Here is a 71,556-nt window from a genome sequence, read left to right as displayed (position 1 = left end):
AGGGGGCAGCCACTGCAAGCCACAGTGTTTCTTGGAGCCACAGTAACTCGCTGCCTGAAGGGTTCCGAGAAATTCCATCTTTCCCCCAATCAGCCCTCCGCAGGCAAAATTTTGCCCAAGGGTTCTCAGGAGCTAGGAGCCACGGCGCCTCTGTGACTCGGCGCTGGTGTCATAAAGCCCTGGAGAGGGTCTTTGCATCAATTCAGCAATGGTGAGTTTCTAGAACACTAATTTTGTTTTTGTGCACAACCCCAGCCTTAAGATAGAAAAAAAACCCAAAAAACAAAAAACAAACAAACAAACAAAAAAACCCAAACCTAAACCTTTCCCAAGAAAGTGTTTTCTTTAAAACACTCTAACATACAGTTTAGTATGTCAAGAAGACATTGTACCTTTCTTTTATCATGAATAAATAAATGAACTTGGTTTTAATGAACTGTAAACATGAAGTTTATGTCTTAAAAGGGACTAAAATCACATCCTTTGGGGAACTCCCCCCCAGAGGATCAGGCTATGAGTATCCGTACGGACCCACTGAACAGCTCTAATTATATCACTATGGTAGTACTACATGCCCCCCTGTATGGTTCACAGGATGGATCTGCAAGATTGGTGCTGCATTGTCTAATATAATGGCTACATATAACTAAGTCATCTAAAGCAAGCAAGCAAAGTCTAGCTCCTCACTTGCTCAGGTCACATTCCTGGTGCTCACCAGCCACACATAGCTAGTGTCTGTTACATAGACAGGACAGAGATTGTCCCTATCATGAAAGGGTGCTTTGGTGTGCAATCTTGCTCTAGACTTAACTGCTCTTAAAGGAGATGTGGGGGATCGGCACGTTTTCATTGCGTTTTGTGCTTTGTCTTACAGCCCCAGGGGTAGAGCCTAAGTCTTTGTCCTCTACCACTGAGTGACATGGCCAGTTGAGAAACTAGTAATGGCACCACAGAAGAGGCATCCCATCCGTCACATATATAACGTTGAGCCTGCTATATGACAACCTTAAGTCAGTGGCATTGTTCGGGCAAAGGAAGAGTTGGCAGTAACTGGTATAGATCCTAAAAATACCAACCACTAAATATCACAGGTGAGCCATTTTTACATCTTGATTTTTAACAAGCCAACTCAACCCATGTTTGAGAATTGCAAGACATTTTTTTATTATGCTGGGGATGATATAATAGCCATGGATTAATTTTGGTAGGTATGGAGGCTTTTGTGTCTGGGTGGGGCAAACACTAACTTTGTTTAGAGATGCATATTTAGGTATTGTGTTACCTTTTTGTTACTGTGCAAACACATGCCTGCCAAAAAGCAATCCCGGGAAAGGTGTGTGTGACTCAGAGTGGAAGAGTTGGACCTATCAATGGTGGGCAAGGTGCAGCAGCAGGAAGGTGAAGTTACTGTTCCCTTGCTGTGTCCACAGTCAGGAAGCTAAAAGAGATGGATGTGTGGCTCTACTTACTCCAGAACCTGTCAAGGCTGAAGATACCACTTGGAGATATAACTCCATTGATAGACAGCTTGCCTTACCTGAAAGAAACTGTTGGTTTCTCTTCAGTGGTCCATGGGATGAGACCCCCCCACATCCAGTATGGGTCAATAAAGACTGAGCATCATATGCACATAGTGATAAAATGACATAATGCTTAGATTTTACTTTCAAATATTTCGGAAAGCAAGTGTAGCAAAATCCTCACAGTGACTGAGTTTGGGTGACAGAGATATGAGGTTTCGGTAGCTCTAAACATTTAGTGTTTCAAATATATACCTTCCACTCTGTAGGATGATTAAATAGGAACTACCTCAAGTTTCTCCTGCCCTACAAGAGCCCATTAAAAGGACTCTTGGTAACATCAGTCTGAAATCTTTCATATCAATCTTCCTTTCACATAAAAGGAAAATATGGTTATATATTCAATGCAAATGCAGAGAGGATAATTACCATGGGGTATTGTTATGGTAAATATTAAAAAGAGGCTCCTGAGTAGGGCCATCTGGCACTGTGGGAATCTCTATCTTGGCACTCTAAGCCACCTCTAATAACTCAGGTGCGGTTCACTCTACCACCCCTGCTGCTTCTGTCCCTGGTGGATACGACAGCCCCCGGCGTTCTTTCCTACATCACCCAGTACGAACATGACTCCACAATGATTAACTTATCAAACAGGTTTATATGTTAAATTCTCAACCCACAAACCCTCTACACAATAAGCTTACATCCAATGGACAAGGATATAAACTGCACATCTATATGAGATAAATTAGACCTATAGAAACCCTTAGGACTAATCATAACAACCTCATCAAGCTAGAGATGTGCCAGAGGAACATACACATCTGCCTCCATCGCCTCCTCCATTAATCTCTGCCTCCTGCCTCCCTCTCTTTCGAACCTCCAGCCTCTTTCCCCGCCTACCTCTCTACTGTCCAACCATGTATCACCTTAACATCAACCTACAGGGTATAATTAATATCTTGCAATTATTTCAGAAGGAAACCCATAGAAAGAGAATATAGTTCTGAACTGTAAGAACAGTGGTCTCATAAAAATAGGCAGCACATTATGTTTTATTATTTAGCCTTATGAAATAGTTGGGTATATAAACACCACATGTATCTATCTCTCAATGAAATGTATTTTGAAGGTAGGGAAGGCAGTTCAGTCAGTAAGGTGTTTGCTAAAAAGCATGAGGATCTGAGTTCAATCCCATATAACAAAGCCTGCCATAGTATGTAGTAGCATGTGCTTACAGTCCCAACCACTGGGAGGTAAAGACAGGAGGATCCCCATGGTTCCCTGCCAACTAGGCTTACTGGACTGGCAAGCTCCAGACCTATGAGATCTTGTCTCAGAAAGCAAAGTGAAGACTTTTAAGGTATGATACCTGAAGAGAACCTCACATATACACATGTACATACAAACATACATATATACACATATACACAAGCAAAAGGCAAAATTTAAGCCTCAAATTTTTTGCTATTCTGAAAAATCTGCAATTAACTCTCCTTGCTCATATTTCCTTGTGCCCATAAGAGTGCTCATAAGAAAGCAGAATCATTAAGTTATAAGCTTTCTTTCTTTTTCAGAGAAGTTTCTAACTAAAGGGCAAAAGTTAGAAGTTCATCTTAACCTTCAACAAAATGAAGGATTGCAATCAATTACAATGTCAGAAGATAATAAATTTATAAAAAGCCTAGTGGTCTCAAGCTGGGGATGTAGCACACAGCTTTAATCCCCGCACCTGGGAGGTAGAGGCAGGCAGATTTCTGAGTTCAAAGCCAGCCTGGTCTACAGAGTTCCAGGAAAGCAAAGGTTACACAGAGAAAACCTGTCTTGAAACAAAGAACAGTAATCTCAATGGCCAAGCAGAACCTGGCAATTTGAATATTTCTTAAGAATACATAATTCTCAACCAGAGCTATAAAAGAGACTTTGTTTTAAAACAACAACAACAAAGAATACTCAGTTATCCAGATCTCTCTCCCCTTACTTCCCAATTTTGGGAATGCTTCCGAGGAAAGAGCAAATTAAAAACCAAAAGGCTTTTAACAACCTCGAAGCCATTTGGGATCTGAGCTTCCAGATGGGATCGATTTTGTATAACTGCATTAGCATTTGTGAGGTTGACCAGCACTACATTCTGTCTTGAGCAGGACTCACTGGCATCTGTGAGCTCAGCACTGACAATGAAAACACAGAGCAGCTGAGAATCTGTAGAATGTTCTCTGCCATTGGAAAGTCACTGCTTTCAGAAAAACTAGCTTGCTGATTAGTAGGTAAATCATAGTGAAAGTCAATTTGTAACAAATATAAAGGAATATGATGAAGCTCCAAAACCTGTTTTATAATTTTTTACATATTTATGGCTAGTGAGATGACTCTGTGGGTCAAGGCACTCGCCACGCGTTCCTAGCAACTTGAGTTCAGTCGATGGAACCCATTTCTCTAAAGGTGAAAGGAAGACCTTCACACTTGCTCATCTTGGCGAGCGTGAGCGTGCGCGCGCGCGCGCGCACACACACACACACACACACACACACACACACACACACACAGAGGGGGGGAGGTAGGGGGAAGGAGAGGGGAACATACTAATTTTAAAAATTACTATGCCCAAGCACAGGATTTAAGCTGTGAAGTCAGCAGTGGCTGTCAGTGAGGCTTCTCATCTGTCCTAGTCATGCCTCGTCATTTATAGTTTTAAATGAGAAATGTCCCCTTGACAGGCACATGTGTTTAAACACCTGCGATACCAGTTGATTTCTCTGATTTGGAAGGCTGGGAACATAGAGCCTAGCTATGAGAAGTGGGTCTCCGGGAGAGGGCTCTGGAGGTTATGTGAGTCTCTGGTTCCAGTCTAAGCCATCTGCCTCCTGTTCTGCCAAGATGTGAGGAGTCGCAGCATCATGCACCACTACCACATGATGGTTCAGCATGAATAGTCTGTTGCCTCCAAAACTGAACCAAGTTAAACCCCTTCACCCTTCAGCTGCCTCTGTTGGGTATTTCCTAACAGCAATAAAAATGTAATCTAGTCATCTCTCAACAATAAATGTCTTTATGTCCCTGTCCCTCCCTCTTTCATCTTTACTTAATCCGGTTCCCACCACCACTTTGTCATTCCCATCCACTTATTCACTCTGTATGTGCTCAACGGACACAGATCTGAGCAATACAGGTGTGGTTAAGAAGTGAGCTGTGACCATGAGGAGCTTATATTCTAGTGAAAGAACTAAGAACAGAAAAGGATGGACAGCAAGGAAAAAAATGTGTACATTACAAAAATATACATTACACAAAGTGGTAAAATGGGAGGTCATAGGTTAGAAAGGGACTAAGAACCTAATTTAGACTGGGCTGGGCTGGGCTCTCTAGGTGAATGACCTTTGACCTATGGGAAGCAGAGTTGGGGCAGATGGCTTTCCTTAGTGTTTACTATCTTTGTAAGTTTGAGAATCTGCCCCTGTGAAGCTTGTGACTTTCTGAGTCTTAGAACGCCCCTCCTTTTTTGGAAGAAGGGAATGTTTGAATTCTCAGAGAATATCTCACATTTGTACAGGTCAAATTTTAAATGTGCATGATACATTTAAATGATGATGTCCAAACTGCAGATACATGATATGAGGCTGAACCATGGGGTTTAAGATCAATGATTAGATTCCAACTTGGGAAGCATCAATACCCAGATGTTATTTAAAGCTACAGTAACTGACAAAATCCTCCCCCACACAAAATCTGAGGATTTCTAACATTAGAGTCAACAAGAAGAGAGGGAGGTCAGGGAGAGCATCATAGCAAATGTGATAGTTTGCATATGCTTGGCCCAGGGAGTGGCACTATTAGGTGTGGCCTTGTTGGAGGAAGTATGTCACTCTGGGGATGGGCTTGAGACACTCCTCCTAGCTGCCTGAAGATGCTCAATCTGTTCCTGGTTTCCTTTGGATGAAGGTGTAGAACTCACAGCTCCTCCTGCACCATGCCTGCCTGGATTCTACCATGCTCTCGCCTTGATGGTAATGGACTAAACATCTGAACCTGTAAGCCAGCCTCGATTAAATGTTGTCATTTATAAGACTTGCCTTGGTCATGGTGTCTGTTCATAGCAATAAACCCTAACTAAGACAGCAGTGAACTCTACATTGACAGAGAGCTAGTTTCTTTCCAGGTGAAGTGGAAACTTAAGGGTTCTTTGGAAAGTTTGTTGGATGGTGTTTTGCTGGGGCTACTTGGTAAAGGGCATTATGGTGACTTACAAGGACAAATCCAATACGATGCTGATGATGTAATTGAACAATGATGTGTTGCCACCTTAAGAGAGTGTGATTTGACTGAAGAACCTGGGGTGTGGGATCTATGTCATTTACTAAACTAATACAGGGTTCTGGAGAAGCCTTCACAGAATTCTTACAGCGGTTGTGTTCGGCTGTGAAGAGAGCCAGAACAGACCCTGAAACCAGACAGTCATTGTCATTGATAGAAATACTGGTATTTGAAAATGCAAACACTAAAAGAGAGCAATCAAATCATAAAAAGCCTGTGGAACCCCTAAAGATGAATGGATAAGGCAAACAACCGATGTTGGTTCTCAGGAGTATAATTAGAATATCATAGGGCAAATCATAGCTAGAAATATCAGGAATCAAAATGCTTGATGTTTTAATTGTGATGAATTTGGTCATTTCCAAAGAAATTGTAAGGCTAGAAGATTCAAAGCTCAAAATAACAGGCACATTGACTCTAGATAATATGGTAATAGGAGAGAACAAGCAGGTTCTGGTGGCTGTGGGCCACAAAAGCTTCAGGGTATTATAGCTGGAAAGGGCAAACATTGGTCAATGGACTGCTGGTCTGAGATACATAAGAGGTAACCTCTTGCCATTGGTAACCAAACCAAAGGGCCTGCTTAAGGCTCTTCAACAAACAATACGAGCCATTTTCCTTTGGTCAGTCAGGGGGTACCAAGCAGGCAAGAAAATCGAAATTTGATATTTCTGATCTTATGCATGCAGCTTTGGATCTAACTATAGATTCCTCTCTTACATTATCCCCAGAAGTTGAATGTTACAAATTAACCACTGGTGTATAATGGTCCCTTACCTTCAGGGACAAAAGGGATAATCTTGGGAAGAGGTGGATTAACTTCTCAAGGATTTATTGTACATCCAGATGTAGTAGATAAGAATAGCAAGGAAGAAACAATAAGTTATAGCATATGTGACAAAGGAGAAAATTGTTCAACAGTTGTTTTCTTACATTAAGGGCAAGGCTGCTTCAGTAGAACGGACAGGACACTTTTGGGAGTACTGGAAAATGTGTGTTATGGCAAACAATAGTTGATGATCGGGGATCCAAATTAATGGTACAAATGAAAGGTGTTGACATAGAGGGTTTGGTGAATACAGAAACTGATGTTAGCATACGTTTCCAAAAGTCTAGGGATCCAGATTGGCCACTTCAAAAAGTTAATACACAATCTAGAGGAATTGGTAAATTATCACGAATAAGACAAAGTATCCAATGGATTACCTGTGTGGGACCAGAAGAGCAAACAGGGAAGTTGAGGCCTCATGTGGCTGACATATCCATAAACTTAAGGGAAGGGGATCTTTACAACAATGACATACTCAAATTAGTATTCCTGCAATTCTGCGGAAAGGAAATTAGAGATGATATGGTAGAAACTTCTGGAGATGGTATTGACACAGGTGATGGTCAAAAACCAGGATGACACAGGGATTGAGTTTCCAAATTTGTAAAGGGGGCCACCGATGACAAACCAACATCCTTGCCCCTTAAATGGTTATCAAGCCAGCCTATCTGGCAAGAGCAGTGTCCCACAACAAAAGAAAAATTGCAGGCCCTTGAACAACTGGTACAAGAGCAACTGGAGGCTCAATATATAGAAGACTCTACCAGCCCATGTATTTCTCCTGTGTTTATTGTAAGAAGAAATCAGGTAAATGAAGGATGATAGGGATTATTATTATTATTATTATTATCATTATCATTATCATCATCATCATCGTCATCATCATCATCATCATCATCAAAACAACCCTGAGATTCCACCTCACACCAGTCAGAATGGCTAAGATCCAAAACTCAGATGACAGCAGATGCTGGTGAGGATGTGGAGAAAGAGGAATACTCCTCTACAGTTGGTGGGGTTGTGAACTAGTACAACCACTCTGGAAATTAGTCTGGTGATTCCTCAGATAATTGGACATAGTACTACCTGAATACCCAATTATTCCACTTCTGGGCATATACCCCAGAGACGCTCCAAAATACAATAAAGACACATGCACCACAATGTTCATAGCAGCCCTATTTATAATAGCCAGAAGCTGGAAAGAACTCAGATGTCCTTCAGTAGATGAATGGATACAAAAATTATGGTATATTTACACAGTGGAGTACTACTCAGCCATCAGAAACAATGACTTTATGAAATTCCTAAGAAAATGGATGCATCTAGAGAATATCATCCTGAGTGAGGTAACCCAGTCACAGAAGAACAGATATAATATACAGTCACTGATAATTGGATACTAACCTCAGAAAGCTCTGAATACCCCAGAAACAACTCACAGGCTCTATGAAGCTCAAGAAAAACAAAGGCCAAAAAAAAATGAAAGCCTCAGTCCTTCTTAGGAAAAAAATAAATGTATAGCAGCCTCTCAGAGTGTGGTACACCTGGACCTTAAATCATAAGTAATCCAAGAGCTAAGATAATAAATAGCCTTGTGGCAATTTTTGGTGTTCACAGATCATCATGCTTAATCTATACCCAACAAGAAATCTGTTTCCATGTTATGTTCTGTCCTACATGTACTTCATGCTTATGGTAACTAGTGGGATTTCAATGCATGCTATCAAACCTCTAAAAGAATTAAGTACTGACAAAAATATTCATATAATGTTATGCCAAAATGCCTTTAAAAATCTGTATATGGATCCAAAATAAAGTTGTAAGGGAAAAAAAAGAAATCAGATAAATGAAGGATGATAGGGATTATTATTATTATTATTGTTATTATTATTATTATTATTATTATTATTATTATTATTATTACTGACTTGAAAGATTGCTTTTTCTCAATACCCTTGCATGAGAGAGATAGGGAAAAGTTTGCTTTCTCAGTTTCCATTTGAATAAAAGTCCACTAAAAAGATACTACTAGAAGGTACTTCCCCAGGGAACGTTAAACAGTTCAACTTTATGTCAGTATTTTGTGCAACAACCATATAGAAATACTTTTTAAAGCAATTCCCTTGATCTAACATTTATCATTATATAGATGGCATTCTGCTGGCTGATTCTGATCAAGATATTTTACAGAATATGTTTAAGTTAACACTAAGAATTCTGCCATGCTGGGTTTTACAGATTGCTCCACAGAAAAATACAAAGAGGAGATTCACTTAGTTATTCGAGTTACAGAATCAGTCAACAAAAATTTTGACCACAGAAGGTACAGGTCTATAGTGGAACAACTGCAAATTCTTAATGATTTTCAAAAAAAATTAATGGGAGATAATAACTCAGGCCTACAGTTGGATCAAGTACATAAGAGTTAAGTAATTTGTTTCAAATATTACAAGGAGATTCCAAAACAGTCTAAGATGTCTAGCAGCTGAAGCAGAAAGAGAGTTAACTCTTGTAGAACAAGGACTGCAAGAGGCTTATGTGGGTAGAATTGATCCCAAACTTGATTGTATTCTGATCACTTTACCTTCACCTCATTCTCCTACTGGGCTCATTATGCAAAGAGAAGATAGTATTATTGAATGGATTTTCTTAACTCATAAACAAAGTAAAAAATTGAAGACATTTATAGAAAAGTTTTCTGAATTAATTGTGAAAGGTGAATAAGACAACATCAGCTGTCAGGTTCAGATCCAGCTGAGATTATGTCATTATGGATGGTTAAATGAGGATTGGCAAAAAGCTTGTGGTAACTTCTTAGGAGAAATCAATAATAAATCTCCAAAGAGGAAACATATACAGTTTATAAGAACTAATTGGATTCTTCTATGTATGGTGAAGAGAACACCAATTCTAGAGACACCAACATTTTATAATGATACAAACAAGATGTGGACGGCAGGTTATAAGTCAGATAAAATAAGCAGGTGCTCAAAAGTCCACATGCATCGGTTCAAGAATCAGAATTGTATGTTATCCTTATGGTATTATTAGATTTTCCTGAACCTCTTAACATAATTACTGATTGTTTATATGCAGAAAGACTTGTTTTCCATATAGAGACTGCTGAATTTGTACCAGACAACTCAGAATTAACTTTGCTATTTATACAATTACAACATGTCATCAAAAGCAGAAATTATCCATTATATATTACTCATATTTGATCTCATACAGCTTTGCCTGGTCCACCAGCACAAGGAAATGATGAAATTGACCAACTACTAATAGGAAATGTGTGAGAAGCCTCAAATTTCCATGGGAAACATCATGTTAATGGGAAAGGTTTAAAGAAAAAAATTTCCACCACTTGGCAACAAGCTAAAGAAATAATAAAAAATGTACTACATGTTCTCTATAGTATCAAACTCCATTACCTGCTGGTAGTAACCCTATAGTGTACCAAAGCAAATGACATCTGGCAGATGTATGTTTTCCATTTTGCAGAATTTGGAAAGCAAAAGTATATACACCATACCATTGACACATTGACACATTCTCAGCATTTTAACGGCTTTAACATCTGAAAAGGCTGATTGTATAATTATGCATTTGTTGGGAATAATGGCAATTATGGGGATACTGCATAAATTAAAACTTATAATGGTCCTGCACATCCAATAAGATGAAGCGATTCTTTGCATATTATAATATAAAGCATGTTACTTGTATACTATATCACCCCATGGGAAAAGCAGTTATAGAAAGAGCCAATTGTACCTTAAAAGAGGTTCTCATTAAACAAAAACAGAATGAAACCCCCTGGGGACAGACTAACTAATGCTTTGTTAACTTGACTTTCTTACTGTTGGTGTAAAAGGAACAACAGCACAGAGGCCTAGAGACATTGGATTATCAAAAAACTAGAGGAACTAGACCAACAAAACGTACAAAAATCAGATCTGATCAAGGAAACTCTCTTATCACTTGAGACATGGATGTCTTCACAGGCAAATAGTCCAAATAATTCACAGACTGTCTCAATTGCTGGCATCTCCAAAAAAGAAAAATGCTGCACTTGGGCTAGCCCAAGTGATCAATCACAAAGAGACGGACAATAAATACAAAGACTGGACAGACAATATAGACTGGATAAATACAGAGACTGGGTGATAAATGTTACAGCCAGCTTTTCTCAGACTAACCATTTATACACCTAGGGTCCAAACAACAGACGAACAGAGACTGGATAAACCCAGAGATTGGGCAATAAATGCTACAGCTACCTTTTTTTTTCCCTCCAAGACTAACCATTTGTTTTTCCCTGGGGCCTCAAAACAGGAATTCTTTATCCCAATTCATCAGGAAATGTATATATCATCCCAATCCCTTAAATTGAGGTGATCAGTTTTGGTCACTTGAAGTGTTACGGGTGGTAGGTTGTTTTAATTATTGTATTCCATATTGATAGAAATGTAAGGTTTTTTGTTTAATTATTATTTATTATTAATTAAATAAATTATTTTTATTTAATTAATAGACTTACTGGCTGGTTTTGTGTGTCAACTTGACCCAAGCTGGAGTTAGGAGCCTCCCTTGAGGAAATGCCTCCATGAGATCCAGCTGTAAGGCATTTTCTCAATTAGCGATCAAGGGTGTGAGGGCCCATTGTGGGTGGTGGCATCCCTGGACTGGTAGTCTTAGGTTCTGTAAGAAAGTAAGTCGGTAAGTGACATCCCTCCATGGCCTCTCCATCAGCTCCTGCTTCCTGACCTGCTTGAGTTCCAGTCCTGACTTCCTCTGGTGATGAACAGCAATGTGGAAGTGTAAGCTGAATAAACCCTTTCCTCCCCAACTTGCTTCTTGGTCATGATATTTTGTGCAGGAATAGAAACCCTGACTAAGACAATAGACATTTAAGGTTTTTTTGTTTAACTATTGTATATTAATAGAATTTTACATTTTTCTTTAATTACTGTTTATTGATGGAAATTTAAGTTTTGTTTGTATTATTGTATATTGATAGATATTTAGGGGGTTTGTTCATTGTATATTGATAGGAATTTAAGGTTGTTTTGTTAGACAATATTGTATATAAGCTAGTTATTTAAAATGTGATGGTTCTTATAATTATTTCTATTATGTATAGATTGTTAATGCTAGAGAAAAGGACAATTCTTAAACAGAAAGGGGAAGTAGAAACTTAGGGGTTCTTTGGAAAGTCAGTTGGATGGTGTTTTGCTGAGGCAAACACTTGAAGGAGTGTTTCCTGAAGTGGACACGGGTGCAAAGCTAAGGCAGACTTGTGAGGAATGTTTTACTGAAGCAGACATAAGAGAAGGATGTTCTACTAAAGCAAGCACATGAAAGGACACATGATGAAGGATGCTTTGCTAACTACATGCATCCATTGGTCCACCTTACATTGTGTAGTTGAGCTGCATTTGTCAGGACTTCACTGAGAGAAACACACCAAAAAAAAAAAAACATCTGGAGGTGTGCTGCAGTTCCTTGCTACTTCCGGGGACTTGGGCTGATTGACAGAGTGATATCAGCTGAGACAGATGCCCCATGCTGAGGTAGACCCGTACAGGACATATGATGTTTGGAGGGTATAAATAGGACTCCAGGGACAGTGAGAGGTGCTGAGCTTGGCTTGCTTATAGAGCTAGCTGTGCAATGCTTGTGGGTCTCAAGTCTTTGCTGATCTTCGCTTCTGGGAGAGAGGCACAGCCTGGCTGTCTCTACTAGGTAGCACCACTGCTGCTGACTCATGTTTGCTATCCTGACTCTTCCGAACTGGACTGCTGGTGCATCCGTGAAGTGTCTGCGAGCTGATCGAGCTGCTGATTTCCAGACAGCACAGACTGGTGTTGCTCCAATGGACCTTTCTAAACAGGTCCACTCCTCCCATTGCCTTTCTTTTCCACTACCTCTGGTGGGTGATGGGCTACAAGGGAGGTTAAAGCATTTAAAAACCATCATTAAAAATAGGATTTGAAACAAATTAAACTTACAGCCAGGCACCACTCAAAGCACTTTGTAACTGCAAATAAATAAAGAGGGGAAAATAAATTGTTTTCATTTTCTCTGACCTTTTACACTTTCCCCTTGACATTTTATACCTGACACTAACAAGGGTTGCGTGAAAAGCTTTCAACTTTTATTTATGATTATAAAGTTATACTTGTATAATTTGTGTCAGCATTAATATTCATCCTTTTAAGTTGACTTAATAATTTACATCCACAAAGGCGTAGAAGGTGGGAACTGTGGTTAAAAATCTATCTTAGCAAAGTAACTTTACTTTCTCAACCATATATCTGTTTACAAGCCTACAACTATTTATATCCTACAACTAACCTGCTAGCTCTTTAGAAATCTTTCTATCTGTCATTCTACCAAGCTAATCTGCCTTTCTCTTGAGCTCCTCCAAACCCAAGAGGGCTCCTTAGCTCTTTTTTCTAGAATACTGTTTCACCTGAGTCCTCCAGGTTGTTTCTCTGTGGTCTACAAGTCCAAAGAGAGAATCCCTATCTCTTACCCGGAGCCTCTTTCAGGAAGGCTATTATTGCAAGCCAAAAGAGACTAACCTCAAAGGTCCAATTGCTATAAAAGAAGTTTCTAGCTCCTCCCCTACACCTTGGGAGGCTGAACCATGTCACTGTTATGGTGGGGGAGGGGGCAGGCTCCTAGCCAAGTGGGTAGGGGCTGAACCATTTCACCTTTATGGTGGGGCAGCTCAAGGCCACTCAGCCCACTAAGCCTCAGGTCATAGAGCAAAGATCACTAGACCTCTCCCAAGCAACTTGCCTTAAAGTAGGCAGAAACTTTTTATTCTATAGCATGCTTATCTATTGAGACTTTTAGTGGCATCTCAAACTGTATCTATACAGGACACACATAGCTGCATCTGACGAAGGCAGTATCTATAACAATTGGGTTTTCTATAAATAATAATCAAATATCCTGTAACAATCAGCACAATACAGGAAGGCTAAATAGAAAATTGAGACCTGCAGAAATTTCCATCCCTGGCCTTAGCCACCAATGTAATTATTACATCTCTTCTATCTCTTCCAAGATTTTTGTAAAAGTATTTTTTATTCTCCTGAATAATTGTCATCTCCAAGGCTTGTTGCCATCTGTTAACCTAAACCTAGTCCTGGAAGTTTCTAGCTCCACATAATCTAATCTAGGCTGAGAACATTTTCAGCCTCTGAGACTCGCTGCTGGAAAAGCTCATTCTTTCTAGTTCTTTCTTAGCAGTGGCTGGCTGGTTCAAGTCAGTTGTTCTGGCTCAAATGCTTCTCCAAGCGAACTGATTCAATCTGACTTCTCTCTCAGCTTCTGACTGTTTGCTCCAATTGGCCTCAAACTAACCCTGGCCATATGCTCTACTTTTCTAGCTTGTTCTCTGCCCTGCTCCTTCAAACAAACAAACAAACAAACAGAAAGTTCTCACTTTATATAATCTAATTCTGCAGTTTGGTTTCTTTAACTCAGTGCCCCTTCTGTGTAGCCCAGTGTGCTGGTGAACGTAACACGGATACCTCCTTTTCCAGGATTACAGACTTGCACCACCACACCTAGTTCATTTCAGAGATATTTCCACATCAGTACACTGAGATCTACACTTCCATTGCTTCTACTTACTTATTTTTAGCTTTCTTTTACCACCCCCAAAACATCTTTGTAGATACATCTTTGGATACTGCTGTGAAAACACTGTTAGATATTTCCCTGGTTATGAAAGAGCAGAACCAAAGCACATAGGCTTCTCCTGGCATCCCTCTTCCTTAAATGTCACCCAACATTCTTAACAGCATCATTCTCACGTATTGCTCAACCATTACGATGAACTAACCTTTAGAGTTTGCCAGTCAGGGCTAAGGCATAAGACTTAGTAAGAATGCTAGCCGAGCAAGCCTGAGGGCCTTAGTTCAAATCCCCAACAAGCCTGCACCTCTAACCCTAGCTCTGTAAGTGGACTGAGAACGAAGGCTTGGTGTCAGTTCTCCAAGCTCAGAAACTTTGTCTCGAGGGAATGCTGTGAAAAATGACAGAGCAGGAGAACTGACCGCCTGGGCAGTCTCTGTTTCTCTTTCCCTGGTCCTAGAAACTGAAATCAAGGCCTCGTCTGTGTTGGGTGAGCACTCTATCGCCAGGATACATTCCCAATCTTTGGGTTTTTCCTCTTGAAACACATTTCTGGGACTATAGGGGGAGAGGGATGGGAACTGTCTCAAAAAGAAAAGAGACAGCGAGCACATGGATCTTCTCGATTCTAAAAGATACGAGGGACAGAAAGTCCTCTGATAGGTCTACTACTTGTCTCAATTCTTTACAAACGTGCTTGCCCCGGTATTTTATTTTTAGTGTCTTCCTCCGCTGTACCAGGATTTGGAGAACAGTCTTGTCGCGGGAAATTTGAAGTTAAAGGGAAGTTGGCTCTGCTACCTACTAAAACGGTCCTCCAGGACTCCGACTTAGTCTGCTGTACACGAAGGAGCTGCAGTTTTGAGACAGAAGAGGGACAAGTCAGAACACCCTTTGACCGCCCGGATCCGAACCCGCAGAAACCCTAGTTTGCTTCCCTGGACTTAATAAACTCCAGACTTTCCCTCTTAGTTCAGAAGTGGGCACGCCAGGCCACGCCCACCGGAAATGACGCCCTGGCCGGCTACTTCTTCTTCCGCAGTCCGCCGGCAGCACAGTCCGGGCCTGCTCGGGGGTGCATCGGCTTCGCCAGCGGCAGAGGGATTCTGGGTAACGACCGTGGCCGGCGGAGCGACTGGCTCCGCCCAGCAGGTTCCACTCACGCCAGGGCCGTTGGCGGTGGCGGTTGTCGGGCTCGGACCAGTGGGACATGGAGCAGCCGTGGCCGCCACCGGGCCCCTGGAGCTTCCCGAGGACTGGCGGGGAGGCTGAAGAGGAGAGTGACTTAGACGTGTCCCCCTCTTCTTCCCACTACTCTCCTGTACCGGACGGCGGCGCCCAGGTGAGAGCGGCCTGCGTTCTGCTGGGGGGCGGGGGATGGGAACTGTCTGCGGGCATCGCAGGGGGGCCTGATGCCAAGCCACAGCCCTGGCAGCATCTTCCGCGAGAAAAGAGGCGGCCACGCGCGCACTCCCGACCTCCACGTCCACGCACACTTGTCCCTTTACCTGGGTTGGTTCCCCCTCCTCTCTCGTGTCTGCGTAGAGCTTTGCGGGCAGCTCTAGCTGTGTAACATTGACCCCTTTGTCCTCTTGTGCGTGCTTTCATCCGAGCCTTTATTACCAGCTCCGGCTACTTTGTGCACAGTTGATAGGAACAGGGAGTGATTGTACTTCTATGGTAGTACACCGAGTCCCGACCGAAACATCTCACGTGCTCTTTCCCACGCTGACATCGCAGCAAATTTTGTAAGCCTCGCCTTTGACGCTGGCACACACCTCCGTTTCTATCATTGGTTCCATACTTTATTCATCGTTTCATTCCGAGTGAGTCCCCAGTGAAAACATACAGCCACAGAATTGGTTTTTCTTTCAGACTTGTACCTGAAGTTTCTGATACTACATGTGTTTTTCAACCCAGCTTTCCTGCCTCAGAAACTGTCAAGTGTGATATGGCTTTTATGGGGATGCTGTACTATGTACATAGCCTTCTCCTGACATCCCCTCACCTGAGTGTGTTTTGAACCAGATTTCAAAATTCAAAAGCACATACCAAACACGAATCTTTTCAATGAAATTGATCGAAGATGGCTGATTTCTAGGCGTTTCCTGCAAAACTGTGGCCCAGTTTTCTAACTGCTTTTCTTAAAGGTGACCAGCTTAAATTACCTGCCGGCAAGTGTGGGCTAATTATGCCAGCCAGCTGAGTTGATTGGGCTCACAGTATGCTGTTTCATAACCACAGACTATGGTCATCCAGCTGTCATAGGGAGAACAAGGCAACATGAGAGTTGGTGGGTCAGTAGTCACCTTAATCACACAGCACTGGTGTCATCTGTGTATACATAGTAGAGAGGGAGAAAAGGGAAAATTGCTGCTGTCAGTTTGGACAGACCAGGGAAAACCCGCTCAATTTCAGTTCACTGTGGTTGACTCGAAGAAGTAATCCAAGAAACCCAGTATCTTAAAACGAATGTTTTACCTGTGCATTTGTTTAGGTAATGGGGGTTAAAGAGGTGTTTATTACCTTCATTGTAAATCTCCCAGGTTCATCTAGTTAGATAGTGGCAGAGTCTCCACTAGAACTCATGACTCTCAGTCCAGTGCTCTTTCCAGCCTACCTCTCGATGCCTATCTGGAGAAATACTTATCCAGATAAGAAGGTCTTTAAATAGTGATAGAATTTGCAAAGTCATTACTTCTAAGCACACATAATTATTACAATCTTATTTATATGTCCTGCTAGCTTTAGGACTTAAATTTGAGGGTTAGAATATTTAAAAAGAATAAAATGTTTAATCAATCAACAGACTTTTAAAATCCATCTTAAATTACTGGCTTAATTTTTACGAAATGTGAGAGAGGGAGCTATCTTAATATAACAAATAATGTTATAAAAATGTTTGTATCTTTCTTCAATTTTCATACAATATATTTGCATCTTGTTTTCCACTCTCCCAACTCCTCCCAGATCCTCCCCACTTCTCTACCCACCCCACTTTATGTTCTCTCTCTTTCTTTTAAAACAAACTACCCAAATGAAATCAAAACAAGCAAACGACTAGTAAGACTAAATAAATAAAAATTTTAAATGCTAAAATGGAACAGAAAGTCTCCAAAAACACCCCACAGAGTTCATTCTGTGTTGGCCAACTTCTGCTCAGCACAGAACAGCCCGCTCTGGAGTGTGGGTGATGCGCCTCAGTGACTTGCCCTTTCTAGCAGGTACCGAGTGCAAACTGCTTCTTGGGTAGGAGTAGGGCCTGTGTCTGTTTTGTCCTCTCAGTGCTGGGATCCACTCTGGCTGCTATTTGAGAACTTCTGGTGTAAAGTTGCCCCAGTGTACCTTAACAATAAATTTCCTTGTAGAGTTTTATTCATTAAAATTATGTTCTTTTAAACTTTTATATGATCACAGATTAAGATAAGACTTGATATGGGCTCAGAATGCAATTCAGCAAAGAATGGGTTCACTTCCCTGTGTTGCTTTTTTTTCTTAAAGACCCTGCGTTATACTTAGTCATCTCCCTGCATGTTGTATAGTATGACCAAATGGTCTATGGTAGTCTATGGAGAATAGTTTGAATATAAATAATTCTGGTAGTTGGTTTGATTTGAGAAATTTTTCTTTTGTATAATTAGAAAGGGCTAAATCTTGTACCCCGCTTTTAATAACTGCCTTTATTAGTATTACTTTGTTCTTTTTTTTTTCTTTTTTTACAAATTAAGTTTTACAGCTTTATTTTTCTCCTTTTTCTGGCTTTTCTCCCTCCCTTGAGATAAAAGTTTCTCTATGTAGTCCAACTAGCCTCTAACTCATGGAGATCTGCCTGCCTTTGCATCCCAAGTGCTGAAATTAAAGGTGTGTAACACCATTGATATTTTTTTCTTTAAAAAAAATCATTTTATTTCTGTGTATGAGAGTTTTGCTTTCGAGCATGTATGTGTATCCAATGAATTCTGATGCCTGCCAAAGTCAAAAGAGGGTGTTGGATATCCTGGAGTTACAGACAGTTGTGAGTCACCATATGGGTGCTGGAAATGGAGCCCAGGTCCTCTACAAGAGTAACAAGTGATCTCAACCATTGAGTCAACTCTCTAGCCTCACAATTCTTCTACTGTGTCAAGAAGTAAAAATGAATGTTTTACTTGTTATTTAGAGACATGGCAGTATCTGGACTCGAAACCCAAATAATAGCTAAATAAGGAAACAGGATAGAAAGTGTCCACAAACAGCCAGTAGAAATCTTGAATGTGCCAGAAAACTCAGGTTTACTACCTTTGTCAGAACAGTTTACTCAAAAAGTGAAGATTAGTTTATTCATCTAACAGTTATTAAATTCTAACTCCTTACAAAGCCTGGAATCAGGGAGAAAATAATTATATATTAATGTTAAAAATATACCAACATAGCAATATGTAGTATACTTTGGGTTTGGAGAGAATGAATAAGGAGAGGTTAGGGATTGGGCAGGCATTGGATAGAGGACGGAATATCAATGAAAGAGAGAATAGGAGAAAAGGGTCCTGATGGTAGGAAGAATAAGCCAGTAAGTAAAACTGACTGGAACTAAGGAGTTTATGTTTTATAGTAATAGACTTTAGGGAACAGCATGACCCCCGCCCCCCAAGGATCACTCAAGTAGAGAATGGCTAATGAAGACCAACAAGTAGGATTATGTTTATACAGTTGAGATGTAAATTTATAAAGGCTTGAATACTGATACAGTTCTGGGAACAGATTAAGAACCCTTAGTAAGTAGTATGAAGTTGTACATTTAACCAAGAAATCCTTTTTAAAAAATGCCCTCAACTTTTGTTGTTGAGACAAGGAACATAAAGAATTAAGCACCCATTGCATTTACATGAATAGCTATGAAAATATTAAAAGTAATTTCTCCTGAGTAGAGCAGAGTCACCAGTTGTCACTTATCAATTTAACTGTCACAGTTTTTATTAGGATGGAGGTCAGGTATGCCTGTGTGATAATCATTTAAATAGCACTTTTTACTAAGAACTTTCACATTATCACAAATTGTGATGACACAAACTAGAAGCCAATAAATGGTTGCTTTGAAGTGAAGGATGCTCACTGCAGAAAGATCTTGCAGGTTAAAGCTCCGAAGGTCTGGTTTTCAGGAGGAGGAGCTATGACTGATGCAAGCTTTGCTTTCCTTCTTCTGGTGAAGGATTCTGGAGCCTACATATCTGATGTTTGTTGTGGGCCAGCTCTATGCAAGTCACTGACAGTTGTCAGCCTTTGTGGTGTTAGTTGTCAGGGGAGGAGCATAGATGAACAAAGAAGCTCAGAGTCCACTTGATGGATGTAAACTGCAGTGGTAGACAAAGAATACCGATAGGCTGAGTACCAGAAACGTCCTACAGAGGCCCTTTGAGTTGGAAAACAACAAGCTGTGTCATTGCTGCTGCCTTCAATCCTTACTAATACAGTTGTTGTTGCTTTTTATTTAGATGTATAGCCACGGGATTGAACTGGCTTGCCAAAAGCAGAAAGAATTTGTGAAGAGCTCTGTGGCGTGCAAATGGAATCTCGCTGAAGCCCAGCAGAAACTTGGCAGCTTAGCACTGCATAACTCTGAGTCCTTGGATCAGGAACATGCCAAAGCACAGACTGCAGTGTCAGAACTGAGGCAGCGGGAAGAAGAATGGAGACAGAAAGAGGAGGCTCTGGTCCAAAGAGAGAGGATGTGTCTCTGGAACATGGATGCCATTAGCAAGGATGTTTTTAATAAGGTATGGCACTGCAGATAAAAACGAAGAAGGAAAACCAGAAGCGTCTGTAAGTAACTGTTGCTAAGCACCAGAATCCTGTTAAACAGCCAGTATCTCCAAGCCTTGCTTTCTGCATGTAGGGTAGCTGGGAAGAGGGAGGCAGGTAGGAACCCCAACTCAAAAGATGTGTAGTATGGGCCTGGGTGCTGAACCTGATATGTGAGTACTTCCTGATGTTGCTGAATGTTCCTAATGCTGTCGGCTTCCTGTTGATTTTGTAGTTACTAACTTGTAGTTACTAAATTTGTTTTTTAAAAAAATCCTTTAGTTTATCAGCATGGGATTAGTAAATTCAAGTGATAAATCTTTTTTTTTAATTTAAATTTTATTATACTGGATTACATAAAGCCATTTTCTTTCAGATATACAGTGCACTTTGAGATGTCCGGCCCCATGCCCTTCCACTCCCCCTTTTTCACCCATTCCCTTCCTATTAGTTGCCTTTGTGCCCCTAGTTTTCACTTGTTTCCATATTGTCTGTTCTTCTGTGACTTTGTGCATCTATAGAAATATGATTATATCCAGGTGCAAATCATTTTTTTGCAAATCACATAACATTCTTTTTTGTGGCTACAAAATGTGTGTGTGTGTGTGTGTGTGTGTGTGTGTGTGTGTGTGTGTGGTGTATATTTAATCTGACTTTATTCAGCTGCTGGGCATCCATGTTATTCCCATAGCTAATAAAATAACGATGCAGCCTATTCTGATGTGTAAGTCTGATACATTAACTGGCAGTCTTTCAGGTAAATGCCCAGGAGTAGTATAAATAGCTGGGCCATATGGTGGTTCTAGTTTTAGTTTCTTGAGAAATCTACACACTATCATCCATAGTAGATGGGCTTTCTTACATTTCTGTTTGTGTAAAAGTGTGCCTTTTTGTCTGCAACTTTGAGCATTTGTTACTTGTTTTTGTAGTGACTACTATTCTGATTATGGTAAAATGGAATCACAGTGCAGTTTTGATTTGCATTTCTTGGATGGCTGATATCACATTTTTCTATATATTTATTGGCCATTTATATTTAGTTTTTGAGGTTGTCTGCTCACTCCATTAGCATCCATTACTGAATGGATTGTTTGATTTCTTATTATTTAATATTTGATTCTTTGTGTACTGTAGTCAAAGATATTAGGGTAAGTGAGGTGGTTCAGCAGGTAAATATTCTTGTTTCCACGCCTAATGATCCAAGTTTGATCCTGAGGACCCACATGGTAAAGGGAGAGTCACTTGCAGATTGTCTTCTAACCACCATACATACTCTATGGTATGTTCACACATGCACATTCATGTTGGGGGTCAGAGAGACAGAGGGAGGGAGAGGAGAGAGCTCACTTGCGTGTGCATACACATCTGTACTCATGCAAACTAAACGAGCAAGTAAATAAAACAGTTTAATCTTAAGATAGGCATTAGACCCCTGAGGTACAGCTGACAAACTTTTATCTCATTTTGTAGGCCATCTCTTTGTTTTTGCTGTGTAGAGACTTTCTATAAGATCTCTTTGGTTAATTGCTGGTGTTATTTCTTGAGTGACTGGAATCTTCCTGTTCAGCATCTTTGCCTATGTTGTTATCTTGAAGTGTTTTCTGTACTTTCTTCTTTAGTAGTATCGAAGTTTCAGGTCTCACATTAAGGTCTTTGATGCATTTGGATGCGAGATAAAGATCTAGAGTCTTTTATGTGTTGATATCCAAGTTGGCCACTACCACTTGATGAAACTGCCTTTTCTCTGATAAATAATTGATTTTTGATATCTTTGTCAGCTGTGGCTCTCTTATACACGATTGATTGAAGTCATGTGCAGTGATACCTCTAGTATTTTCTTTTAGCTCAGCTTGTTTAGGCTATCTGTGGTCTTTTGTGCTTCCATTTGAATTTTTTTTTCTTCGTGGTTTCTGTGAAGAACACATTGGGATTTTGGTGGAGATCACATTGAATCTGTAATTGGTTTTGGTATCATAGCCATTTTCACAATATTAAATCCAACAGTGGAGATCTGCTTTTTATTTTTTATTTCTTTCCTCAGTGGTTTAGGGTTTTTACTATAGATGTTTTTTTACTTCCTTGCTAGAATTAGGTTTATTCCAAGGTCTTTTGTTTTTGTCTGTCTTTAAGGCAATCATGAATGTGATTTTATTTGTATTCATTTCTCAGCATATTATTAGTTTATAAACTACTGGTATCTTTATGTTAGTCTTGTATCCTGTCACTTTGCTGAAAGTATGTATCAGATTAAAGATTTTTTGCTGTAGTCATTGAGGTCTGACTTGTAGAATTATATTATATTCAAATAAGAACACATTTATTCCTTCTTTCCTGTTTGTGTCTTCTCTTGTCTTGTTTGTAAGTCATCAAGCACCATACTGAATAAGAGTGAAGGAATCCGGCACCCCTTTCTTGTTTTGGGTGCCAATCTTGACTTTTAAGTAAGTTTTCAAACATTGAATCAGCCCTTTAATAATTGAGAGAGTAGAGTCTTTTAAATAGTGCAGTACTTCTGCCAAATTAATAGGTTTTTTTTTTTTGTTGTTGTTGTTTTAAAGACAATCGGTTTTATTTTGCTTTTTAGACAGGGATCTTATTGAGCAGCCCTGGCCAATCTGGAACTTTCTTACATAGCCCAAACAGGCCTCAAACTCGGAGATCTGTTTCCCCCCAAAAAGACATGTGACACTGTGCCCAGGGGTACATACCCAAATCTTGTAAAAGATACACCAGATTCCATTACTCCATACCAAACACACCAAAGATGAAGTACTTTGTTAATTTGTTTGTATCTGTGTTTCTTCCGTGTTAAATGATACGTTTAATCTATTATGAACTTCATCTGCATCTCTGCTTCTACTGATGCTAGTAGAAAATTTTAAGGTATATTTGTAGCCAGGACAGCATTGATCTAGGTAATAAAGTATAAGGTACCTTTGTTTTGAAATACAAACTGGCAGGGAGCCAGCTCATTCATTTAATTTTGGCAGTGATAATCTCACTGTATGAGTGTATCAGAGAACACTTTGAAAACTGTTGTGTTAGTTTTGCTGGTTAGATGAGAAACTTATTGGTATGTTTTGTGACTTATTTAACACGTGCAAATTCTTCCTTTCTAGAAGTTTGTTCTTAGTTTTAAGGAGAATTAAACTAGCCTCCCAAGAGAACCTTTTTTTTTTTTTTTTTTTAAAGAAATGCAATTAGGTATACCTTTTTGTCTTATCTCTTCTTGAAGAATTTATAGTAAATATCTTTGACTCTCATGTGCTTAGATCACTGAGTTTGCTTCTATCAAGAAACTCAAAGATTAGGCTACAGTTGCAAGTATTTATTGGAAATGAATAATGCAATGTAAATTACACGTGGAATAAATCTTTCTGTTCCTGCCTTTGATAGGGTAATCAGGTTAATATAAAGATTCATTCAGATGGTTTTTTTGTGTGATCTCTAGATCAAATGAGGATGTTTAATTTTTAAGTGATGAGTTTAGCAGACTAGTTTCATGATATAGAATGCTATACTATATTCTTATAGCATCGTGTCTAAGGAAAAATTGCTAAGTATTCAATATTTGAAGAGATTTAGTTAAAATATTGATTTTAGTCACTATTTTCCAGAGTTTTATTAATCAAGATAAAAGAAAAACAGAAGATGAAGATAAATCACAATCATTTATGCAGAAATATGAGCAAAAAATCAGACATTTTGGTAAGTCCCCTTCTTTATTGTGCTAGATGTCATTGGTGTGTGTATAACAATAAACCTATCAATGAGGTCCCAAGACTACACTCGGACAATCCCTTCTGATGTGCTTCTGGTGCTGTCGCCAGGTCTGTTTCTGACCTTTCTTGTGTTGGGTCATGAAAAAAGTAGTTTATTAATGCCCCTCTTTATGACGGTGTCACTTCTTTGTATTTCTTGACTGTTCTGGGATTTTCTTTTTGATTTTTTTTTTTAATATTAAAAGGTTAGCACTCTGTTAAAATGTGTGTGTGTGTGTATATATACATATATATATATATATATATATTTCATGTACAGTGGGGATCAGGTGCACATATATGAATGTCAGTGCAGCTTGCTGGAGCTCTTTTTCACCATGTGGGTTCTGGGGATTGAACATCTGTCATCAGGCTTGGTAGCAGGTGCCTTTGTCTACCAAGTCATTGTTCCAGCTCCAATTCGCTGTTTTTTTTTTCCTCGTGTTTGCTTATGATGCTATGTAATTTGTAGTTCCTTGACATGTTGCTCGGATAATAGAACAGAAATGTATACACAAAGATGTAAAGATACATCTTTATATGTATGTATAAGTATATGCCTCATGTATAGGGGTCCATGGAGGCCACAAGATGGTGTCAGATCCCCTAAGGCTGGAGTTCTGGGTAGTTGTAAGCCACCCAGTGTGGGTGCTGGGATCTGAACTCAGGTTCTAGAAAGGCAGGAAGCACTCCTAATGGCTAAACCATCTCTCCAGTCCCAGAGCTGGCTGTTTCTGTTGAGTGAAGAGGGGTGAACTTGATGTAAGTGAAGGATTCCTAGAGGAGGTAATGTCTGAGTTTGTTTAGGAGGGGGCAAATTTTCAGCATTTTCCATAAAGATTAGGCAACAGCATGAGAAATGCAGAGTCCGAAAGTATATGCACGGTGTATTCTGCGACTGAAGCAATATGATAGTGTGGGGCTGAAAATGCTGCTTGGAAGTGTGAGGAGTTGAGGCTCACACTGCTTCTTATTCAAGTATTGTGTGAATGAATAGATGTGGTTCTTGTTTATGTTTTGTTAACCAGTGGCATGTTGAAACCTTTTTCTGTCTGTGCTCCCTCAAAGTATTTTTGCTTCAGAAGGAGAAATTGTACATTTAACTCAAGAATAGTACCCAAAGAAAGCTGGGCATGTTGAAACATGCTTGTAATCCAGCAATGGAGAGGCTGAAGCTGGGGGCTGCAAGCTCAGCGTTAGCCTGGACTATGAGACTCTGAGACAGATAACGAAACTGAACACACACTCACATTTCTACATATGTCATTGTGTTGTCTCATATATAGAGATGAAAGGAATGAGCAGCCCTCTTTTGGGTAGATATTAAAATCTTTGAACCATGAAGGACAGAAGGGATAGAAACAGTAATTTGCAAATGAGTCCTGTGTTGTCACTTGCCATTCCTACCTAGTCCTTGCTACCAAGGCCCATGTGTTCTGCTGCAGGAGAATGATGTGCTCTCTGCTGTTACTTCTTTCTAGACACAAATAACGTTTGGTAGAGGAGTGGCACTAGTGCTGTTGTGTTTTGCATTTGGTTTGTTAGGTTCTTTTTTGCCCACCTGGTATTCTGTATGCCAGTTGTTTTGGAGCCATGCCACCTAGTAAGTAAGAAGCAGTACCTTCTTTTGTTGTAGAATGAGTGCTTAGGTTAAATGGCAGTTCTATGTGGGAAAATATCCCAATTCACAAGATGTTGCAATCTACCTTGACACCAAGACTGGATCTACAGCAGCAGACCCTTGTCTCACTGTGTAAAACTGAGTTTCTGAGTATTCTATGGTAAGACCAATAAATGTCATGAGTTTGTATTTGTCATATATCTTAATATAAAATAAGTAAAAATAGTGTACACTAACCAATTCATGTAGTAGACCAGAAAATGTATGACTGGTAAGCATGGTAAGGAAAGAGGGCCACTTTCAGCTCTAGAATGGGCTTGTTCATGTGAGGGGTTATTGATCCTTCTAAGAAGAAATTGGACCACTATACCAATATACTCAAGCTGATATTTGGTGGTGGAATAACTAATTTTGTAGAATATGGTGCCATGTTGAAGTTTTAGCTTGCTTTTTTTTTTTTTTTTTTTTTTTTTTTTTTTTTTGTCTCCTGGACTAGGCTACCGAAACATCCATGATGAGAAGAATCCATGCTTTTGAGTCTGTGCATAATCTCAAACCTATTCTCACCATAACCACTTAGTTTATTAAACTGTGTATTTAATAAGATGGCCAGGAGATCCACAGATGATTAATAAGCACTTGTTTTACCATTGCATGTTGTGAGCTTCCAGCATCTCATCTTGTAATACTAACCAGACCCTTGCTGTCTTCAAATCCAACCAGACTTTAGCCACTCCCAGATTCACATTGTGCCTGTTTCTTAGTGGAAATGCACATTGGCTTTTCACTTTGGAGGAGATACCCTACTTGCTGCAACACATTGGATCCACAGAAATGTTTCTAAGGTAGTAGGCTGCCAAACTTTTCATGTATTTTACTTTCCACTCTCTGGCATGTGTGTATCATATAAATAGGCGTCTGGGGCACCTGCTACTTCTGCTCACCAAGTTACAACTACATAAAATGGACTAATTTCCAGTTCCATGGGATGATGAGGTATTAAAGTGAATCTTTACAAAATGATGGTGCAGTTGGTAGAGGTCTAAGGGTTTGATGTTATCTACCTTTGGATAAAGCAAATATTTTTGCTAGTGTGTGAATATTAGTAAAGGAAAAAGTATTTGCCAGACTGATGGGATATATTGATGAACTCATTTAAAAAAACATCTGAAATGGCAGCTATAATTAAAGCTTCCTAATGAAGACTATCCAAACGTGGTTCTATTCTCATCTCTTGGAAACAAGGGCCTGGTAAATGGGAACTGTATGTGTCTGCTGCAGGGACTTCACACCAACGTCTCAATTGTGCCTGTGTTCTTCACAGTTCTTCCCAGCTCTCCATTATGCTACTGATGACTCTTTTCCCCGTTCTTTACCCTATGCATAGATGAAACGGTAAATGACCACTATTGCAGTGTTACGAGTTATTGGAATCTGATTTCCCTTTTCATTTGCATTTATTAGTTGACTCATGCTTTAGAAATACAAAATACTGATTCAGACACAGCTCATTTATTTACTCTTAAACAGTTCCCACAGTTGTTTGTATCTTTAATGTCACTGTCCTTGTGGTCCTCAGAGCTAGCTGCTTTTCAAATCATGCAGTGGTTCTTCAGGGCATTGTCACTTTCCCTTTCAGCCATAGTTAGCTTTGATGCAGCCTTCTCTTGGGTGTGTAGCATGGTCACTGGACTGTCAACATTTGCACAAAATGTCACATTCTTTCTCACTTAGAACACCTTTGTTAGAAACCAAGTGGTTTTTAAACCAGTTTTTAAAAAGGCTATGAAGTACTTGAATAAAATATAAAGTAAAATGAACTGAAAATTAAATGTATTATAAGAATTAAAACTTTGATTAAGTTGCACATTTTTTTTAACTTGAGAACTTTCCAAATTCTCTACAACAAATATACTTCATTTCTATTACCTGAAAAAATATTTAAGGTCTTATCCTAACAATTTTGGTATGTCTTAATATTACAAATATGTTTAATATATATATAAAATAATGTTACCACTGAACTTCAGAGAAATGGAAATGTCAGAAGTTTGTAGAATACTTGATAGGGTGACCTGAAACCTCGGAAGCATGGTGAGGTGACAGAGAAGGATGGATTTGTTTTTCACTAACCAGACTTTGTGCGTAGGCACGGAGGTAAAAGTCGGTTGTCTGGTGAGAGATGATGGGAAATATGGGGCTCAGCAAGTAAAATTAGTCACGGTCTTCCCGTGGACCTTACAGCTTAGCTAGGGCAATTTTAACAGGTAGAGTTACAGTAGGTGGTATAAAATGTTAAATGTATTCATTCTGTAAACAAAATGCAACCCATGTGTACTGGGAGCAGCTTTAAAATCAAATAGAGTAATGACATTTAGATGTTTACTAGAAAGACACATGGTTTGAAATATATAATTAAATTATTTTAATTTGTCAAAGTAAGCTATTCTAAGCATTCAGAGAAATTGGTTGGTAGTCTGAGTGGCTGGCTTACTAACGAAAAGACTGTCTTAATAAGTAATTGCTGTGTGAGTGAATTATTCATATTGTGTTAATACCTGCTAGCAAGTATTTACTGTGTGAGGCACTGTTCTAAGTGCTTTAATGAATTAATGTCTTTAATTCATAAAAATCTTTCATGTTTGGGGACTGTTTTAGTCCTACTCTATGGAGGAAGATACAGATGTATATGAAGGACTTGCCCAAGTGGAAGCTGAGGTTCAGACTGAGACTGTTTAGCTCTAGAGTCTGTTTCCTTTTCTGTCAGCCTCAATTGTGTTACTCTGTTTACAGATTTCAAGATGACAGTAATTTCAATACATTCTACTCCTGTAACTGTGGATTCTCTAAATAGTTTCCTATAAAATCCCACATGGTTTCTCTTAAGACTTGTATGGACTGCTTCTTAATTTCATACTAATTCAAGATCTAATTTATTTAGTTAGATACAATCCTGTCCAGTCTTAAAGTCTTGGGTATTATAAAGATAAAAACCTCAGTATGTCATTTCTCCCCTGTGGCTGTTAACAAGTGTTACTTATCTTTTTCATATTATCTTTAATTCAGAATCCAAATGGCCAGGGTTTTGTTCATTCATGTGTAATGCTGCTATGCTGAGGTAAATAGATGATTGTAGATAAAAACAGAAAGGATTACCTCCTCAGAAGTGTAAGCAAGCTAGCAAAGGGACTAGGTATATAGCTCATTTGGTAGAGTGCTTGACAGGTGTTCGTGGAGCCCTAGGTTTCAACATCTCTCAAACTATAAATCAGGCCTGGTGGCCCATGGTCTGATAATCCCAGCAATGGAGAGAGAGAGAGAGAGAGAGAGAGAGAGAGAGAGAGAGAGAGAGAGAGAGAGAGGAACAAAGCCAGCCTAGATTCCATGGGTCCTTCTCAAAAGATAGTGCAGACCTGGCACTGGGGAACAGAGCTGTAGAAGTTTAAAGACTGAGGGATTGTTGAGTTATATAGGGAGACTCTGTCCTCCTTGGAATTTTTTCTCAATTAAAAAAAAAAAAATGCTGAAATTGCCTACAATCGTGTCTAAAGATAATGTATTTTCAGTTGGTTCCCATATGTTGCTGTGTATTCTCAAGTAAGGTGTTTGTCTTTAGTTTTGATCACATGTTCATATGTGAAATTTTTTATGTAGGAATTTATTTTGTGTTGAAAGAGTTTTATTGTCATGCTGTCAGGACAGTCCTGTGAAACTTCCATGATGGGTTAATGACATCCGTACTGTTAGCTGCTGTGTGTAAATCCAAAGTCTGAAGCTGTTGGCGTTGTGATACATACATTGTTTTACATATAAGGATAACCATAGCAGATGCCATGTTACTTGGTCATAGTGACTTTGCTAAATTAGGTAAAGATGCAGATGTACTGCTTGGTACTATTTGGATTCATCTAATATCTTGAACTAAAATGAAAGCCTTTCAAATATGTTCAACTAATTTTCAAAGAATAATTGTTTACTGTACATGAGAAGACAGCATTAGTAAATGACTAAGGTGACTAAAATGACAAGCATATCAGTGATTATAATACTGATTTACTGTTTCCCAGTTGATAAAATTTCCTGAATTGGTAAATTTTATCTTGGACACTTTAAAAAAGAAATTAGAGATAGTATAGTATTGTGAATCTTTAATATGCCCTTATATTTGCCAAGTATAGTTTCTTGAAATCATGCTTTTAAGAATTTTTTGTACTGGAGATTGAGCCTCAGGCCTTATGCGTAATAAGCAAATACTTCACCACTGAGCCATGTTCTAGTCTTGTTTGTTTGTTTGTTTTGAAACAGGTCTTGCAGAGCTGCTCAGGCTGTCCTTGACTGGACTCTGTGGCTCAGACAGCCCTTACCTTTGCAGACTTTGCCACAGCCAGGCAATAGCAGAGATTCTTATCATCCTTTTCATAAAAGGATGTTCTTTTAGTAAATGGTACTCAAGCTTTAACCTTAAGGGAAGATCAAGTGTCTCAATGTGTGTGGGACTTTGGGTATTCCCATAAGCAGGAGACTTCCACTGACCACTCTTAAGCCAGAATAGCTATCTAAAATAAATCTTGCTGGCCATTGCTCTAAGAAGTCCAGCTCTCTCGGCTTGCCCTGTCATGCGTCACACTGCTCTGGAACTGCAAATTACCTCTGAAGAGTAATATTTGAAATCTATTTCTTGCCTCACTGGAAGAAAGGAAATATTTGACATCTGCGATTCAATTCTTTTTTTTTACAGGTATGTTGAGTCGATGGGATGATAGTCAGAGATTTCTGTCTGACAACCCATACCTTGTATGTGAAGAAACTGCTAAATATCTTATTTTATGGTGTTTTCACCTAGAAGCTGAGCAGGTATTGTATGAATCTTGAATGTGTAGAAACCTTACTAGAACTCTAATTTTACTTTTTTTTCTTACATTACTTAAATGAAAGGAGAAAGGTTATTAGGAAGAATTGTAGTTTTGTTTGTTTCCAACCTCGGAGTGCCCTGCAGGGACTGTGCAGTTCCCCAGCGCGCCCGCTGCTCACTTTGCTGCCTCTGATCATCCTGCTCTCGTGCACTGTGGTCACTCCTTTCTTCTTGCTTACTAGTTAGAAAGTACGTTTGAAATTTTTCATAAAGCAATCACAATATGAACTCAGCCAAAAGTATGTAGTTATTCTGGTCCATGTAGTAGCAGTAAGACATTCACTTTATGTTCAGATAATATTTTACTTAACAGTAAAGAGAATAAAATTAAAAGTACTCTAAAAATTCAAAATCTGCATCCGTGCCAGTTGAGTCTCTTTGCAGCAGTGTTTCTTTAACTAAGGTGCATGTCTTTTTCAGAAAGGTGCGCTAATGGAACAGATAGCACATCAAGCTGTTGTAATGCAGTTTATTATGGAAATGGCCAAAAACTGTAATGTGGATCCAAGAGGCTGTTTTCGTTTGTTTTTCCAGAAAGCCAAAGTAAGTAGTAACTTGATATTGTTAAATGAGAAGGTTGGGCTGTAGTTTTCTAAGGAAAGGAAATGTCTAGTGTTAGTACTTACTTAGTATATGTAAGCTAGTATAGATGTTACATAGGATAAGTTAGTATTTATAATATAACATAGTTGTGTTAGTTAGGGTTTTCTTTGCTGTGAAAAGAGGCTATGACCACAGCAACTCCTATAAAGGAAGACATTTAATTGGGTCTGGCTTACAGTTCAGAAGTTTTGTATATTATCACTCTGGGAAACATGGCATCATGCAGGCAGACATGGTGCTGGAGGAGCAAAGAGTTCTACATCATGATCTGCAGGCAACAGAAGAAGACTGTGTGTGTGCCACACTGGTATACCTTGAGCATAGGACACCTCAAAGCCTGCTTCTTCAATGACACATTTCCTCCAACAAGGCCACATCCCCTAATAGTGCCACTCCCCATGGGCCAAGCATTCAAACACTTGAGTGTATGGGGCCATATCTATTCAAATCACCACAGTAGTATTGAAATTTTCATGCTGATTGGCACTTAAAGAGTAGGAAGCTACACTAGGCTATATATTTAAATTGAAACCCGTTCAAATTCGTGTGACTATTTTAAGCATTTCATCATTTGCCCATTTAATGTATAAGGAGTGTTTGCTGGCCATTTCAATTGTTAGGATGCAGTGTTGAGCAAAACAGACACAGCATCCTCCACATGTCCAACTCATTGTTTAAGAAACCACATTTGTAGCTGGGTGATGGTGGCAGTGGCGGTAGCAGTAGTGCCTTTAGTCCCAGCACTTAGGAGGCAGAGAGAGGTGGATCTCTGAGTTCAAGGCCAGTCTGATTTACAGAGGGAGTTCTAAGACAGCCAGGGCTACACAGAGAAACCCTGTCTCACAAAACAAAACAGAACAATACAACAACAACAAAAAAAGAAAGAAAGGAAACCCATTTTTAAAACTGAGGCGAGTGGATTATGAGATGCATTCTGAGATCAGCTGTGCATGGCTGCAGTAGAGGAGGCAGGATGGAGGAAGAGGGAACATTCTTAATAATCTAAGAAATGTTTGTGTTACAAGTTTAAACGAGATGCATGTTTATATAAACATAAGAACATATGTGCAGAAAGATTACCATTTTTGTGTTTTCTGAATCACTAATAATTAAAAGTTTCTGAAAAAGCAAAGCAGCAAAGTAATGAGAATTGAGCTCTGCGGGTAGAATGTTCACATTAGAGCAATCCTTTGGAAGTACTTCTAGTGGGACTGAGGCAGTGCACGTCTGGACAGCAACACCATTTTGAAGAATGTAACAGAGAACATGTTCTCAGCATGTGCTCAGGAGCCCTGATAGTCAGGAGGCCCTCAGCAGCGGTGATCTCCACGGTGCTGTGGTGATATACTCCTTCACTCATGAGATGCGTGTCATTGGTGCTCTTGTGGAGATGAAAAGCATATGTTACTTCCTACCTTTGCAAGGAGAGGGGTGCTTTAAATGTGCAGTGTGGAAGCCAGAAGGTGGCAATGAGCATCTTTATCATGCTCCATTCTATTTCCCAAGACAGGCCCTCTAGTGAACTTGAGGAGTTCACCATTTTGGTTAGGCTGGCAGACCAGCAAGCCCCTAGGATCTGCTTGTCTCTGGCTTTCCCTCTCCTCAGTGCTGGGGTTACCGATGTGTGCCACTGTGCTGAGATTTTACCTGGAACTGAGGATCCAAACTCAGGTCTTCATGCTTTGGAGTATGTGCCCAGACTTGTGAGTCTCAAGTAGTTATGTTTAGCTCTGGGAAAAAAACACAGTAGTGTAAAATAAAAGTACACTGCTACTGGCAATGTGTAATAGATTTGCTCCTGGGTCTTTTAAAGTTTTATTTCAAATATGTAACCTACATAAAGAGAAATTATTGCATGCATGAATTTTTAGTGTAGATGAGCTGTGAGGCTTGAAAATTATGCCCCAGAGCAACACTTATATGTCTGTGCTCACTGCTGTGCTGTTTATAGAGTTGTTTATAATAGCAGCCTAACCCTAAAACTCAGTTGTGCTATATTCATTAATATATTTGTCATCATAGATGAAAAAACAGTGAATGAACGAAACAAGCGTTGTATAGTAGTATCAATTCTAAAGACATTTTATGAGGCTGGTAGTTGTAAATATTTTATATTTTATAAAGCACTTATAAAGGCAGAACTAAACAGTATGTTTTGAGAGCTACACGTTTGAGGGAAGGTAAGACAAAGGAATGACTGAAACAGGAGAGCTCGTGGGAACTGCTTCCAGAGAACTTCTTTTGGCTCTTGACTTCTGTGGGTACACAGTGGAATTTTGTTTTTTGTTTTTTTTTTGCTCAGTGAACTTCATATACACATATTTTCATACATTTTAACATATGCAACTGCAAGTTAAAAGGAAAGAGAAGTTTAACTTTGATTATTCTTGAGTTTAGAATTATTTTTATTTTTTTCATGATACTCTGTAATGAACATTTCCTATTAGAAACAGACAGCAAAAAAATTATTTTTAAATGAAAAAAGACAGTTACCTTAGATGCTCTAATCTCTTTGAAGTTGTAGTAATCCTACACTTTCCAGTAGACTTTTAATGAACAAATGACTGGGTTAGAATTTTAGCTAGGCTTATACTAACTAAAATTTTAATTGATTCATAGAAGCAATAAAAAGTATACCTTTTGGTGATACCTTAACGGACGTGTTTTAACTGATACTTAATTTAGTAATGGGTTATTGCCATACCTCATTTTAATATTTATCTTTGATAAAACAACTGAAGATTATTAAAGTCTTTAACCTGGACAATTTTAATATTAAAAATTAGGCAGTAATGTTTGCGGGGTAGGTCTCTCATGTTTAAAGCATCTTGTAAGAGTTAGTTATTAAATCCTTCTGCACTGTAGGCTACTTCACTGAACAGCTGTGTCTGAAGCCTGCAGTTAGGGAAGCGGTGGAGTAAGCAGTTGGGATGCAAACTCTGCACAGCAGCATAGATTACACAAGTACTAGCTAGTACTGGAATATGATGTCACATCTAACTGAGCAAATTATTCAGTACACAGGGTATCCCAGAACATCATTTCCGTCATTTATGTAACCCAGAACTAAGCTGTAATCTAACCAAGTTGTACAACCTAAACTTCCTTTACAAGGTTTTTGTTCCACCTGAAAGTCAGCATACTGTTAGCACAGGGCATGCATCTTGCTAGTTAGACATAGAAGGAATGCCTATAAAAAGAGGCCTCCTTCAGTAGAGAGGGGCTTTTCATGGAGACTTAAGACTCCTACATGACTGGATGCCAGAGAGTTAGTCTCTTCCCTCAGCCTAAGGTATCATACTTGTTTCCAGATTCCACAAAGACACTTGCTTATAGAGCACTGGAGATACAATGATTAACTTAACTTAAATGCTGAGTTTGTTTTTTATTACATTTACAAAGAGAATCTCAAAAGGCCTGAGGCGTACTATATGGTGACACTGCTCCCCTTCCCTAGTTAAGTGAGAGGCTGGTGCAGTTGGTTTGCAATGCTAGGAACTGAGTGAGGGCCTTGTGCTGCCAAGCTAGTACCCAACCACTGTGGTGTGTTCCAGTTTTAACTTTTTATTTTGAGGCAGGGTCTCCTAACTCACCCTGTTTGTTCTTTGTAAATTCACTATGTACCCTACCAGGCCTTGAATTTGGCTTTTGTCCTGCCTTCGCCTCCTAAGTGGTCTTATTAACTGTACCACCAGGACACTCGTACTTTGTGTGTGTGTATATGGAGTGTTGTTTCCTATTAGTTAACTTTGTTGAAGCAGAAAGAGACATGAAGCAGAGCAGCTGTTAGTGTTCCTGTAAAAGAAACAACGTGCTACTCTCGAGGAGACTGCTGGTTCCTGCATTTTGACTGTTCTTTACTGCCTCTGTTCCAGCTCTGCTATGTGCTTCTCAGAGTTGAGTGTGGTTTAGTAGTCCAGAAACATTCTGTTTGTTTGTTTTCATGTTCTAGGCAGAGGAAGAAGGTTATTTTGAAGCATTCAAAAATGAACTTGAAGCTTTCAAGTCAAGAGTAAGACTTTATGCTCAGTCACAAAGCTTTCAACCTGTGACAGTTCAGAATCATGTTCCCCATTCTGGTGTTGGATGCATAGGCTCCTTAGAGTCCTTATCACAGGTAAGCTGGAGAAGGGAATACTCCGTAAATGCAGCCACATCCTTTTATTCTTTAGGACCACTGAAGCATAATATTCTCTGACCACTTGAAATTTTCTTGCCTCAAAAATTAAGTGTTGGACATGGCAGAGATGAATCTCGGAGTTTGAGACCAGCCTGATCTGTAGTGAGTTAGTTCCAGGTTAGCTAGGGCTATGTAGAGAGCTCATCTCAAAATCAGTTAGTTGTCTGATTGATTAATAACCCCTAGTCTTATTTCATGCATTTGCATTTAGTCTCTTCTAAATTAGCCACACCCAGTTCTCTCATTTTAATGTGGAAAGGATGAGCTGTTCTTAAACAGTCTTTAGGTCAAATGTCACTCCCTATTGGTCATCTCAATTAAAAACTCAAGGTGGCACCCCCAGAACATCTCATTCTAAGTAAAACAACACTGTTGGCAATTTGTTTAGCTCGAGGCTGGCTATGTGAGTGGTAGCTAAAGGGATCTGTTGTGTGGCCTTTTGTAACCAATGACCTTGTTAAGGAGCCCTTTTTGTGTGTTATCCGTCCAGTTAGTAGTAGTCATAGTATTGGCAACTATTTAAACCTCTTCAGAATTTGCTGTGAAATCAAGATAAAAGCTGTGCTATTAGCATGAAGAAAATTGAGAGGAAGAGGGAGCCCACCTAGTGTGTCTCTTAGGAGGTTCAGAGCTGAGGGGTTTCAGACACACCTGCCCCTTGTGACTTTAGAAGTAGCAGTTTAATAGAGCCCAGTTATCTTTCATTTCCAGGCTCCAAGATTTTAAGACCAGCTTTAGCCAGTTTATTCTCTTGTCTACACTGGGATATGGAAAGTGTCATTCAGAAGACAATATGAGGAGAGTCCTGTATTTACCTTTAATCCTCATAAAATGGTAAAAAAAAAAAAAATTGAGATTTTCAGTTTTTTGACCTTATGTCACTATAATTTACCATTTTAGTAACATGTATTTAAAACAGCTATAAAATTTACATTAACACTTTAACCTAATATAGTATATAAAGTAGTAAGGAAAGCAGTTAATCACATTTAACTCAGCCAAAAACACTTTTAAGGATATAAATATCTACATTCTGGCTTTAAATAATTACTAGGGTTCTCCTTTAATTAGACACATCAGGAATAGCCTCCCGATGAGTGCCTGCAGTTATTGTCTTTATGTTTTAAGATTTGTTTTACATGCATGAAATATTTTGCCTGCAGTTTTGTGTGTACACCACACCACATGTGTACCTGGTGCCCACAGAGGCCAGAAGAGGGCTTTAGATCCTTAGACTTCCTTACAAATGGTTATGGGCCGCCATGTGGGTACTAGGAATTGAACTGTAGATCTCTGCAAGAGCAGCAAGTGCTTTAAACTGCTGGGTCATCTTCCCAGCCCCCAATCAGTTCCTCGATGTTACTGAATACAGAACTGAAGCAGCACAGGAGAAAGTAGTTCTTCCAAGGCACTTTTATGGTGATGTTAAAAGCAATAAATCTAAAATTAGTCACCTGATATGTGCAGAGGAAAAAAGACTTATAGGATGTCATTGGTTCTTTACATAAAATGAGAACATGTACACATTAAATATAAGCAACCTGTATTACCAAGAAGGTGCTTGTGGTTTGAGAGAAGTTAGTTAAGAGCTGAGACCAGTGGCCAGGTCGCCATTGCTGTTTGTGGTAGAGAAGGCTGGAGTTACTGAATTTTGTCATTTGCATTATTTGTATTGTGGGGAATCTTCCTATTAATCAAGGACAATAGACCAGTTGTTCCCTACTGGGTGAGAATTTAAGCTTCCTGACCTAGACAGCCTCAGGAGTTCAGGAGTCTTTCTTGTTGCATAAAATTGTGACTAGATGAAGGCAGTGGGGGTAGGAAAGGCCACCTGAGGGACCAAGATGACAATTGTGAGGTCTGAAAAAATGTACAATAAGGGCATGCCATTTTTAAAACACGTCATGGGTTATATGATATGTTGGCATGCATCATTTACTCTTTTTAAGAATGCTATGATTATATTAATCTGTGTTTTTAGATAATAAACAATACTGTCTCCCTTACCTTTGATGGGACTCAGCAGTGGCTTCTTGGATAGAAGGAACAGCTGCATCGTGTTTATTCTCTGGCCTGGCTTTTTAATTTCCCCACCTCCTTGAATAATACTAATACTACACAGGAACATTAAACAAAAAGCAAAACAAAACAAAAAACATCTTAGAAATAAATAATCAAATTCTGCCGAGCTTTTGCCTTTTACTAAAGAAACCGCAAAGTGTTGTAGCTTTTTTTTTTTTCTTTTTCTTTTTTTTTTTCTTATTTATTTATTTTTTTTGAGGCAAGTTTGACTCTAGTAATCAAGGTTGGCCTTGAACTCTCGATCTTCCTAGACTGCTAGATCCTCTTGACAGCTAGAATTTTGGGAGAGAGCCATTGTACTTGACTTGGAAAGTATTGCACTTTATTAGGATTAAGACAAAAACAGTTTCCCTGTGAGATGAGCCATTTAAGACATCGGTCTCCAATCACCTTCATAATTCCACACTTAGGAGACTTAGGCAGCAGGAGCTCAAACTAAAGGACAGCCTGGGCCACATAGGGAAAAACCTATCTCATTTGGATAACTTTGCTCACTAATGTTTATTAAAAACAAATGACGTTAGGTAGTAAAAGTTAAAAAAAAAGTCCAAGTTACTAGAAAATGTTCAGAATAACTGAGTAGAAAAATAAATCACTTCAAAAGGAGAACATTGTCATGTAAGGTCTTGGGTTTTAAAATCTTAAATTCTTTTTTTTTTCATGGAATTTTTTAAAATGTATTTAATTTTGCATTAATTGGACAATATTTTATGTTATCTATCAGTTTTAGGAAATAAAATCTGATTTTCCTTCATTTTACTCAGGTGGATTTTGCCTTTATACAATGTTTTACATTTATAGTACATTGCTCTTGTAATTAGATCATAATCTTAAGAATACATTGCTGGCTAAAAGCTGTATTTTAACAAATGTAGTTTTTAAATTTTATGCGTAGGAATGTTTTGCCTAGATATGTATCTGTGCTTCATGTGCATGCAGTGCCTACAGAGGCCAGAGGAGGCTGTTGGATCCCTTGGAATGAGTTTCAGATGGTTGTGAGCTGCAGTGTCTGCTGGGAACTAAACCCTAGTCCTCTAGAAGAGCAACAGTGGTCTTAACTGCTGTGTCATCCCTCCAGCCTCCTAAAGACATATTTATTGAATATAATTTTATGAAAACATTTAACCTTATATCTTTAAGGAATTAAATTATATTTTTGTTGAAAGAGTTAAAAATGGGGTATCTGTAACGTTTCTGTTCATGTATATGCACTTTGTCTTTACCACATCTCTTTGATTAAAGAATAACATCCTGTCTTTAGTTCTTCAGGTTTCAATCTGTGTGGACTCCAAAAACCCACTTTCTTTCCTTTGCCATGCTGCAGAGGGATATAAGGTGAAGCCATGAGTTGTATATATGGTGTGAGGCTGCTTTTCAATGTTGTTCCCCGTCTGTCTTTCTCTCCCCCCAGAATCCAGATTCTCTTCAGTGTTGTACCCCTGCCCCTCTGTGCAGTGTAGACTCAGTGGTACATAAAGAAGACGAAGACAGGATGATGGACACTGTGTGACTCGGCTGACTGCTGAGCCCAAGGACTAGTTTGTTACAAGAAAGGAAGAGCCTGGCTATTTTCTTGACACTTTTATGGGTGCTGCACTTTATTTTTGTTCGGTTTTGATGGGAGGGAAAGAGTACTGAAATGTTTTGCAACTTTTTTTATGTGCTGCTAGGGTTTTGTTGTTGTTGTTTGTTTCTGAAAGGTGGAGTGGTAACCATATGTTGCAGGAAGTCAAACTGGACGGACTCTCCCCCACCCCTCAGTTACTAAATTTGCCTTTAACTGTTCTTATTTTTGGAATCAAAGTATGAAAATCTGCACAATGCAATGTTTACAAGGCTGGTTGACTGAGGAGACTTCTGCTACAAGGTCTTTTTTTTACATGGATATATACATGTCCTACTTCATGGAAAGAATTAAAGATAAAAGTATGCTGTGTTCCACTGCAAAGTTCAGCTGTCAAATCTGGTATTCATCACATTAAAAGCAATAAATCAGTAGTGGTAACCTACTTTACTAATAAGCTGGATGGTACAAATTGCTATTTTAAGGTATTTACATTTGTATTTTCGGCACCACTAGTTAACTCCTTGGCTAGTATAAATTTGTTGTTAAAAACATTTATCCCTAAAGTAATCTCAAAACTGTTCAGAAAGTGACTTTGTCCTCATGACTGTTTAAATATCAAGGAGGGTAGCGAGTGTAGAAAACAATACAGTTTTCTATTTTTCCAAGAAGATAAAATGCAAGCTTACTCTAATTTACTTGACATAGTCCGGGATCTCTCAGGGAGTAAGTTTTAAAAGAACAGTAATGGCTGGAAAAACACACAGGAAGAGTAAGGTTTTGTTAAGTCAGTTACTGTTTCATGTGGTGAAGCCTTGAGAATCGTAGAGCTGAGCTGCCAACCATGCCTAAGAATTTGAGAACAGTCCCCTTCAGTGGCGGGGATAGGTCTCACTCTATCTGCTACTTGCTTCTAGCTCAATTACTAAAGGATGCTTCTGAGTTTTACTTCTTCCTGTGTAATTCATGGCCGATCCACCAGGATGTTTGATGATTCTTTTATTTAGAATTAGATGACAGTGCCAATTATGATATCCTTATTATTTGAGGATTAATCTTTCCAGCATACAGGAGCACTAGCTTTGGTTATTTTTGAGTGGAATCTTTGGCTCAGTGCCCACTTCAGTTTGTAGCAAATATTTGTAAAGTGGGTGCTGGGGTTTGGGAATGCAGGTCTCAGTTGAGTAAGGAAATCATGCTAAGCAGCCATGGGGGGGCTCAGAGCTGCGACCTCCGCCTCGGCTGTCGTTTTCAGCCGATGGAGCACCTAATACTGTGGAAATGGACTGGAACTGTTGATCATACTCCTGTAATGTCACAATCTTCCTAGTTCCCAGAATAAAAGTCTTTTTGTGCTTTTGATATAAATATATATACTCTATAATAAAATGTCTGACTAATTTATATGGCAGTGCTCCCTGGCTTGTAAGTTTCTTTTAATCAGTGACCTAGTCATGGAAGATATTTGTCTTATTTTTTCTCTCTTCTTGTCTGGAGCATGCTCTCAGCTTCCCTCTTGATACCAAATGGACAGAATAGAACCAAATGAATCCCTGAACTTCACAGAAGTAGCACTTGACCACTTTCTACTCAGACTTCACTTCTGCCCATGGCTTGTCTATCTATGGTCACCCAAATGCTGTGGCCTTTATTATGTCTTCTATAATTTAAAACTCTTAATGGCCAAACAAAAACAAAAAAGTTATTAGCAAACCGAGTATATAATTTTAAAGTTTATTTTGGTTTTGTTTTCTAAGACAAGAATTGATTTAAGAAAAACTTTTTTAAAACTTGGCTGGAACTTTTTCTTAACCAAAGGAACCACTAACGGATGTCATAATTTGCACTTAAGGATGGGAACCTAATCATTGGCAGGACTTTATTGTAAGTAATTGTAATAACATATTAGGCTGTGTGTGGGAGCACATAGCTTTAATCCCAGCACTTGGGAGGCAGAGGCAGATATATCTCTCTGAGTTCAAGGACAGCCAGAGCTACATAGAGAGATCGTCTCAAAACAAAATGACAGTCTATTGGAGTCTTTCTATTTCCTTGATTTTGAAAATGCCCTCTTAATGTTGAGCTAGCTATCTCTAGCCAAAAAAAAAAAAAAAAAACCCTCTTAAGTAATAAAGAATAGTAATACTTATCAAATAGATAACTCATACTTCAGGTTAGAAATTTTTCTCTAATCTATGAGAAATTCAAATTGATTAATGAAAAATAGTTGACATCAAAGTATTTAACAAAAACTGTTGTGAATTTTTTTTTTTAATTTTTAAATTTACTTTATCTGAGTACACTGTTGCTGTCTTCATACACACCAGAAGAGGGCATTGGATCCCATTACAGATGATTGTGAGCCACCATGTGGTTGCTGGGAATTGAACTCAGGACCACTGGAAGAGCAGCCAGTGCTCTTAACCGCTGAGCCATCTCTTCAGCCCCCAAAGACTGTTGTTTTATTTTAATGAAATAGCTGAGGACTTAGATACAGTTCAGTTGGTAGAGCTCTTGACTAAGATTCAATGAGCCTTTGATATCCTCAACACCACATACACTGGGCATGGTGGCACTCACCCACGGCCTTAGTGCTAGAAAGTGAAGACAGGAGGGGAAGAAGCTCAGTCTCCCTCAGCTCCATAGCAAGTTTCACAGCCAGTCTTCTGGCTGGATGAAGCTCTGTCTTAGACAGAAATAGTTGTAACTGCATGTATCCCATGAGCTGCCTGTCGCTCCATTGGATGGTAGAGGAGAAAATTATTGGTTTAGAATCATTACTCTAAGTTTCATTTCTAATTATACCATCTATGGTTCTTTCAAAAACTTGCCTAAGGAGCTTATAATAGCCTTAAATTTCTCTTCAGAAACATTAGGCCCTTTTTTAGACTAGCATTAATATTATTTTAAAAGTGAATAAGGGCTATTAAGATGGCTCAGTTGGTGAAGATGTTTGCTGCCAAGTCTGACAATCTTTGGGACCTAAATGGTGGAACGAGAAAACCAACTTCCTCAAGTTTCCTCCAACCTTCATACATGTATAGAACATACACATACAAATATTTAAAGTTTTTCCTTATTAAAAATCTAATTAACAAGCTTCCCCAAAAAGCACACATCTCTGACAAGTGGCTTTCCTTACAGTGGAAATGTCAGCAAGGTATTCTCAGAGAAAAGTAAAGCCAATTGACTATCCTCAGAGGGAATCACATTTCAGTTCTTAAATTGGGGCTGAGCAAAAGTGGAACGTGTCTGGATTGGGGTTTGATTTTTTATTTCCATTTTTCCAGCATACCATTCACATTTTAGCAAGAAGACCCTCAAATCCTGCAGTATTCTGAACCCCAACCCAGAATGAATGTATTTGAACTATTTCATAGGTTGTGTAAGAAGCTCATCTATATGGTAATGGTTTGTTTACATTGTCAGTGGGGAATTACAAAAAGAAAGAAATTTTAATTATGTATTACCTATCATCACTAACAAAAGTGAAACTCTTCTCATAGGCCTTAAAAACTAATCATTTCTAAGGGTAGATTATTTTGAAGTTCCTGCATCTTTTACTTGGTTTCTTGTGTTACTCTCCCGATATGTGAAATCCTGTGGGAAAGTAGGAAGCTGGCCAGTCTATACTTGGCATGATACTACTTGATGCTGTATACAGAAAAACCCATGGTCTTTAGGGAGCTGTAAAAAGTGTGGGCTGTGGGCTGGAGAGATGGCTCAATGGTTTAAAAAAAAATTCTGGCTACTCTTTCAGAGGTCCCGATTTCAGTTCCCAGCTACCACATGATGGCTCACAACCATCTATAATTGGATCCGATGCCCTCTTCTGGTGTGCAGATGCACATGCAGATAGAGCACTTAAATAAATCTTTAAAAATATTAAAAAGAAAACAGCAGTGGGGGCCAGAGAGATGGCTCATTGGTTAGAGCACTTGCTGCTTTGGCAGAGGGCCAGAGTTTGATGTCCAGCACCTATGGCCGATGGTTTACAAGCTCTTGTAACTCTGATTCCAGGAGACCTGATGCCCTACTATAGCCTCTGGAAGTACATGTGTACATAAACAAGTTATAAAATCCTTTTTCAAAAACATTGAAGGAGAATGCTAGAGATTCAAAACCTCACTGGCTTTTATCAATCCTTTTAAAGGCCAGCTAGACTATTTTAATTGTTTAAAATAAAGATAATGTTGAATCCAAGCTGTAGTTCTGAATGGAGGATTTTGTCAGGAGAAGACAACAGTGCTCCTCCTGCCCAGGGCCTTCAGCTCTACACATAGTCCATGGGACACAAAAATAAAACACACTGGATTCCCTGGAATTAGAGCTACAGATAGTTATGAGCTGCCGTGTGATGCTGGGACTCAAACCCAGGTCCTCTGGTAAAAAGCCAGTGCTCTCTCCTGCTGCCACCTCTCCAGCCCTGCAACGATCTTCTTAGCGTCTGATGTCAGCCCATCCAGCCGAAGACAAGTTCCTTTTGTTTGTGTGTTTTAATAGAAAATAATAGAGATGGAAAATCTTGGTTGATCTGGACACGGGGAAAGTTTGTTACTTCATGTTCTTTAACCCTCTTTAACCTCCATATCTTCTAACAGTGTCTGGAAAGCCTTTGACTGTTTGTAAAGCTGGTGATAAAGATCAAAATGCAAATAGCCTGGGTAATGTTTAGAGACCATTTATTAGAAAGAAACCAGTGAGACATCAGAAGAAACATGGCAGCAGACAGGAAGGGGGTTGAGGGCCCTGTGAAGGGCCGGGGCAAAGGGCAAGAGCCACAGTGCTGATGCCACATGATGATCTGTCCTAGGTTATGGTAAGTGGGTATCAACATCCAGATAAGGCAGTAGAGAAACATTGACAAAGGACAAAATGTTCATTGGAAACCTAAGCCTGTCCATTTTTGAAAGATCAGCAGTGAAATTTAAACATCAGAGATTCCTTCCCATTCCCAAATATGTCAGAACCATTTGCTGGCATTTGTATTTCGAGTGTCTATAAAGTTGGCCAGAATTTCAAAGGCTCAAACAAGGACTTAATTTTTTGATTTAGCACCAAGTAAAATAAGAGAACATCTTCCTGAACGGTGGAATTGTCTTTTTATTGAACTTCTCATATTTTGTCCTTTCAGGCCACAATATGTAAGGACAGGTCCTTGTCTTACTAAGGAATATAAAGTGAGTGACATTTTAAAATGGGTTCTCAGGGTTGGTTTAGTGGTACATACCTGTGATTTAAGCATACAGGAGACTAAAATGAGGACCATGCATTTGAGGGCAGTTTGGACTATAGAATGGTCTCAAGCCTGCCTGGGCTACATAGTAAGACCCTGCCTCAAAAACGTAAGGCCTTGGGTGGGTGTGGTGGTGGTGCACCTTTAACCTCAGCACTTGGGAGGCAGAAACAGTTAATCTCTGTGAGTTTGACACCATTCTGTCTACATAGTTCCGGACAGCCAGAACTGTACTGTCAAAACAACTGAACTACCACCACCACCACCAGCAGCAACCAAAAGGGCTGGAGATAAAGCACAGTGTAGGGTGTTCGCCCAGCACACAGGCTGATGGGATTCCAGTGCTGAAGGTAGAGGAGGGTGCTTAGGTGTTGTTTTCCTTTAGAGTAGGGTGGGAAGTGGCGGCACACAGAGATCCCAGCGCTTGAGAGAGGCCGAGACAAGAGGATCTTGAATTTAGAACTTCAGCACAAGTATGCATGTCCTTAAGGGAACTCCCTTACAGTGCTTTTGAACCCCCTATGCAAATCCTTCTATCACCACACCTTTTGGTTAGTTGACCGGTCTTTCTGTCAAGGGGCTGTCCCCAGCATGTCCTGTCTACTTCCACAGTGGCAAACTGCCCTAGGTGTTGTGCCTTACCTTTAGTTTTCTGTTTACTGTCTTGCTTACCAATGCAGTCAGTCATTTGGATCAAAGTGGGAAACTGACAGGTAGGTCCTAAAATGTGGTCCTCAACCTGAGTGACATATGAGGCCTTAGGACCATTGTCAGTTGCCACTGCTCCTCCTAGAACTTAAGCTAGTTAACATAAATCGTATACCTCAGTCCATGTGTGTTTGAAAAAGAAAACAGTCCATATCCAAGTCACGTGTTCCTAAGTGCCAGTGGCTGCATTTTCATAGATTCAGTAAGTAGAAGACACAGCATGGTGGCCTGTGCCTTGCTTTTCCTGGGAAGGCAGCAGTGAGTTTGCATCAAACCACATCTGTAAAGCCTGTTGCTTTCTTTCTGGAGTCTATAGACAGTGTGTTCTAATTCCACATCCCTCAGGCTAGAAAACATCTGTGGATTGCAGTGGGCACTGGCTTATGCGAAAGCCTCTAATGAGATATTTAGCTGCCTCAAGTGATATGTAATTTTTTAAACTTTTCCAGAAAAACATGAAAATGTGATCAACCACTTTAACTAAATAGAAGGGTAGATGATTACTAGTTGCTCTCTTAATTGTGCTCTGAGTTTGTTTGTCTCAACATCTCTGACGTTTTCGAATTGCACATCACCGAAGACAAATAGATCCCAGATTAAGCACATGAGGCTATTTTAACAGATCAGGCTTAGTATCTGACTCATTTGGCACAGCCATTAGGAGTAAATCATAATTTTCAGAGAAGTCTTAGGAAAAGAGCTTCGAAATGCAGAGAGTATGGAGGAGAGGAGGCTCTGCTTCATCCCGCCCGTTGCTGCCCTCCTCAGGGAGTAACAGAGGCTTTTTGGATAGTTTCTGGAACTTTCGTCTGTAGGAAGGAGTATACATGTGGCCAGATCTTGTTGGTTTCTGTTCCGGAGAATGTTTCCAACACCCCTTTTTTCCTAAAGATGAAAAACAAAATAGGTAGATTACACAGTTCTGAATGTGCTTTAATGTAAAGTTCATGTGAGTTTAGTTGTCCCGTGTGTTGAGCTCTCTGATCCATGGGGAAGAACCTCAGCTGGACATAGCAAAAATCTAGACTGCAGTTTATGTTTTATCCTGGCATAAGGGATGGGAAAAGGATGTCCGCTGTCATACAGAGACTGCTGGTCATTGAGCCTATACTAACACTCCTCACCGCGCCAAAAGTCCAGACGCAAAGACACAAAGGCAGCATTAGCATAGTAGAGGCCTTTAGCATCTAAACTCACAGGCAGGTCGAGCTTACAAGAGAGCAAGCTTTGAGCAGGAAAGCCTGGGAGGCAGTGCCGAGCTATGTGCCAGGAGTGCGGTATTGCCGAACTGTGTACTCCTTAAGCCGCACCGCCCGAACTTTGCCAATTATAATTTCTTTGTGATGAAATGGAACCAGCTACAAAAATTAGTCTTCAAAGAATAAGAACATCATGTTTCCAAACAGATGAACACAACTGTAAGCTTTTTAAAGTAACAGTGCTGGCTATAATGTAGCTTCTTTTTATGGCTTTTTGCATTTTCCTGTCAGCCCAGAGGTAAGTTTATACATTGAATCCTAGGCAGAAAAGCTTGGATTCAAGGCAAGAAGTGGCAGAAGCCCCCAAAGAAAGACCCCTACCCATCCCCACACTCCCAAGCGCCGATTTCTATAGCTTTTCCCAAGTTGTCACATTTTGACAGAACTAACCCCTGCAAGCACCTCCTCTCTTCACAGCCCCTTGGTGGCAGTTTTTATCTGCCAGACACAAAGCATTCTCTGTTTTGTGTCCTGTGGAACAGTCAGGCTGACCACACTCAGTATATGAGGTTCTAGTGCGATTGTTCAACAGTGCACATACACAGTGCATGGCTGGAGATGTGCACCATCAGCTCCCTGACTTTAGCTGGGGGCGGGGGGTGGGGGAGAATGTCTCCCCAGTTAACTGAGCTGGCGATGAGCTAAAATCAGAAGACACTGCACCTCTGGTGTCTGAAGCCAGCACGGAATGGACCTGAAAGGGCTGAGTTTTAGCCACTGAGCCAGCCGGCTGTATTTGGACCCCTTCCCCCAACACCATTTGCTTAAGCCAGTGTGAGTGGCTTCTGATTATAATAAGCACATGTTATATTTCATTGCATGATAAATCTTGTTTGCCCAGTTCTCATTATCCATACAAAGTAAGTTTCTTGGAGGCTCATAGGAACTGAGTCTAATGCTCTTCCTAAACAAGGGCCTGGCACAGGGCAGGCAGAGTACCCAGCATTGATTCAGTAGGTAGCTGAGGATTCTTCAAGCCTTTCCCAAGCGTCTCTTGCTTCAAGTCCTGGCTGGTTCTATAAAGCAGTATACCGACTGACTTTAGGTAAGAAACCAGTGGTACGGAGATGGGAAGCCTGCCCAGGGGTCATAGAGCTGTCCGTCTTCAGAGGCAGGTTCGGTCTGCAAACACAAACTTAAAGTAATCGCTGCTGTAGAAAGTGAATTAGCCACTCTTGTAACTTCACCTTCTAGAAATAAACTGCTGGTAGTACTGGGACAGTTCAGAGGCTGGCTTCGAATTCTGCATACTTGCCCTAATGCAGCAGTAACGCCACCAGAGCAGCTCATAGATGTCAGTGCGCATTGTACAGCTGGGACAGTCTCAGGAGTTACACACACTAATGTACTTTCAAGCCTCCAGTCTCACCCACATTTCATGACAGAGAAACCAGACAGGTTAAGCAGGAGGCAAAGAAGGCTGAGGTTTGAACTGGGCCTTCTGACTCTGACGTCCAAGCTCCTACTGCATAGCAGGCGCTGCTTTGCCCCTGAATCATTCAGGACACAATGAAAACAAAGCACAGCACGCGTCCCCTGGAGGGAGGGCTGGGGAGACCAGATCGACGCTTGGCGAGCCAGGTCCTCATATCCTCAGAGGTCCTTGAAGAGCAGCTAAAAACGTGAGTAAGCTTCTAAAGACATTTGACCACATGTGTGCTCCTGAGGCTTGGCTGCCATTTGAAATCCTATGCTTAAGTGTCCTCTCTTGGCACACTTGGTGGGCACTACTGTACTCAGTGTCCCAGCACTGGTTCCAGCTGTCCACTGCATGGCAGAACGTGGGTGGAAATGGAGCCTCCAAGCTTGGAAACGGACTAGTCCCATATCGACCCTCCCAAGCCCCACGGCTGCTGCTGGAGCTGGCGTTAGCCCAGCCCTACAGTGAGTATGAGGTTCCTTGGACAGGGGCTGTTCTGGTTCATCTGAGTGATGCTCAGAGAAAACGTTTATTTACTTAATAAAAGGTTTACTCAGTCATTCGAGAAAGAGGAAGGCAAATACCAGCAGGGATGAGGACAAAGTCAGTACACACAAGCAGGCGAAACTAAGAGAATGAATGGCAAACAGGAGACCTAGGACACTCGAGCCCTGCCTACTTTCTGGTCTTCTTTTTCTTTACAGAAGTCTAGAAACTTCCTTATTGCTTATGCCAGCTGGGATCAGGTCTTCTGGTAGCTTAGTATTTGAGCTGTACAGTATGGAAAATCAAACCCTTGGTTGTGCAAGCTGAGAAAAGCGAGAACTCACTGGTAATACTGCAGGACTGGCTCTGTCTGGGCTTCATACGCCTTTAGTCTCTTGATCACTGTCTCTGGTTTGTCATCCTCTCGCTGAATCAGCGGTTCTCCGGTCAGGTCATCAATGCCCTAAGCAGCCAGCAGAGGAGTGTTAGCTCAGCAATACAGAATCCATTAAAGCAGTTTCCCTGTTCAAGCACCAATCAGAAGCACGCTAATGTTACAGTAAACAGGATCCAAGCTAAAGGCAGAGCTTTGCAGCTGCAAGACTATGGCCATTCCACAGAGCAGTATGGCTTGGATTCAGAAGCCTCTCCTTTTCCCTGAGGCCCAAGTCCTCAAGGGTTGGCTCCCACATGGGATACTGGAGGTGGTGGAATCCAACTATGAGCCAGTGTTGCAAATCCTCACTGCCTCTGCCCTTCCCTCTGGCACAGAGTAAACAAACAATAGATGCTTTTTATTCTGTGTTGGGTTTCTCATTGCTGTAACTAACACCTAGGAAGCACAGCTAGGAGGGGAACAACTGTTTATTTTGGCACATAGTTTCAGAGGGTCCAAATCTTGGCTGCTTGAACTCATGAACCTGGACTTCAGAACATCATGGCTGGAGGTAGGTGCGGGTGTGTGTGTGGGTGGTCCCCCCCCCCAGGACGCACAAGGAACAGAATGGGGAAGAGACTATGGACCATGCATAAGCTGCAGAGGTCCCAGTGACACTTCCTCCTCAAAAATGATGCCACCATTTGGAGACCAAGCAGACAACACATAGAACTGTCAGGGGCCATTTCATATTCCAACCATAGCACTTCTGAATGACCAACAGGCCCGTTAGAGCAAGAACACACCTTTACTAGCAGGCTTCCGGTGACATTACTCTATTAGTAGTCTTGGTCAGAGGATGACAAGTTCACAGAACTCTGCCTGTTAGGATGGATGTCAGCTCACTGTAGTCACTCACCACAGTTTTGGGAGGGTTGAATTCAATGTTGTACACTCGACCACTGGCAGGGTGAATCCAGCGAGCAGTAAGGCGTTGTTTAATGACCTCAAAGGGCACGTTGAGATTGATCACTGTGTCTATCTGATAAACTCTATCCAGGGCTTCTGCCTGTGGAAGTGTCCTTGGAAATCCTTTATATGAAGGGAAGAGGAGGAGGGGTTGAGAAGGCAAAAAGAAAAAGTGTTAGGCAGATTAAACCCAAGAAATGACACCAGGCATGTTGACCACAGCTGTAATATAACATTAAATTTGGAGTCTACTTGACTGAGCTGTAGAGTGCTCAGATGTTTGGTCAAACATTCTGAGGTGCATGTGCCAGTATTTCTGAATAAACAGGACGTTGCCCTCCTGGGGTCGGAAAGTCTTGGAGAAAGAGTTGGCAGCCTGGGTAGAGAAGGGAAGACTGTCTGCTTGCCATCTAACCAGAACCTCCATGCTTCCCAGCCAAACAAGTCAAGGTTGATGGCACACCTGCAATCCCAGCTCAGGGAAGTGGAGACGAGGTCCCAGAGTTCAAAGCCTTGGCTACTCATTAATAGAGTTAGGTAAGGGCCAGTCTAGGCTACATGGGACTGTCTCAAAAACAAACGAAAGGAGCTAGAGAGATGGCTCAGTGATTTGAGGCACTTGCTGCTCTTGCATGGGACCCAGGTTCAGTCCCTGGCCCTCACATGACAGCTCAAAGCCGTCATCATAACTGTAGTTGGGAGGATCTGATTTTTACCTTCTGGTCTCCGAGGGTACCAGGGCTGCACATGGTACGCATACACTCATAAAAATACATCTCATGAAGCCAGTGTGAGTCACTACACTTGGTTCTCTAAAACAACAGCCAAACACAGAGTACCCTCATCCAGTGCCTCCCAACCACCTGCCACTCCAGCTCCAAGGGACACCTGGCCTCCTCCAACAACCTACACAGGCATGGTGAGTACACACACACACACACACACACACACACACACACAGACACTTAAATAAGGCAGGAATGGTGGCACACATCTTTAATCTCAGTACTTGGGAGGTAAAGATGCAGGCTGATTTCTGAGTTCCAGGCCAGCCAGGTCTACATTATGAGTTCCAAGCTAACCAGAACTGTACAGTAAGACTCTATCTTTCAAAACAAAACAAAAGGATGAATCAAAAGGACATTTTCAGTTGCACTCAGGAGGCTGTGTTCAGAATATGAGAGGGAAGTACAGGGTAACATGCAAAACAATTCTTACAGCCGGAACATCCCTAATCCAGAAATCTAGATTCAGCAATGTCACAAAATATCTGATTTGGGATTTAGGGTGTTAAGGAATGCCCAGCTGGTAAGGGCTACACAGCTCAAAGTATAAAAACTCTGCTAGGATACATGTAGTCTGGAACATTTGATAAATGGAATACTCAGCCAGTGCAGCTAAAATAATTTAAAGGATGTTCAAAAGTAGAAAAGCAACTAGAACTGATTACTGAATCCCCAAGTACGTTGAGGAATTTGAAATAACATTTGGATCCCAATTTTTTTACTTTGTAATGTTATGACTAGGGACATTCTGTCCAGAACACAAGGAAAAACTAAAACTGACAGAAATAATACATTTTTTCAAAAGTGATAAAGGTTAAAATGCATTTGCAATGATTTGTTGGAGCTAAAAACACATCTTCCTAAAAAACATGGAAACCTTTGTTCTCGACTTAGACTTTATAATGTGATAAAATACCAATTAAGAAGTCTAGATGGAGGGAAAATAGTCTCCTGAAGAAAAGTAATGGCAAAAGGTTCAATCTGTAACTTTTATGTAGCCCTGAGTTGGGCTACCCGACAAGCACCTCTTATAAATTTTATAATGAAGTCATCTGAGAGAAACAATTTTAATATGCTTTATTAGAATAATAGAATATCAATCCACAGAATACTTTCATGTGCCAAAGTCTGAACATTACATGTTTTACAGGGACCATTTCTTTCAACTGCCCTAATGAGTATAAGACGAGTGCTGTCATTATTTCCATTTAGAAATGAGACGAGGCAGAGCAACAGCAAATGCCTGGCTCATAAAGCTGTTCAGCAGCGGCAGTGACGTGTGGACACTGGCTGCCTAACCCAGCGCCTACACTTGTAACCAAGGAGTTTGCACTGAAAAAAGCCTAACAGAAATACATCTCTATTGACCCAATTTTTATCACAATGTCCATACAACTGCTCTAGCAAAGGACCCAGGTTTGGTTCCCAGCACCCATCACTTCCGGGAGCCTGGATGCCCTTTCTAGCCTCTAAGGGCACCACACATGTGGCACACATACATAGTCTCAGGAGAAGCACTCTACACATTAAAAAAATTTTTTTTAATCTTTTTTTTGTTCTTTTTACTTTAAAATTTTTTATTAGATACTGTCTGTATTTACATTTAAAAAATGTTTATCTTAAGAACTCAGAAGAAAACATCCATTAGGATAAAAGACCTGAATCAAAATATTCTGTGACAGGAAAACATTCTTTTACACCATGAGTTTACACATTGAAGACCCAGCTACAGCCCAAGCTCTAGCCAGGTCAGCCTTGGGAAGCTGAAGTGCATATTATTGAGCCTATGCATAAACTCATCTCTGCCACCATGGCCACTTGGTTCATGTGCCTACTGTGCAATGACAGAGGATATGGAGATATACATTGGAGTGGCTTATAGGCTGTGGTCCAGGTAGTCAAGCAATGGCTGTCGACCCATCGAAGGTCCAATAATCCAAGTTGTTCAGTTCATGAGGCTAAACGTCTCAGCTAGTTTTCAGTGTATGCCAACTAGGCTCTAATGCCAATGAGGGGATGGACTTGCCCATGGGAGAGCCAGGGCAAGAAGCAAAAGAGAGGAAGCTTCCTTCTCCAGTGTCTTTTATATAGGTTGCCAGTAGAAGGTGTGGCCCAGACTAAAGGTGGATCTTTCCATCTTAAAAGAGGGTCTTCGCACTTCAAATGAAGCAAGGGAAAAACATCCCTTGCAGGTGTGCCCAGCCACTTGGGTTTCAGTTAATTACAGATGTCATCAAGTTGACAACCAAGAACAGCCATCACAAGCCCACCCTTTCTCAACTTTATGTCATGTTTAATTTCCAAATGAAAACAATAACTATGTCATAATAATGCATAACCATAACTATCGCACATACAATCACTAATACATTATATATTTAACCGAGTCATAATTAACATGATATAACTATCCCTCACACAACTGCAAACACATTATAAATTTAGAACAGGTGGCAAGTGCCCTTTAAGGGACATTCTTTTAGTATCTCAGAACTTAAATATGATAACCAGTTATAATCCCTTAATGCTATGTGATAAAAATGGAGGAAAGAAAACAAATGTCTGTACAAATACATTCTTAGTAAAATATTATGGAAGCATTCATGCCAGTTATAATCCTCATTTCTGAAGCTAGTCATGTGGCCTTAGATGGGATTTACTACCTTCCACCCATTCTATTTCCTCCTCCCTCGGCAGGTCTTGGCTCTTCCTGGAGGAGGGTCACATACCCCCAACCCTAATGAGTCTGTGCCCTTTGACATTCTGCCCATTGTGGAAAAGCAATCTAATTTCCCCGTGGTAATCTGGATCATTCACCCCTCCTAACATCCCTCATGTTGGTTTAAGGTTATCAGATATCCAGAGAGGCCAGGGGGGAGTCTGAGCTTGCAGTTCACTGGAAGGCTTATTGTGTCTCCTGGCAGGAGCACTCCCTCTTTTGGAACCAAATCTTCTAGGGCAGAAGAACTTAAGATCATGGGAGCAGGAAGCAAAAATCTTCCTAGTAGGTCACCCCTTAATTCCTAGACCTGTGGATCCTGGCTATGGGAGAAACTATACCACATATTGGACACTGATTCAAAACATACACTGCCTTCTGGAGAACCCTGCCCAGCCATCTAGACTGCTGCCACCTAATTGGCATTGCTGTGTCTCTAAAGGCCACTCCATCTTTCTGTCCTCTGGTTGCTTCAGGATGGTGGGGAACATGGATTCCATGATCATGGGCCACTGTTGCACTTCTCTGACTGTGAAGTAAGTTCCCTGGTCAGAGACTATACTGTGTGGAATACGGTGATGATGGATAAGGGATTCTATCAGTCCTTGGATAGTAGTTTTGGTAGAAGCATTAAATGCGGGAAAGGCAAATCCATAACCAGAATAAGTATACTCCAGTAAGAACAAAACATTGTCCTTTCCATGGAGGAAGTGGTCCAGTATAGTCAACCTGCCATTAGGTAGCTGTCTAGTTACCCCTGGGAATGGTACCATATCTGGAGATCAGTGTTGGTCTTTGCTGTTGGCAGATCTGGCATTCAGCAGCATCTGTAGCCAGGTCAGCATTAGTGAGTGGAAGTCCATGTTGTTGAGACCAAGCATAACCCTCATCTCTGCCACCATGGCCACTTTGTTCATGTGCCCATTGAACAATGACAGGGATGTCTGGGGAAAGAGGCTGACTGTCCACAGAATGGGTCATCTTATCCATTTGACTATTGAAGTCCTCTGCTGAAGTAATCTTTTGATGAGCATTTGCACGGAACACAGTATCTTCACATCCTTCATTTGCAGAGATCTATCCACATACTTCTTCCCCAGATGTCTTTCTCACTAATTTTCCAATCATGCTTTTTTCCAAGTACCTGACCAGCCAATTTATTGGCTATAGCCCGTAAATCAGTAACAATGACACATTTAGCTACACCTTCCAAACAAAATGTACAACCACAAAATGTACCGCTCTGAGCTCTGCCCACTGTGAAGATTTCCCTGCATAAATTTATTTTAGGGTTGTCCCAGAAAAGGGTTATAATGCTGTAGCTGTCCATTTCTGGATGTATAATGTGTCCAGTTCTGCCTCTATAATGTGCAGAGCCAGGTTATAGTCTTCTTCTTTAGTCAGCCAATCATAGGGCACACCCCATGAAGCAACAGTGCATATTTAGCAGCAGACAGCATTGTAATGGGAGTATAAGCCATAGGCATTTGGGCATCTCTTTTGTTTAACTTGTTTATGCCTTCAGGACCTTCTTGGGCCAGATGGCATATAGAACCATTTCCATCTGATAATGTATTGCTCTGTGCATGCCCTACTTTATGGCCTGGTGAATCAGATAACACCTGGCTCATGATGGGCACCTCAAATCACATGGTAACTTGGGGTCTACTGGCAAATGTTCAGTTTCTACTAAGGTACAAAGAGGACAAAAGCTGTCGCAAAGGGAAAAGAGTTGTCTGAGATGATGGTAGAGCCTTGCTCCAAAATCTAAAATCCCTTCTGTGATTCTGTGATTGGGCCTTCCAAAGCTCCAAACAGCATCCCTATTTGCCACCAACACCTCAAGTACCATCAGATCCAAGTGGTACTACAGCCTGCACAGCAGCCCGGACCTGTTGAAGAACCTTCTGTTCCAGGTCCCACACCAAGCTAGCAGCTTTCTGAGTCACTTGGTAAATGTGTCAGAGGAACACACCCAAGTGAGGTATGTTCTCTCTCTAGAATCTAAACAGGCCCACTAAATGTTGTCCTTCTTTCTTGGTGGGAAGGGCCAGGTATAATAACTTATCCTTCACCTTGGAATATCTATCCATGCCCCACACCACTGCACTCCTAAAGATTTTACTGAAGTAGATGGCCTCTGAATTTTAGTTGGATTTATTTCCCATCCTCTGATATGTATGTATGTTATCAACAAGTCCAAAGTGGTGTATTGCAGGGTATGTGATCACACTGTGAGCACTGATGCTATTTACTGAAACAAACGAACAATTGTTTCTAGTAGTAGTGTGGCTTAGCCCGTAGCATACACCTTTAGTCTTTCTGGCTGGAACACAGACACACCCTTAGTACACACCTTTAATCCCCCAAAATGAAGGTAAAGTTAGTTTGTAGAAGGAAACACCCATGTTTGAAAGTGATGTCTCACTGAGTAGCAGAAAAAGTGGAGAATCAGGGAAAGATTTGACAGAATGAGCCAGAGACAGAATATGTCCAAGAAGGTTGGGGAGAAGAAAGGGAAGCTGCTGAAGAAAGCAGTGCGGAGAGAGAGAAAGGAGGCAGTTTTACCAGGAGAGTTGTACAGAGACAGGCTTAAGAGAAAACAAGCTAGACACAGGTGAAGACAGAATAAACCAGAGAATGTGGAACCAGAAGATTAGGTTAGATTGCTAAAACTAATATGAGGTCAAGCAGAGCAATTCAGAAGAAGCCCAGAGATGCCAGGTTGAATCAGTTGGTGTTGAGAGTTCTGGGCCAGAACAACTGAGTTGAACTAGCCAGCCAGAGATCAGAAAAACAGAACAAGAAAGGGTGAGCTTACTCAGCAGTTAAGACTCCGAGGCTGAAACATTCTAGGCCTACATTAGATTGTACAGAGGCTAGACACTACCAGAACTAGTACATACAATCAAGATCCCTTCAAACTAAGTTATGACATATGGCTGGAGAATTAGTCCAACCTTGAGGTAAACCTACAAAGATAAAGGACTGGCCTTGCAAATGAAAGCAGATTTCTTCTGTGGTCCTTACAAATGGGTACAAAGAAGAACACATATCGGCTAGATCAAGAGCTGAATATCATGTACCAAGAAGTGCCTTACTCTGTACTGGGTGGCTGTGTCATCTTAACACAAGCTAGATGCATTAGGGAGGAAGGAGCCACAGGAGGAAATGCCTTCTTGAGATCCAGTGGTAAGGGCATTTTCTTAATTAGTGATCAGTGGTGTAGGGCCCAGTCCACGGTGGGTGGTACCATCCCTGACAGGTGGTACTGGGTCTATAAGAAAGGCTGAACAAGCCAAGGGATGCAGACTAGTAAACAGCACCCCTCCATGGCCTCTGCATCAGCTCCCAGGTTTCGGCTCTGCTTGAGTTCCTGTCCTGACTGTCTTTGGTGATTTACATTGATACGGAAGTGTAAGCTGACTAAACCCTTTCCTGCCCAACTTACTTTTTGGTCATGGTGTTTCGTGGAAGCGATAGAAATCCTAAGACACTCTGCTTAAGTAAGGACACCGTCTCTGGTACAGCTGCAACTGGAGTCACTACTTGATTTAGTTTTTGATAGCTGTCATCCTCCATAATCCATCTGTCTCCTGCACTGGCCAGATGGGAGAGTTAAAGGGACATGTGATGAGAACCACCCCTCCATCTTTCTAGTCCTTGACAGTGGTACTAATTTCTGCAGTTCCTCCAGGGATGTGTTACTGTTTTTGACTCACTATTCTCCCTTGAAGAGGCAACTCTAAGGCTTCCCTTCCCAACCATTGCATTCCTCAGTGTACGGGTGGGAACAAGGGGTTCTGGGTCTGCAAACTGGCTCAAGTCTGGAAGCCGGTTCACGGCCCAAGATTCCCTTTTGCCATCATCCAATGTACCTTTTCTTTATGGTTTGAGAATTTTTCCAGTTATGCAGTAGGTTTCTTATCTATTTCATACCTGTAAACCCCATGACTGATTTGCCAGCACCAAAGGTCCATATGAGTAATGCCACCATAAAAATCACTCTGCCTGTGCCGGTGATCATGGGTCACCATGACATGTGCCGCCCATCACAATAACTACGATCACCTCCCTATTGGCCACTCAGTGCCGCCGCCTGACTCCTCTTACTTTGGGTCGCAGTTAAACCTGTTGCATTTAATTCATATAACTCAGCAGCAGCATCTTTGTCCCTAAGGTCTGGCACAGGAATAGGGTGACAACAAACCTCTTCAAATGTCCTGGTGCCTTCTCACCATCTTACAGGATTGGTGAAGGGCATGTCTTCTGGCCTTTCCGATGTGGAAGATTGGGATTTACACAGCGCATCCACTCTAGCCCTCGGATTTCCCTGAGCCTTGAAATCCACACATCGCTCTAGTGAGTTGGCAGTAGGGCGACAGCACCTTTAACTTCTTTTTAGTAAAGCTGTCTTTTGAGAAACGTTTCAGCCACCCATTCAAATAAATGTTGACACCTTTTCAACTGTGCGAGCTTCCATATTTAAACCTAGAATCAATCACTCAAAGGGCCCATGTCAATAAACTCGGCCTGTTCCAGTTTTATGTTCCTTTTACAGTTATCCCACACCGCTAAAAGCCATTCCCACATATATTCCCCAGCCTTCTACTTGAATGAACAAGTTCATTAAGCTGTTTAGTAATGCGGTGTACCTCCTCACAGACTGTACTTTGTATCTCCTGGAGCCTGCTTAGCCTTAAGTCTTGTTACAGGTCTATCTATATAGTTGTAGGTCTAACTTGGCTGCATGGGTTTTGGTTAATTCCTTATATAGTCAAGATGATGTGCAAGAATAGCCATTACAGTAAGTCTGTCTGTCTGTGTCTGTCTCTGTCTCTGTCTCTCTCTCTCTCTCTCTCTCTCTCTCTCTCTGTGTGTGTGTGTGTGTGTGTGTGTGTGTGTGTTATAGTTTAGATAATAAGTTATATTTCCCAAAAGCTTATGTGTTGAAGTCTTGGTCCCCAGTTGGCAGGTCCAGTCACTGAGAGACGGCTGTGACTCCATCCATAGATTAATCTATAGGTGCAGTCACTGAGAGACGGCTGTGACTCCATCCATAGATTAATCTATAGGTGCAGTCACTGAGAGACGGCTGTGACTCCATCCATAGATTAATCTATAGGTGCAGTCACTGAGAGACGGCTGTGACTCCATCCATAGATTAATCTATAGGTGCAGTCAGTGTGAGAGATGGAACCTGCTTGGAAGTCACTGGGGTGCCTTTGAAGGGCGCACTGTCCTAGGCTGCTTCCGGTCTTATCAGAGCTTCCTGGACACCATGAAGAGTGCAGCCGCGACTCGGTCACACTTTCAACAAGGCCCAGAGGCCACGGGCTGGGTGCTGCATAGACTGAAAACTCCCAAATAAACCACCCCACTTCCCAGGTCTCTCTGTGACGTATTTATCCCACCAGCAAAGAAACCTGACTAATATAACATATAAAGAAGGACAGTATTAGATATTACTTGGCAGAGAGAACAAAACATATCTAATAATTAGTGGAATTTATATACGAGAGTGAGTGTGTGTGTGTGAGCGCGCGTGCGTGCATGTGCCACGTGTGTTTCATTTCTATAAAGAATGCCTGTTTGAATTAAAGAGAGGCAGTTAAAAGCAGCGCTGCAGAACTGTGTGATCACTGAGGACGCCCAGTCTGCTTCTCTTATACATTTTCATCCGCTTCAGTTTTTCTAAAGGAAAAGGCATTGTTCCAGTACAACAATGAAGAAATAAAAAACAAATATTCCACATTCCCGCCCTTCCCCTGGTGCCTCCCGGTCCTTGGCCCAGTCCCCACATACACTGCACTGATGGCCATGGGCTGAGCTCTTGGAAAGTTTGTCACTTCCCTGTGCTGGGCAATGTCTATAGTCAGCCTGCAAGCACCTCGTTTCTTCAGCTAAACGGACTGACATGGGAACTGGAACACTTCCACATCCCAGCATCTCAGAGAAGCAAGGCTTCATTAACCCGAGAATACAATGTTGACCCATGTATCCATTTTTCCTATCAGGAAAGGAAGCAAGCAGCTACCTGCTCAAACACGGGCTTGGGTATAGCTCAGTTGGCAGTACGCCCGCCTAGCCTGCACACGGCTCAAAGGAATCATGATACCACACAAACAAGCTTGGCCTCCCCTGCCCGTAATCCCAGCACCTGGGGGGCAGAGACCGGAGGCTCAAAAGTTGTAGTTCCTTAGCTCCACAGCAAATTGGGGCCAGTATGGGATGCATAATACCTTCTCTTAAAAATAAAATAAGTTGATCAGTGGACTAATGAAATTCTAAGATAGTCTCATGGGTGACTGACTGTCCATTTCCCAGCGCTCATTCTTTGACCAGCACTCATGACCTCAGCTTCAGAGATGCTCAGGACACTGCACTTACCATCCAACAGCCAGCTGCACTGGGTAAGATTTTTCAGCTCGTGAAGGGCCAACCGAGTCATGACATCATCTGGGATGAGCTTTCCTTGGTCAATGAAAGTTTTGGCCAACACACCGATTTCTACAACAGAGAGAAAAGCCAGTAAGTGTGTTTACTGTGTCCTATTCCAGATCTCAAGAATTAGATGTCTACAGGATGCCTCTGGACCTCGAGTCCATGGGAAAATGTGTTATCAACAGCATTTTTTGCTACAAACAGAGGTTATGATGGACATTAATACAAGCAGGTGAGGGAAGGAAAATGAGTTCGAAGCCAGCCTTGGGTACATAAATGGGATTTTTGAAACCAGTTTGTCCTACAGTTTGTCTTAAAACAAGCAAACCAAAGAGAAAAAAAGACAGTGGGACTACCCCACATTCAAGGGTCTGCAAGGCCCAGGCAACCCAGAGCTATATAATGAGACCCTATTTCAAAAGAACAACACCAAACAGGAGTGGTTTGATGGTGGAGTCAGAAGGCCAAGGCATGGTGGCTGGAGAGATGGCTCAGCGGTTAAAAGCACTGACTGCTCTTCCAGAGGTCCTGAGTTCAGTTCCCAGCAACCACATGATGGCTCACAACAGATGGGATCTGATGCACTTTTCTGGTGTGTTTGAAGACAGCTACAGTGTACTCACATAAAATAACTATGTTTTTAAAAAATGTTTTTTTAAAAAGGCCAAGGCAGGAGGATTTCTGCAAGTTTGAGGCCAACCTCAAATACATGATGAGTTCCGGGCAGCCAGAGATACACAGAAAGCCATGTCTCAAAAAAAAAAAAAAAAAAAAAAAAAAAAAAAAAAACCAAGAGGCAGGGATGGTGAAAGTGTAGATTTAGCTGAATTTTAAAAGTGCTTGCTTAGCATGAAAGAAGCCTTGCAGTAGCTCTCCAGCATAAGGCTGACCATGGTGGATGAACAAGTCTGCAATCCCAGCACTGGGTTAGTGGAATCAGGAGGATCAGAAGTTCAAGATCATCCTCAGCTATGCAGAGAGCTCATGGCTCACCCAGACTGCAAGAGACCCTGTTCTCAAAAAAAAAAAAAAAAAAAAAAAAAAAAAAAAAAAAAAAATTAATTTTACAAAAGTAAGGCTATTTCTCATCGTGTAGGGTATACAACTATATAAACAAATGTTTGTGTGTTTCGTTTTCCTATAGTTTCTAAAAGCTTTTGGTAGGAAGAAACCACAGAAGGGCTCAAGAGGGTGGTAGCTCAGTCCGTAAGCACGTTCCTAGAAAGCGTGAGGACCTCAGTTCAGTCCCCAGAACCCACACAGAACAGAAGCTGCCGTGGTGGTGTGAGCGTGTGGGACAGAAGGGAGACAGCGGAAGGTGGGTCCCTGCATTTGCTGACCACGGAGCCCACCTCACGCGACTGGAGTCCTCACTCCAGACCCGTGAGAGGCCCCATCCCAAAGAAAAAGGTGGTGGATGGTTGTGGGTTGATGTTAAGGTGATACGTGATTGGACAGTGGATAGGTAGGTGGGGAAAAGGCTAGGAAACCGGAAGAGGAGAGGAGGGGAATTCCGGGAGGAACAAAGATGGAAGTAGATGTGTATGTTTCTCTCGGCGCATCTCTTCATAAATAAGGTTGTAATGAATGTTTTATAAGGGATGGAATTGTACAAGATCATTTGACTTATCTTGGTGGGCAAACCATATTATAGCTATGGGATCAGTATAGTATGGGATTGAGTTCAAAGGGTGTAGTGGCAAAAGCCTGACACAGAGTTGGGATGTGTATGTCTAAGGCTTGGCAACAACATGCCAAAGGGAAGTGAGTGAAAACAACAGCCGGGGCGGTCGTATCCACTTGGGACAGAAGCAACAGGGGCGGTGGAGTGAACTGCGCCCGAGTTCATAGAGGCGCCATGAAGCGTCAAGTTAGAGATCCCTGGAGTGCCACACGGCCCCTCAGGTCCTGCACTATCGCGGGATAAAAGGTTAAGCCATCTTTTAATATTTAACAACAGATGATACCTACACTATGAATGTTAACCAAGAATTTATCATTCCCACCTGCCATTTGACAAGCATACCATCAAGTCTGCAAAACAATGTCCAGGAAAGGAGCTATTTTCTGAGAGTTTTCCAAACTCATTAAAGTAAGTCTTTTTGGAAGTCGGGGAGATAGATTCGTGGATCATCTGCTATGCAGAGCACTTTGCTGCTCTTTCAGAGTTTGAGTTCAGTTCCCAGCACCCACACTGAGTTTCAAAACAACAAAATTTGTAAATCTAGCTCCAGGGGTTCAACTAAGGAATTGCATTCACATGTGCATACATACACATGTGCACCACACACACACACACACACACACACCCTCACACACACGGGGGGGGGGGGAGCAGTGAGAAAGGGAGAGAGAGAATAAAAATTTAGAGTAACTTTGGAAGGTTCCATGTATATAATTTATGTGGACCTCATTTGTCTCTTTTAACTGCCTTTTAAAAAAAATTATGTGTGTGGATGTTTTTTCTGCATGTATGTCTGGATGCTATGTGCATACCTGATTCCCAAAGAGGCAGAAGGGGGCCTCAGATCCCCTGGAACTGATAGTTATGAGCTGCCATATGGTGCTGGGAATCAAACCTGGTTCTCTGGTAGAACAACGGGTCTCTCAGGGGCTGAGCCATCTCTCCAGGCCCTTGACTGTTCCTTTAACCCCTACAGAGTTATTATACTTCACAGTGTTGAATATTCTGTGAGAATTACATTTAAAAAAAAAAAGATAATGAGCACAGAAACCTCCCTGGGCCATCGTCCCTCCCTCCAGCTGCGGTATGTCCTCTTCTCTCAAGGACGAAGCAGCTTGGAAGGCTTCTTCCAGACCTATCTGCCTCCAGCTACCCCCTCAGTGTGCTTCAGGGCAGAGCTTCGGCCCAGGTCTGGCAGTGGCACAAGGCTTGCCTGGCATGCACTCAAGGGCTGTCTTCCTCTTACCTCTTCCCTTCCCTGCTCACCCACCGCCCTCCAGGCACACCCCTAACCAGGAGACTCACTCACACATTCCCTCCTAACCTCTGCACAATCCCTTTGCTCCTTCTTTCGATACATAATCTGATTTATAGCCATGTGGTTTGTGCAGAATAAACAAAATGGAATTATACAGGCATGTGTTGGGTGGCCAGACATTAGTGAGCCAAAACTCATTATAAAATCTGGTGCCCGGAGAAACAATGTTGAGGGGCCAGAGAACCTCTGAGAGGTTTGGGTCCTAACTCCACCCAATTAGTAATTAAAGAGATTAATGATGTTGGGTAAGTTCTAGGTAATTGCATATTGTGGTTTCTCTCTCTTTATGTACCCACTTGCCTGCAAAGTATAACACCGCACAAACCCAGGTACAGCCCTGAGACTGTGGGACTTCTGATCTCAATAACTGTGCACTACACAAACTTCATTTTTTCAATATATGAATCATTCAGTGTCCAGTCTTTGATTATAGCAATGAAAACAGACATTATTTTAAAGGACTCTGTCTTAGTTAGGGCTTCCATTGCTGTGAAGAGACACTATGACCAAGGCAACTCTTATAAAGGACATTTAATTGGGCCTGGCTTACAGTTGCAGAGGTTCAGTCCATTATTATCATGGCAGGAAGCAAGGCAGTGCCCAGACAGGAATGGTGCTAGAGGAGCTAAGAGTTCTACATCTTGCTCTGAAAGCCAACAGAAGATTGTCTCCCATCTGGCTAGAAGGAGGGTCTCAAAGCCCACCTCCACAGTGGCACACTTCCTCCAACAAGGCCACACCTACCAATAAGGTCACACCTCCTACCAATGCCACTCCCTGGGGCAAGCACATTCAAACCACCACAGACTCTTATGGTAAGACATCCTCAACTTCCTAGGTAACCAAAAGTTCTTTAGGCTTCTATATGCCATGAGCTCCTCCCTCTCCCTCTCCCTGTCTACATTCTGCTATGGATTGAGTCCCAAGTCCATACAGTGAAACACAAACCTAACCCCTAATGTCTCACTATATTCATAGATTGCATTTACCTTTAAGAAGGTAACTGAGGTTGAATGGGGTCATAGAGTCGGGCCGCAGTCTGACAGAAGCTGTAAACTCTGAGGAGACGGGGGAATGCCTGAATGCAGAAGGGCCATGTGAGGAGAAAGTGAGAGGGTGGCTGGTCCCCTGCCAGAAAGGCAAGCCTCACCAGGAACCAACTCTGCCAGAGCCTTGGATTTTGGACTTCTAGGCTCCAAAAACAATTGTGCTATTTCAGAACTGGTGTGTTGTCATGACAGCCACTGTGACTAATACACACAGCCACGTGCTGGCCTGACCCCAGGCCCCACTCTCATTGTGAGCACCTTCAAGGGAGTCTCCACTCTGTATGCACGACTAATGGACGGATATGTGGTCGGACAGACAGAGGTCAGGATTTTCCCGATTTCTAGCTGTGGAAACTGAACATAGGTCATTATTAAATGATCTATGGGGGGAGGGGCACGTGCTGTGGGGGATGAAGGAGGACAAAGAACACTGGCACAGAGACATAAAAACATCAAGGGAAACATTGTTTTCTATACTAAAAATAAAAAAACCATAAAACAATTTAGCAGAAGCTTTTTGTGGTAGTAGTCACAAACCAATCTTTTTTTTTTCTTTTTTAAAGATTACTCTGAATTATTTAGATACAAAATAGTAGAAAAAGAGAAGCTAAATCAAACATCAACTAAACAAATTTTAACATATCCGTATAATACAATAAAAAGTAATGAAGTACTACCACAACATGGGGGAATCATTAAAAGCCCAAGCTACGAACAGTGGCATTCACCCCAAGTTTTAGCTAGGAGGTCAAGGTAAGAGGGTCACCTGAACCCAGGAGTTCACATCTGCCTGGGCTACACAGTGAGAGACTCTGAAAACAGCAGACTCAGCATTAAAGAGGCTTACCACTGAGCATTACAACCTGGCTGGACCCAATGACAGAGGAAGACAATCCACCCACCCCCAACTTGTCCTCTGACATCCACATACAGTGTGGCACTCATGTATGCACACACACACACATACTTGGAGGCTAGAGGCCACCCCTCAAATCTCTCCTCCCTGGCCTTCTCCAAACAGCCTAAGAACATGCTAGAGGTAAAAATGTATGACTATGCTAAGCGAAAAAAGCCAGAGAGAAACCCCCACAGACTATCATTTCTGCAACACGTCCAGCACGTGGGAGTTGAAACACAGAGTGGTGTTGCCAGAGGTTTGGGTGGGGTGGGTGGGGATGGGAGTGTCTCGTGGGTGTGAGGTTTCTTTTGTGGGTAATAAAAATGTTCTCAAATCTGTTGTGGTGACAGTTACCGACTCTGTGGTATACTAAGTGCACTGGATTTTACATACATTTTAAATGTTGACGTTGCATGAATCATCTCAACAAGGCAATGCTGGGGAGAAATGGAGCACATTCCCAGAGAGCACACCTTTGAGGGCTCCGAACAGTATGGACCTGTGCTTCCACTTAGAGAAGACAGGAAGGCAGTGGCTCTCAGCCTTCCTAGCGCTATGACCCCTGAATAGTTTCTCATGTGGTGACCATCAGATTCTTTCTGTTGCTATTTCATCACTATAACATTGCTACTGCTCTGAACTGTAATGTGAATATCTGTGATTCCCAATGGTCTTGTGATCCCTGTAAAAGGGTCATTCAACCTCCCCCAAGGGGTTTTATACTCACACAGGTTGAGAACCATCCCACTAAGGGAAGACAGATTAGCATCAAGCCATGTGTGCATGAATTAATTTTAATTTACTTTGTTTTTTTTTAAAGATGAGATACCTTTCTATAGTCTTGGTTGTCCTGGAACTTGCTCTGTAGACCAGGCTGGCCTCAAACTTACTCAGATCCAACCGCCTCTGCCTCCCAAGTGCTAGAATTAAAGCTCTGCCTGGCATGTGCGTGAGATATTTTACAAGGCTCTCATGACTATTCGTTTAGATTTTTTTTTTAAATTCCAAGCCATGTAAATGTATTGACTATTACAAATTACCTTTATAAAAATAACCTGTTCTACCCTCGGTTTGAGACAGTTCTCCACATCTGTGCGACATGGGTCTGCACAATGACAGTTGTCCATATGGACAGAGTTAGACTCTCCCTCCACGTGCTCAGCTTACTACGTCTCCCACAGATGAAGTACTGCTGTTTCCCTTAAGAAAATAAGGAAAACCTTTTAAATAAGTCAGCTAAAATGTTCATAAAATAATAAGGTGGGGTTCTCTTGCCAATATATTTTGAAATACATTTTTTAAAAATCTACCTAAAATTACATCATGAACCTCAATTTGGGAAGTCCTAAACTGTGAGGAAAAAATATTTAATTGACTCTCAGGGACTGAGTTTCCACCCTGGTACCTCAGAAAATGCAGTTTGTTTCCATTTTGTTTCTTGTGTATGTGATTTGAATCTCACCCCTGTCTAGGCGCCTACTAATGATTCTGTATTGTGTCCACTTCAGGGTATGCGCTGCGGGTGAGTGCAGAAAGGCTGCTTATCACTGAGGGGATTCTTCAACCTCTGTGGAACTCAGTTTTCTCATGAAAGAAATGAGAGGATTACTGTAACCATGTAGGTCTCAGACTGTAGCCGTCTGACTGCTCGGTCCTGGTTGGTAACCTAAGGTCCCCAGGGCTGCTACTGTCAACAAGGTCACTGGTGTTTCCGGAGTCACTACCATCTCTTCTGAGATGACAGCTGTTATCACATAGACATTTTGTCTTAACAGACACTACCCACATCTTGCATTTTCAATCAAAGTAGGTAACAGAGATATGATTACTGCTGGGAGGAGTGGTTCTGTCACCATAGCTACCGAACACATCCTAAACTGTATAGTCAGGGTTAGAAAGCACTTTTATGAAATGATGGGTAGTTCCTAGAATTTATCACTTGCTGCCAGCTCTTCAGATGCACAGTACTATTTATTATAGCAAAGAATGGTAAAGAACATAAATCTCCAATAATGGGGGTCTGGAGAGCCAGCTCCGGGCTACGGTGCTTGATTAGCATGCACAAAGCTTGAGATTCTGTTTCAGGCACTGGAAAAATGTGAAGTCAATAGCAGACAAGCTTAAATTTCTTGTGCAGTCTTGGTGAAATTAAACCCGAGACAATATATAGGCATGCTCACAACACATGAGAACACAAAGCAGCTAACAACAGCTGTACAACTGTGCGCACACGCAACAGAGGGGAAAGGGGAGCACCAAAGGGTTAGTCGGTCTGTCTCTGGGTGAGGCCAGTCTATGCAGGATGCCAGTTCCCCTCCTGGATTCTCTGGTCTTTCTTTCCTTCTTCCCCCCACTCATTCATTCGTTTGTTCATAGGTTTCTTCCTTCCTTGTGATTTAATATCAGAAAACATAAAGCACTTTTGTTTTTCAGATTTTGTCTTCAGTTTATTTTTTTGTTTTTTTAAAGATACTATATTCTCAGTATAAATTTGCAAAGGAACTACACAGGATCTGCCAGATACCACTTAATAAAGACGACTGTACATAATAAACTACAACATCCATGGGAACGATCTCATGAGGCCTCCCAAGCTTCGGTTTTTTTTTTTTTTTTTTTTTTTGTTCTTTCTAAGGGATTGTCCGTACAAGTGACCCCAATATTCCAGGACCTGCCAGTTCTGGATTTCAAGTATCAGCTAGATGAGCCAGGCTCGGTGGAAACCACCCCAAGGGCCTGGTTAGGGCGTCTCTCTGAGATCTGTAACTTTTCCCAGCTGAACAAAGACTCAGCAGCCTGTGTGTACCTTGAACTTTGACCTGCAAAGACGTCTCTCGTGAACCTTAGTTCTCCTAGCAGGGTCTGACAGATCCGCAATTTCAACACTGATAAAAATGGGGTAGGAGGATTGCTACAAGTTCAAGACTAGCAGAGCAATTGTGTGAGACCCTGTTAAAACAAAAAAACATACTTCCAGTAATGAATCTTTAAAGTTTGTCTTCCTGTGTCATAAAAACTGTTAAAACTGCTGAGTGGCTGGCTGAACAACCTTGTGTGTTCCTCTCCTTGGCTTCTCTAGTCTCGTTCTATGTTAGTTTCAGGTAGTGGTCAGCCTTCAGTTTAACAGGTGTTTAACTGAAGCAAAAAGCATTGTTTATTTTTTCAAAAAAATATCTAAGCACCCTTTTTTTTTACTCTTTTCAAATGTTCTGTGTTTTCCTGTCGGTGAGCATTCTTTGCAGCCCACAGTCAGGCCAGCTATGCAGGTCACCCCTTAAGACTTCTGTACTTTGGATGGCAGCAAACCAGCAAACGGACCAGTCAGTCTTCAGGACTTGGACTGTTTGCAGTAACTAACCTTGCAATCTGTTGCACTAAGAACATTTAGCAAGAGTCAAACAATTTAACCTTTCGATAAAGTTTAATTAACTGCAACCTTTATTGTTTCTTAAGGTCAACATTAAAAGAGAATGAAAGCCTGCTCCAGGGGTGTCCAGTCAAAGAAACTGAAAACCAAGGATTGATCCCCAGTCCCATTTGAATACCAGTGTCTTTTAAACAAACAAAGAACACCCTTTCTGAGAAATTAGCCTAACACCCACCAGGAGGGAGTGGACAGGTAAATACATTGCTAGATTCAGCAAACACGGGGTAAACAGCATGAAGGACACCTGTCTCCATATGGGATGACGGGCTGAGTGGAGTGTGAAAACAGTTATGTAGAACAAACGTATGGTGACTTGATACACTGAGGTTGTGCGAATGAGCTTTACACAAAGACATTTTCCAGGAGGAAATACATTATTTCTCTCCGAGGAACCAGGCTGAGTTAGGAACTAAGAGAAAAACTTTGCTTTTTTTTACTTTATGAATTTCTGTCTTCCCTTCTCTCCCGGACCTTTACTTTCTTCTTCTTCTTTTTTTCTTTTACCTTGAAGAGGTATTGTTTCTGTATAAATAAGCTTCAAATGAATTTCAAAATAGGCAATAGTTTGTAATTAAAACTCAGCGCTATTGTGGAGAAACACATCTGGTGTAAACGGTTTAAAAATAGTTTACAGCTGTTAGTTGGCTGGTGCCTGTAATCCCAGCACTCACTAGGGAGGCCGAGACAGGAGGATGTCAAATTTAAGTTAAAGTTATCCTTGGCTACATCAAATGACACTGTCTCAAAGAATAAATTATAAAAATGCTTTTCTTAAAATAGAACTTACCACAAACCCACCCACTGTAAAGTGTAGTTTGTTGACTAGATTTTTGTGCTGAGTTAGAAGAATTTGGCAGGAGAAACAGCAGTCGTTTATGTAACCGCTAAAAGGATAACTTTGGTGCCTAAGAAATGTCCGGGGGCATCAAAATCTAAGCCAACTTTGTGACTACAACGAGGGTAAGTAATACTTGACCTTGTAGAGAGAAAGGTCAGAATTACAAGATCCCACGGAGCTTACCATGGGCGGGGGTGGGGGTGGGGGTGGGGGACAGCTAACCCTAGCAGAGCCAAAGCCTGCCTTCTTAGTACAAGTACACATGGAGAGGCAGGCACCCCCACCGCAGCTGCCAGCCTGGTCGAAGGAGCTTCTCAAAACAAAGCCAAGGCTTTCCTTCAGTCTTTGAACTTCCTAGTCCTTTCCCCCCTCCATCCCTCCCTCGCAGTCTACACGAGGCTGCCCACGGAGGCCAGAGGATTTGGGGTGTAGCGGCTTTTTCCCCAGGCGAGGTCGGGGAGCACGGTCCCCGCATCGCAGGACCCTCGACCCCGGCCCGCAAAGCCCCGCCGGGACGATCGCAGGCCGCCAGCCCTCAGCTCCCACCTGTGCCCTGCAGCATGTTCTGGCGGAGTAGGTCCCCGCTGGAGAGGTGCTTCAGCTCGAAGTGTTTGGTGATGCGTGACGACACGGTGCCCTTGCCGGAGCCCGGGGCCCCCATGATCACGGCGCGCAAGAGCCGCCCCGACGCCCCCATGGCGGCAGGCAGTGTCCCGAGGTGCGCAGACGCTGAACCGCGGCCTGGCCTGCGCGTTCACAGGCTCCGCGGCCCTGGCGGGCTGGCAACAGCGAGCGGGCGGTGGCCAGGGCGCTCGGCTCTCCCGGAAGTGAGCGACGGCCACCGGGGCCGCCCCGCCAGCTGCTGCACCGCCCCTCCGCGCCCCTGCACCCCACTCCCTCGGGCTCCACCCCGCGCCTCTTGGCATCCCCAGACCTTCGTTCCCTGTGCTGCCTGGCTCCAGCCTGCAGGCTGCGCCCGTCTGCATTCTCCCCAATGCACCCCCTTCTACTTCTAGTCTCCCGCTGGCATCCCTGAGTTGGCTGGATTTCGGTTTTCTTTTTGTTTTTTGTTTTGTTTTTCCTCTGTGTTCAACTTTTTCACCCTTGGTCTTTTCTAAGAGCTAGGCTCCGTTCTGTTCAGACCCAACAGGAAGCAGGGTGTCCCCTGTTGTGCCCCTTCCTCCCCCCAGGTTCACCAGACGCCCCCCCTACACACACCAATCCTCCATTGACCTTCTTCCTTCTCCTTTTTCACCCCATTTCCTTCTCCTCCCGGGCGACCTTGAACCTTTCAAGTTTTCATCAAGTGAAGTATGGGTCTCATCTCCCGAAACCCACTTTCAGAACCACTGTTACTTCGGCGGGGGTTGAACATGCTAGTTCCTTCAGAAATGCCAGGGCTCTTAGAGGCCTCAGAGAATGCCGTGCTGAACAACCCGAGTTACTGCTGCTGGTGGTTTGTTCTCTTGATTGTTTGTTTGTCCAGGGGTGGAAGCAAATGAGGAAGGCCTTTTGAAATAGTGCTGTGAATAAAAACTACAATTAAACCAGCACACACGCCTTTAATCCCAGCACCCAGGTAGAGACAGGCAGATCTCTGGATTCCTGGCCAGCCTGGTCTATAGAGTGAGTTCCAGGACAGTCTACACAGTGAAACCTTGTCTTGGAAAAGTAACTCAACAGAAAGAGGGAGCCATGAAGCCCTGGCACTGGCTCTGAAAACCAATGAAATACAGAGGGAGAGCGATGTGGGAACAGAAGCAGAAGAGAAGCGATTGAGTTGTATTTCATCTGTAAAATGGACTCAGGAGATTAGTGTGGAGTCTAAAGGTATGTGAGTTGCCTGTACAAGACCAGCTACAGGAAAGTGCTCAGCGAACAACCCCCACTGTCCGTGTGCTGGGCACAGGGACAACACCGTGTGCTCCCCCCCCCAGGCTGCGAAATGACTGGTTCAAAACTACTTGCAGTTTCAAGTCAAAATTATTTGGGGGCGGGGTACAAGGGAGGTCTGCTTGCTCAGAAGACGTGGTCTGCGGGGCAGGAGGCAGACAGCCCTGTGCTTAGGCAAGAGAGCTGCTCTGGTGTTGTCACTACTGCACAAGAAGGAGTAAAGGTTAAAAATGGCAGTCAGTGCCTATGTGTGGAGTTAGGGAGAGGGCAGGAGAGCGCCGGGAGGGAGGGAGGGAGGGAGGGAGGGAGGGAGGGAGGGAGGAAGGGAGGGAGCAAACGAAAGAATGGCAAGGTCTGGACAAGAACAGGTATTGCGACACCAGAACGAAAAACGCTGTTGGTGGAGAGAAGCATCTCCCACCTCCGAAGTTAGGGACATTTGTGGTTTGAAAATAGGTCTTTGGAAATTCCGATTATGAGTGTGTGTGGGGGGGTTCAAACAATTGTTGGGTGGGGGGGGGCAGCTAAGGATTCTTCTCCCAACAACACAAGCAAACACAAACCTGAACAGAAAGATACATTGCTTGTTTTCTTGGAGAGAGTGTTCTACTGGGGAGAGAAAGAAGGCAGAAGCAAACATGTATGAAAGGAGAGGTGTTTAGAGACTTAGGGTGGGAGGAAGCAGAGCGTGTGGTCCCTTTAACAGATTGATTACAAAGGAGTCAGAGGCTGCCAAACTGGGACGTCTCCAGGGCAGTCATTTCGACACACAGGTATTTATTCATGCGAGTCTTTGTTTTCCTGTCTAACTTATACTATTGATAATGTTGGAAGGCATAGTTAATTTGAATTTTAATCTAGCAAGGGTACCTGAACCACCTATGGCCAGATGTTTAGACAGTCCCATGTGTGTTGAAGAAAGCTCAGATGAGTGCCCTGTGTGTAGTAGGCATTCAATAAATGTCTGTTGATGAGACACTAAGGATTACTGGTTTTGTCACATTAAACTCCAGAATATTTCAGGTCCCTAGAATATACAGAGTGGATCAGGGATTATAGGTATGTGGCATCCGGTTGAACTGTCTCCCTAAAAATGTGGAGCTGTGACTGGTACTAGGTCTCAGTGCCCCAGTGTGACCTTCTTTAGAGAAGAGCTGTTTAGTTAGGGAGATCACGTTGGGGTGGTCAGTCATCATCTGAACCAGATGTGATACGAAGACATGAATA

The 71,556-nt window shown here is 41.6% G+C and overlaps 3 protein-coding genes across 5 annotated transcripts in view; 1 reads left to right on the top strand and 2 right to left on the bottom strand.

Annotated features, from left to right (window-relative positions):
- LOC308417516 (tektin-5-like) overlaps positions 1–78 on the bottom strand; it is a gene marked incomplete at both ends in the record, with an annotated part of 1,119 nt that extends 1,041 nt beyond the window's left edge. Inside the window, one exon of the mRNA XM_080912904.1 lies at positions 1–78. This exon is cut by the window's left edge and continues 1,041 nt beyond it. Within this exon, the coding sequence (XP_080769030.1) occupies positions 1–78 (78 nt within the window).
- A 15,307-nt stretch (positions 79–15,385) lies between these two features.
- CDC37L1 (cell division cycle 37 like 1, HSP90 cochaperone) lies at positions 15,386–40,218 on the top strand. 2 transcript variants are annotated; one of them, XM_080913283.1, is made up of 7 exons: positions 15,386–15,661; positions 19,791–20,072; positions 23,715–23,805; positions 30,218–30,333; positions 30,812–30,934; positions 34,947–35,111; positions 35,886–38,511. In XM_080913283.1, exons 1-7 carry the CDS (start codon positions 15,530–15,532, stop codon positions 35,898–35,900), a joined length of 924 nt encoding a protein of 307 aa, XP_080769409.1. In that variant the 5' UTR covers positions 15,386–15,529; the 3' UTR covers positions 35,901–38,511. The 2 variants fall into 2 exon arrangements, with proteins under 2 accessions (XP_080769409.1, XP_080769408.1); XM_080913282.1 differs by lacking the exon at positions 35,886–38,511 and adding an exon at positions 38,668–40,218 and having other exon boundaries at positions 15,388–15,661.
- Positions 40,219–43,485: 3,267 nt separating this feature from the next.
- On the bottom strand, positions 43,486–69,263 carry AK3 (adenylate kinase 3). Of its 2 annotated transcripts, XM_080911367.1 has the most exons (5): positions 68,983–69,263; positions 59,169–59,288; positions 49,225–49,397; positions 48,274–48,392; positions 43,486–45,649 (listed from the first exon to the last, which is right to left on the bottom strand). In XM_080911367.1, the coding sequence occupies exons 1-5, from the start codon at positions 69,131–69,133 to the stop codon at positions 45,529–45,531; spliced, it is 684 nt and encodes a 227-aa protein (XP_080767493.1). In that variant the 5' UTR covers positions 69,134–69,263; the 3' UTR covers positions 43,486–45,528. The 2 variants fall into 2 exon arrangements, with proteins under 2 accessions (XP_080767493.1, XP_080767494.1); XM_080911368.1 differs by lacking the exon at positions 48,274–48,392.
- Positions 69,264–71,556: the final 2,293 nt, after the last annotated feature.

Source organism: Micromys minutus (genome assembly GCF_963924665.1).
Source record: "Micromys minutus genome assembly, chromosome: 2".
Taxonomy (NCBI): Eukaryota; Metazoa; Chordata; class Mammalia; order Rodentia; family Muridae; genus Micromys; species Micromys minutus.
Note: the sequence above shows the minus strand (reverse complement) of the source record. Positions and strands in the feature narration are given on the sequence as shown.

What these genes read in the sequence shown, in the direction of transcription:
- CDC37L1 (XM_080913282.1), top strand. Translation starts at nt 15,530, where the DNA reads ATGGAGCAGCCGTGGCCGCCACCGGGCCCCTGGAGCTTCCCGAGGACT. An exon ending in GCAAAAAATCAGACATTTTG is followed by an intron (nt 23,806 to 30,217) that starts GTAAGTCCCCTT and finishes TTTTTTTTACAG; the next exon opens with GTATGTTGAGTCGATGGGAT. An exon ending in CCTTAGAGTCCTTATCACAG is followed by an intron (nt 35,112 to 38,667) that starts GTAAGCTGGAGA and finishes CTCTCCCCCCAG; the next exon opens with AATCCAGATTCTCTTCAGTG.
- AK3 (XM_080911367.1), bottom strand. Translation starts at nt 69,133, where the DNA reads ATGGGGGCGTCGGGGCGGCTCTTGCGCGCCGTGATCATGGGGGCCCCG. An exon ending in TCAACCCTCCCAAAACTGTG is followed by an intron (nt 48,393 to 49,224) that starts GTGAGTGACTAC and finishes CTGGCTGCTTAG; the next exon opens with GGCATTGATGACCTGACCGG. An exon ending in CCAGTCCTGCAGTATTACCA is followed by an intron (nt 45,650 to 48,273) that starts GTGAGTTCTCGC and finishes TTTCATCTTTAG; the next exon opens with GAAAAAAGGGGTGTTGGAAA.